The sequence below is a fragment of the Protopterus annectens genome, chromosome 4.part1 (assembly GCF_019279795.1).
Source record: "Protopterus annectens isolate FY-2018-M chromosome 4.part1, PAN1.0, whole genome shotgun sequence".
NCBI lineage: Eukaryota > Metazoa > Chordata > Ceratodontiformes > Protopteridae > Protopterus > Protopterus annectens.
In genome coordinates this window covers 790,522,261-790,594,349 of record NC_056734.1, presented here as the reverse complement: position 1 = coordinate 790,594,349, position 72,089 = coordinate 790,522,261, and the positions used below count along the sequence as shown (strand labels likewise).

Genomic DNA, 72,089 nt, shown 5'->3' with positions numbered 1-72,089 from the left:
TGTAAATCTCCCACTGTTGTCAGTGATGAGGATTGAGACTCCTTGATTACTGGGCCAGTGTTGGGGCATAACAAGCCATATAAACATTGTGTAGATAGCTATTTCCCAAAAACAAAGCCTTGAATTTTTTCATCTTTTCATTTCATTTGCTATCTTCCTGACAATACTCCAAAATCTTTACAGGCTCCGGTTAAAATTTCAAGTTCAGCAACTTCAATTCTCTAAAATGAAAAACAGAAGTGTCACTATGGTAATGTGTACAAAACATAAGGGTGGCATATCTCAAATTATACCCCCTACTCTGAGGCACATCATACTTGAATTTAATAACGCTAAGTAGCAGGAGTAATTGAAGGATGCAGATGGGCAAAGTCTCAAGCAAAAGTTATTGCATGGCACTAAATTTAGTTTCAAAGCTCACTATGTTTGCTTGCTTTACACTTTATTTTCAAAGATACAGGTCTTAGACCACTAACAGCAAGGCCGTACCTCTTAACTATACAAATTTTCACAGAATGTCCAGATTTTTGCCTCAAAAATTTGGTCTGTTCCCGATAAAAACTTTCATTTTCTGGAAAATCTTGGAGGATTGAAGTCACTAAATAGTGACCAAATACTGATATTTATTTGAGTTTCAGACTTCATATCCTTCAGAAAATGCATGCTAACCCAAATCCTGTTATTCAGCTTTCTATGTTTATAAGAACAATATTTAAAAACTGTCCCTATTTTTTGGCCTTTGTCCCCCCATTATTTTAGGCTTTGTCCAGATTTATTCTGTTAAGATGTTGAGAGGTATGTGAGCAAGCCAGATTTTAAACCATTCCTTCATCCCTTATAATTGTTTCTTTCTTGACATTATCACAAAGAAGTTAATTGTTTTATTTTCTATTGTCATTATTATACATCATAAAAATGCTTTAAAGATTATTGTCCAAGATTTGATCTCTGAGTTTTGCAGCTGTTCCTGATTTCTCTTTCATTGTGATACCACTCACCATTTCTCACCATGTTCTTCATATACCACTTGGTTTAATATCTTTAAATGAAACTCCTTTATATGTATTTTGCATGCATATATATTTACAGAGAGGCAAGCATCCCCACACTCCTTATAAAGTTAGTTCACCCTCTACTCCCTCATAATTAACTGCACTAACTCCATTCTACCTTTCAGCTGTACAGATTTTTGCAGAATGTCAACTTTCTAAGTTTGTAAGAACAATATTTAAAAATGTCCCTATTTTAAGGTCTTTGTCCCACTTTTATTGATGGCTTTGTCCAGCTTTCTTGCTGTAAGAGGTTGAGAGGTATGAACTCCAGGTCTATACAGCCTCAGGGAAAGGGCAAAATAGATTGCAAGTAAAAATTATACTATGAGTGTAATACATCTCCTGGGACTTCTTAATGCCTACACTAAGTGTACATCGAATAGTGTTATGCTTGCCAGGAACAAAGTAGAAGATGTGAGATGAACCTTGGATTGCCTTACTATAAAGAAATACGGATCTATTTTTATTCATGTAGGTACAAATGATCTCATCTGCAAGGACTCTCTGACCACTAATAGGGAACTTATAGCCCTCTTAGATAGTATAGCTTGTACAGGTGTTAGGACGTATTTTTCACAAATCATATATAAAAAGGATAGTTAATTCACCATGAATGAAAATTTTTTTTTGTAAATATTTACATGAAAAAAATGTCCTGTTTTAAAAAAAATGGAAATGTGTAGAGCATCCAAGCCTGGCTTCAGGCACACATGTTCAGATAGGATGGTGTGAATTTATCAAGTTCAGGGAAAAAAAAATTGCTGCAGATATTTTGCAATACTTGACAAACACTAGGCAGGATTTTTGCCAGGTCAAAAATTTAACAGCTGTGAGTAAACATACAACACAAGCAAAGCTGACATCTTCTTCCTTCTAATTTTAGTTTTCCTACTGATTTTCTTGCAGCCTTAAATATTGATGGAGATTGATAAAGGTTACCACAAAGTGTGGACTTAAATGTAATCTTTCTGAGTGACTAGAAAGCAAAAGAAATGTGATAGGGATTGAATATAGATCATGTGCATGTATTGTAGATGTTAATGAATCTGTCCCTGTTTCTTCCAAAACTGACTGTACATAAATTCAGAAATTAATAAATGCACCACAACAAATAATAAAGTCACAGTTAATCAGAAAATAAATTAATTGAAAGTTATCAGTTATGTGGCTTTCACTATTATGTAGTCAATTATAGTGATTACAGTGACATTGAGTTCAGTGGGAAAACATCCATTCCTTTGTCTCATTAAACATTCATCTGGTCAATTAACCTTTTAATATCTAGCAGCATCTTGTGAGATCCAGAATTACAAGCCTCATTGTATTGTATCAACATGATTTTTCATGTTCATTTCCACAGCTACAGAGTCAAAAATGTGCCCAGGGTTTGTTTGTCAGGGTCTTTTCTTGATCTGTCAAAATGGCTTCACTCCCTAAGGCCCTTTTTCATAAAATGTAACTGAACAAAAAATATCTATTAGCTTTCTCTGGTCAGACCTGAAAAGAGACAGCAGTATCTTATGAGCCAACTAATAATTTATTTTATTACAATTCTTACTAAATTAGGAGAAAAGTGAATCTGCAGAATGCAGGTGATGCAATGAATTAAATTAAGTGCATTGAAAAGACATTTGAGAAAAATGAAGGATGCAACATAATTAAAGTTGTTGCCTTGGCCCCTTTGTATATAACAGAAAAAAAGGAGAAAATGTGGACACTTAAGTCTCTAAACCACAGAAAGATATTGTTACAAATGAGCAATTCTTGAGGATGCTGGACAGGTGTCTGACTGCAGCCTTTCAATAACAGATCAGTTTTTTTCTGTGAAGATGAACTCTTTTAATCACTAATAAAGGGATGTGAGAGAGCATGATTGCAATGGCAAGTTAATGTGACTCTTCTTACAGATACTATGGGGAAAATTAATTAAAATTCACATTGAATGTTATCTAAATTTCTGTTTCTTTAAAGTCAGTAGATAAGGAAAGTTTATTTAAAACTTAGATTCCAGTAAGATGCCTCAATGGTATCAAGAGAGGAAGGATGTGATATGTGGAACTAAATATACTTTGGCTCCATGAAAGCTTTGAACCAAGTTCACAATTAGATGGTAAGATAATTAGATTACCTAAGAAACCACAAGGCTACAGTGAGATAAGAGATATTAGGTTAATGTTATTATTACATGAGGTGGGTGGTTTGGGAAGGACTCTTGATATGATAAAAGGATTTCCCATTTTCAAAACCTGTGATAAGTGTTCATAAATGGCTCAAGAAATGCAATAAAATTAATAAAAAAAAATCTCTTTCATTAATATATAATTTAGTAGCCCATGCAAAGCTTTTAGCATCAAGGTATCATAAATTAGAAAGTTGTCTGGAACAGGAATGGTTGAATGCCTGCTGTGAACCCCCATCTTCTTAGGTGAGGATTTAGACCCCCATCAGTGAAAAAGAGATACAGTGTTCCATGTGAAGCCTTCTGCACATATTCATTTAAATATATTATGCATATGTTTATATGGTTGCATAGATTAGCATTAAATCATTTAAATTCACCAGGTTGGTGCTACATATTTTACCCCCACCCATCTGTACTATCATAGCACACTAACTAAGAGGAAATGGCTGAATATCATTGTTAGTGGTATAATAAGAGTATATAGAACATTGGGCAAAGGATAAAAGTAGGTCACATTGATAAAGTTGTTACTCAACAATTCTAGAGAAAAGAACCAATTGCATAACATCACTAAAGAACTGCAATAAAATATTTCTAGGCCTTTTATACTTAATAAGATTATAATGTGTGGTATCAAAGAAATGTATATATCCATGTATGCATGCATTGCATTAATCCTTGCCCATACTATCTCCATGTCATTATCAGAACATGCGACTATGACGTCTGTGACCTAAGTTCAGCTAGAGATCTGGGTGATAAGGAGATGCCATGGAGATATGGAGATGGAATCTAACACTGCCTCATCCCCCATTCTGTGTGAAGACAGGGGGACCCAGTCAAATCCACTACTGACTCTTAGTGAAGGATGGCTGTAGTAGGATGCACAAACTAAGAAATGCATTCTGGTCTGCACAGCACCAAATAATAATGTGCTTATATTGTGGCATTCATCACAGGGTCAGTAGTGCAAGCCACAGTTTGACAACAGGCACATCAGACCACCAGTGGGAGGAAATCTAGGGACTCAAACCAGGCACCTGTTGATCTCTTCAGGATGGTATCTACAATTCACAGTTCTCTCCTCATTCCCACCTGCCCCATTGCATGGGTGGTAGGAGGTGCAGGTAAATAGACATAAATTAAGTTGAGGATTGATTATTACTGAGATGGGGAAAATGCTGTGGGGGAAAAAACATACCATTGCCCATGAAGCTGAACTCATAGGAATGTAGTGGAGATTAAAAAAAAAAAGAGAACAATGGAAGAGTTTGTGAGATGATCTGAGGACTTTTATACAGAATTAAATGCAAAACAACATATTCCAATACCTCTTTATATACATAAACCAGAATGGATTGCATGTGTGGTTGTAAAAAATTGTAAAAACATACACAGAGCAATATTAAGAGTCTGATTGTTTCAGGAGAAGAACGGGTCACACAAATATGTTATTTATATGTGGAAAGTAAGCTTAAGGTATTGTTGGCTTTAGTCACTGTTGTACTCAGGGACACTGAGCAATTTTTAACCGACCTCTTCATGTTTTTGGAGAGTTGTGGTGATATAACAGGGTTTTTTCTTGTGACCCTTGATGTAGTGAATTTATTTACTTGCATCTCAAATGAGCATGGCCTTAATACTATTAGAGAACTGTTGATACACAGAGGGAATTTTGACAACAGTTAGGTTGACATCATTTGTTGCTTGTTGGATTTGCTTCTAAACAATAATGTCTTTTTGTATGGTGACTGCTTATATACACAAAAATGAGTGGTGGCCATGGGCACCCCCTGTGCAAATTCATATGCAAATGTAGTAATGATCTCATGGAAGGAACAATTTGTGTTTAACAATAACAATATATACAGACCACACATTAGATTTTATCATTGTTTTGTGGACAATGTTTTTATCTTGTGGGGAGGGGCCCAAGAAGAATAATAAGGTTTTCTTCATTACATTAACCATACTACTGTATTTCTGAAGTTTACTATGTTCATGTCACAGACAGAGATAGATTTCTTGGATGTATGATTAATGGTTAACCAAAGGGTCAGATAGATACCAATTTATTCCAAAAGGAATGTTGAAAAATAGTTACTTGTCCATTGATAGTATGCACCCCAGCCATATATATCCTAATGGAGTAAGAGGCCAATACATGACAGCCTCTAAGCTATGCACTCAAGAGGAAGCAGTTCATGAAAACATTGATGTATTGAATCAACATTTTTGAAAAGGGGCTATAAGAAGGACCTCCTGATACAGCATAAAGAGAGGGGGGTCAAGGATAGAAAAAACATTGCCGCCCCATATTCTCCAGGTATGATTCGAGTGCCCATAAGGATAGGAGCTTTGTCAGTAAACTCAGATTTGGTCTAAAGAACACAAATGATGTAGGCTCTGTTTGTAATATTATACAAAAAAAATGGGGAATACTTACAAGTGACAATAAGACAGCTGAAATAGTTGGGAACAAGCCCTCCTTTATGTACAAAAATTGTTTAAACTTGAAAAGACAACTGTGCACAGGGAATTGTAATACTAGGTCAAGTAAAAAGCTGTCTGCCGGACTTGGTACATACAGTGGCAGGCATTGCAGAGCCTGTACATATATTTCACAGGAACAAGTGTTTAAACATCCATATAGGAAATATATTTTTAGTCCCAGATTCTATGCAGATTGTAGTACAGCAGATGTGATTTACTTAGCCACAAGCAAGTCCTGCACAGGATTCTAAGTTGGTAAGACCAATAAGAGATTAAAATATGGAATTTTTAGTCATTCTTATGAAATTAGAACTTGCAATATGAACAATGCACTAGCTAAACATATTAAAGAAAATGCTGGACATGACTTTGTTTTTAGAGTACTACAAATAGTTCATGTGGGTCACCGGGGGGGGGGGGGTGATCTCACAAACTATAGTGAAACAGTAGAACTTAAATGGATCTTGAGGCTACAGGCTGATAAACATCCTGGTATTAATGCTTGTGTCTCTTTAAAACCTGTATTGAAAGGGAGGAAATTGGTTTAATGAAGTGATGAATTAACATAGCTGATTGAACATCTAACTGTTTTTAAACTGAGTTGTGACTTTGTGTTTTTAAGATCTGAAGAAGCGTTGGTTTTACAACGTGAAAGCGCTTATCTAGTCCATTTTTAAAAATACATACTTTTACTGTGTGTAGCTGTGGTGCTCCTGCCAATTTTTATGCTTTGGATTTTCAGTGTTTATCTGGCAGTTACCTTTATCAGAGGCTGGGACTTGGTTCTTGTGTTTTTTTTTAGTAGTGACATAAGATATGTTTCCTGTATTAATATGGGGGCAGAATTGAATGTGCAGTTGGAAGAACTATGTATTATCAAATTAAAGAAAGGGGTTGGTAATGTCTGTACCTACAAGACTGCTGTCTTTTGCAATGTGTTGGCCATGCTGGTATAGCTAAGCTGTTACAGTATATTTTCTGCAAAGAGAAACTACATTTTTACATCCAACGGAAGTGACTTTGTACCAATCAATGTAATAAAGTTGATTTGCTAGCATATGGGTGATAGTGTGCAGAGGGTTAAATCCAACACTATCTCACCAGACAATCAACAGATTATTGGTAAAGACAAGAAAGGATATTTTTCGTTAATTACAAGCTGACTTAAGAGAAGTATAAAGTAAAAAGTTGCAATCTTACATTTAATGCATTAATTTGCAATTGGAAAATTATATGTCCTACAAGGTTTGGTAAAGATAATATTAGCAGTGTTATTAATATTGTGCTCAATAGCAAGGATACTGAAAGAGTGTGCCTACCACTGTAAATCATTTTTTTTGCATTACTTTACACATTTTGCATACCTATAATGCAGCATGTTATACTTAAAATGATTTACACTGATAACCTACAAAAAAAAAAGAACATGAATATATGAAGATGCCATATATCTAAGGCAAACATAATGGGCAGAAATCTTTACTTGTCAGAGCAGCCTTGGAACAATCACAACTCAATCGATATCTAGCTATCATTAAAATTTGTAGTTAATATAGATAAGCCAAAGTGAAGAAAACACACTTCATTTAAGAGACTCAGTACAGATAACACTAGCATAAAAATCCAGGTAGGTTCATTTTTAGAGTAGCTCTCTATACCATCAGAAGTATGACCAAAACACAAACATTAATTATATTGTTCCATAGGAAACAGCATTAGCAAAAACATTTTCAGTCAGAGAATTAATGCTTCATATGAATAAAAGATCTCTGGATATTACTAAGTGCAGGATTAGTTGTACTGAAAAAAAGATAAGTAAGTGATTGCCAATAAACCTAGAAATGCCGCAGAACATGCTTTCTAGTGATGAAAACAAAGGACAAATAAAACAATAAACAAATGACTGTAAAGATATTGCAAACAAGTTAGCTAGTGAAACAGCGGACTGATAAGATGTGAAAACTTTATTGGCATCAAAATAAGCACAGAAGAATAAAAATGATGTACTGGTGTCACCGGTGAGTTGAGTCAGCATTGCACAATGCACATCCAGAAGGTTCAGCTCAAATAGTTCAATAGAAGACCATAGCCATGAGAATTCTGTAAGATCATAATGAGGAAACAAAAGTCACTGTCCAAATCTAATGTGAAGCAATCATATATGTAGGTGATTATTATATATTAATTTATATGGATTAGCCACAGACTAAATCATTCAGCATACCTCATGCACAGTCTCAAAAGTATAGCTTCTACACTGGGCTAAAACAGTTAAGCTTGGTTTTGGGTTTGTTTTTTACATAATCAACTAACATTTTAACTTCAAGGACCTCTTGTAAATAATTTTCATTAACAAAGCACATTTATTTTTATTTTTTATCACAGTTTTTGGAGTTGCATTACAGTCATTTTTCAAGGAATTAAACAATCATTGATCTATTTTCTGTCTTAATTAAGACCAAGCATTTACTTTCTTTGTTTTGCTATGAACATCTGTGCAGTTCTTATGTGTGCTAATAATACACAAGGTGTTCCATGGAGGAAGGGTAGTACACCACTGAATGGGCTGTCAAAGCCCTTTGCCATTCATGAAACAAGCTACACAATGGAGTGAGACATTGTTTGCATGCACTAATGCCCAACAAGGTGTGTGTTAATATAGAAATAACTCATGTCCAGGAGTGTTCGGAGGCCCTAAGACACTGGCATCATGCACATATTATCAATGGATGACCGCGTGCTGTGTGCACCTAACAGTGTATGCATGTGAATGCTGATATGAGACTCTGCATGTTAGTTAGCTGTGGGACATTATCAGTTTCTGTGCACAAATGATTATTGTGAGTGCTGCTGTATGAATGTGCATGTGTGTCTGTGAATTTCTGCATAGAAGTGTCTGCATGTCCTGCGATGAGAGGTTATTGCTTCTGTTTGTTAATCTTGGCATCTGTACTACTGCATAGGCTGTATGTGCTCTGCTGCAGAGTTGTTTCAATGACATAGTGGAGTGACTCATAGTCTTACAAATTCCATGGGAATGACAAGTGACCCTTTAGGGAACTAGAATACATTGGTGCATGGCATTGCAACACATATCAGCTTATGCAAATAGGGCGATATGCACTGCAGTGGTATTGACTACGATTATAGCTGGTGTTTCTACTTTATTCTTATGAAATTACTGCTCCCTCATTGTTCACTGGCATTTAAACTCCTCCAGGCTTTACAAAATAAAAAAAAAAAACAAGGCTTGTCTTGTCTCCTAACCTAAAACTCCACAAACTCAAGGCAAACAGTCTTAAATGAATTAAGTAGAAAAATAAAAACAATGTGATATTTTTTGAAGTGCATATTTTTAATATCAGAATTGATTGGTCTTTGGCAAGAGTATAAAATAAGTCACTTTGATTAATGGCTTAAAAACCTTTGAAGGAGATCAGCTGAAGTGCTTGCTCTTGTTTGAGTAGAATAAATTTAGATTTAAAAGAAAAACTCCATGAAGTGTTTATTTAAGAAACCAGAGTAAGTACACAAACCAATAAATACACACATAGAAATAAGCAAAGAAAGAAATCAGCCAATCAGTTAATCAATCAGGTAGATTTCCCACACAACTGTATATATATTGGCAGCTGTAACATGAAGATGCGTTTTCTCCAGCTGCGAGCTCTGAACATACTGCAGTCCTACTGAGGCACCATACACAGGTATTCTTATTCTGCAACTTTTGCATTGTCCATGGAGTCATCTTAATAAAGATTATATCACTCTTTCTGTCCATAAATGTATTCCCCGTGTGCATATTATTAATGGGGGGCATTTTTATTTTGCTCAGCAGACTCAACCAACTCAGGCCAAAATAGGTTTTGGTTTATTGAGCCCCTGGGTCTGGGTGATAGACTGTCTATGAATTTAGGAAGTAGTAACACACTCTTTCATATCACATATTTATTTTATATTATTTTATTTATGTCCATTAGTTGACCTTGAATAATCTGATAGAGCTAAAAGCCTGTTTTCATTAGAGGCCTAAGGAGAAATGCTCCACAGATACAACACAAGTAACAAAAAAGTCAAGTGTACATAGACCTTTTTGAATGCCTATACAAAACAATTAAAATACATATGTACGTAAGAAGAAGACATCATTGATGAAGGCTCAAATAAATACAACAAAAGTATATGCCAGTGCATCAATATAAAGTTAAAGATGGAAACAATCTAGTAGATAAAGGAGGTAGAAAATGATCTGGGGGAAGCTAGGATGGATGGGAGTTAATGATGAATGAATGGAGAACAAACTGAAGTACAAGGACAGGTCCTAATGGAAGTTGGCTGGGCTTTTAGATTGTAAAGAAATGTTTTAAATTTACTATCACGTGTTAGGTCTGGGGGAATGAAATTTCTCATGAACAGAGTGTACAAAGTCATCACAGAGGTTGATTGATTTGTCAGCTTCTGGGAGATTTGGGGTCTCTGGTAGGCATACATTTTGAAATTAAATAAGGGATGGGTAGATGTCAATATAGAAATTTGTTTCTGGTATTTAACAAGTTAAATTTTTTAAAAATGTCATTTAGCTCTAGTTAGTTGATAAGAAGTGCTTTACTGTGGTAAGTTTTATTGCAGTCATTAGAAGTGCTTTTTGCAATTGCATCATATATTTCTTCCACCTTATGTAGGTAGGATTTTGCGATATTATTAAGGATAGAGGAGTCTACAGTAATGAAGGTAGCCACAAAGTTTGAGTTGCATGTAGTTGTGCTGTTTCTGTCAAGTATGTTTTTGATTTGTATAATATGACAAACCTTTTGTAAGCTTTTGAGGTTATGTAATCAATATGTTTTTGAAGGATAATTTATGATCTATTAATATGCCTAAAAGTTTGGCTTGATAGATATATTTAATTAGTGTATTATTTTGTGAAGTAACTGATTTCACTGGAGCCAAACATGAGTAGCTTAGTTTAACTGACACTTAGTAAAAGTGTTGAGATTTTAAGCCAGTGCTCTAGGCTTTGAAGGTTAAGCTGTGTGAAATGCTGGAACTAAGTGAATAAGTTAACAGTACAGATAAGAGTGGAATCATTGGCATGCTGTGCTGAAGAGGAATCAGACATATTGGCATGCATCATTTATGAAGACACTGTACTGAATTTGACCAAGTATTTAGCATTGTGGAACACCTGTATTATACAGTAGAAAAGTATAAACTACGTGAATGTATTTTTTTGCTTGTTCTCAGTTAGATATATAACTTTTAAACCATTTTAATATACTATGTGCCTGATCTGTATTAGCCAGCCTTTGTAAAAACAGAATATGAGAGACTGTATCAGAGGCCTCTGACAGGTCTGAGACAACACCAATGGTAGAAAGACCTTTTTTGCTATGATTAATACTACTTAAGAGGGATAAACAAGTTTGCTGCATTGGTGATAAATGTTATTTATGATGTGATGTAACAGCTGGTTTTGTATATATTTTTCCAGAGATAGTAGAGCAATAAGCCAAAACTTACTGAGAGAATTATTTATTCCTCTTTTGTGGCAATACGTCTAGAATTACTGAGGGAATTGTTTGTTCCTCTTTCATGAAGAATTATTATATAGCATTGCTACCCTAGGATTGTGACATATAATTCAGTTGTGGATAAATTATAAGTAATAGTGTGGACTAAAGTATCAGCTGCAGTTTGAAGACATTGACATGGACAAAAGTTCAGTATACCAAGAAAGTCATATGAATCATTGTTGGCTGGCATAAGGTTACTGTTTTCCATAAAAAGTGTTACTTATGTCTATGAAATACTTGGTGAAAGTGGATGCAATGCTAAAATCACTTTCAGTGGGAAAAGGACTGGGTGTGGTTTCTTGCCCTTGCTTAATAGCTTTGTTAACATTTTGTTTGGGGTTATTTTGATGCTGCAGTAGTTGCTGGTTAAAGAAAATTTGCTGACTTTTCCACTGACGTATTTAGTCTGAGTTCTACTCTTTGTCCCTGATTGACATCAGTTCATTAAGTAAGTTCTGTTGACATCCATGGTAGCAATGGATTAAATCTTTTTCTGTGTGCATGACTGTAACAGAGGTGAGGATAGTTAGTAAGATAGTTAGTAAGGTGTGGTTAAAGCAGACAGGTCCATCTAGATGTAAAGATTTTAGAGAGTGTCATTTGCATTGTGTTAATAATTCATTAAAAGTGTCCATGTGGGAACACCTTTTGGCTAGCTGCCACTTTAAAATTATATTGTTGTTGATTTTTCTGATGACCACAGATAACAAAAGTTGGATGAAAGTTACTAAGAGAGTTGGTAAGTTATACAAAGACAAGATGTGACTAGTTTGAATTGTTAACATCCAATTAATAATGATTTTCTTGCCAGTACTTTTCTACATTCTAGTAACATCAGCTATTATTTATGTGAAACAGAGAATGGATTACTATTGTTACTAGACAAATCTATGTCTATATTACCCAGTACATGGATATGGAGGTTAGTGTTAGTAGAGATCAAGGCTAGAATATATTCAAAAGTGGAGACATTCTTATTGTTTGGGTATGCTGTGATATAAGGGCTGCTATGCTGAATGTATTTGATCATAATTAATGAATAACATTTTGGATGAGTTAAGATGTGGTAAAGTTAAGTCAGTGTTAGGATGTTTGAGTTGTTTGAGTATCATATGCATATCCCAGTGCTCTTTTCGTATATCTAATAATGTTATATCCTGTGAGGAGTATCTGCTCATTTATTATACAGGGTTTTACCCAGGTCTCAGTCATAACTACAAGAATCAAAACAACGAATCCAGAGTACAGTTAAGTGCAGCAAAAATTGTGAAAAGGTAAAAGTATAAACTGCACGTAGACTTACAGAGCAGAAACAGAACCTTCAAAGACAGAGTTTTAGAACATAACAGAGACATTAGAAACAAGAAGGAAACAAATGCATTGGCAGTACATGTTATGAATACTGACTCGACACATAGTTTTAAGTTTTTAATTTTACAAGTTCTCATTTGTTCCAATAGAGGGGGTGCTATAGAGAATCAGAAAGAGGCTACTGAGCAAAAATGGATGTTCTTGTTAAATGCAGAAAAACATCCTGGGTTGAACAATATTTTTTCTCTAAAACCCTTTTTGAAAGCACGCCCTCTTAAACATAAGTAGTTATATACTACTTTATAATCAGTTTTTTTGTTTTTAACACACCATTTGTTTTTAAGTTGTCTTTTACAAAAGTTTCTGAGATTTTTCCTTCTCTTTTTCAGTATTTTATTAAATTAGCTGAGTTAATTGGTTAATGATTTTAAGCTGTGATGGTAAACTGCTATTTAAATTAATGTTTTTAGCAAGTACAATTGTCTGAAGAAGCGACCTGTAAGTCGTGAAAGTGCTTACCTTTGCTTTTTTTTTGTTGTCTTACTAAAGTTTCTGCTCTGTAAGTCTACATGCAGTTTATAATTCTACCTTTGCACATTTTTTGCTGCACTTGACTGTACTCTGGATTCGTTTTTTTTATTCTTGTTCTCTTTTATATTCGGAGAAAGAGGCATGGCAGAAACTGCTGAAATGGAATCTACTTTAACTTCCAGTATTGGAACTACAGGAACTACAGTTTGTGAACGGCTAACTCGTATTTTAAATATTGCAGATAATCCATTACTCAACTTAAATTCTTTTGATGAAGCTGTCAATAGTGTTGCCAATATTTCATTATCTCGAGAGTTTCTACAGACTTACAAAGAACTTGAAAATAAACTCTTTAAGTATAAATGGTTGCAGTGGCAACGCTTGCACTTACAAGCTTCTCTACAACATAAAGTGATCCCTAGGGGTCTATGAGTACTAAATATGCCTAGTTATGGCAACAAGTATCCTGATTTACTTTGCAGATGGCAGGAACTGAACTTACAGTTTAGTGTGCAATATATCAACTTACTTATAATTTTTTTCTTTCCTATGGAAAATGATCTTAGAGATGAAATTCTTACATGTCAAGATATAATTTTTAAACGATCCACTCCTACTGTTATAGGTGACAAATTGGATGTTTTGCAAGACAATATTGTCTCATATGAAAAGCGCCTGCTGCTTACAAAAGTTAAAAAGCTGCAGAGAGAGATCACAAGGACTTTCAGAACCAGCATGTGTTCACTTGGCCCAGAGATTTTATTAGCAGACAACCGTTAAATTCCGTCAATCAACAAGAAAGCCAATCACACAGGCTGTATCATGATACTAATGCAATGCCAATGCCTCCATCTTCAGAATGCATGGAAATTGTTATGGATCAACGTCACGAAAGTGCACTTAGTAATGGCAGTACTAATAATGAACACTGCTTAGCGACTACTTCTGCTATGGAGCAAGCATCCCCCTTATTGAATAGTAGTGCTCCTAGCATCTCTAACATAACAACTACATCTTCTAAAGTAAGTAATTGTAACTTAAATATTACAAGATCATCTGTTCCAAACGTAACCACTAAAGGTAGTAGTGCTTCGGTTAGACCTAAGGATAACAGCTTTACCAACGTTTTTTTACTAGAAATAAAAAGTCGATCAAGGAGCAGTACAAGAAAGGGAAGCTCACAATGGCCTGTGAGTATAGACAGAAATCAACCAATGGTGAAAATAAGATGCCAGTAGATACAGGTGCTATTTTTAACATTTCATCTATTGAAGTTACTACTGAGCAAGTAACATTATTGAACAATGGCTTATGTTTTATTACCTCTAAGAGAGCAGACCATGCGGAGATGCTCAAAGACCTGAGACGTTTAAAGAAAAACTTAATGCTTAAAACTATTTTTACTGGAGGTAGAAATAGTAATATTCATCCTCATAAAAAACCTAGTACTTTCAGCCCTAATTTTTGATGCATTAGTTCAGTCTTTTATAAATGTGCGTGAATATGAATTTAGACAGCTTTTTAGGGCAGGAACACATTGTAATTTCTATAATATTTCTAGTGATGACATCACAGCTTTGAATGAACTTAAAGACCTACAATCAATTGTTATTAAACCTGCTGACAAAGGTGGGGGAATAGTGATTTTAGATAAAGTTCTTTACATTAATCAAATGCTGTTGCTGTTAAATGATTCTAAGTATTTATCAACATATAATGAGATTTACTGCAAATGGCGTTATGGAAAAAGTCTCTTTCCTAGTGTTCGATTTGTTGATGACCAAGCTTATAAATGAAGAATTATTTGAATTCTTTAACGTAGCTCATCCTCTCATTCCATCTATATATAGACTGCCAAAAATACACAAAAACAAAACAATCCCACCTATGAGACCCATTGTGGCCGGCACAGGCTGGTGCACGGAACCACTTTCCATCTTTTTAGAGAATAATTTACATCCAGCCCTAGATACCTGTCACACTATCTTAAAATATACTAAGTCTTTCTTAGAGAGACTGTGTAATCGACTCTCAACTATCGACTGCGAATTTATTTTTGTTACATTAGACGTTGAGTCACTTTTTACTTGTATTTCCAGTGATATGGGTATAGAAATGATTAGAGATTTTCTCACAACCAGTAAGTGTTTTTCTAGTAATAAAGTTACACTACTTTGTGCTTTGTTAGAAATAGTTCTCGAAAGTAATGTTTTTGTTTTTGAAAATGATATTTTCCTTCAAAAGACTAGCGTTGCTATGGGCATAGCCTGTGCCAATAGCTACGCCAATCTTGTTCTAGCACATTGGGAGCACACAAACCTGCTAATGAGTTTTTTGATACCTTCCTCTGGTATATACGCTTTGTCGATGATGTTTTTATGTTGTGGAAAGGTAGCACAATTGAACTAGATTGTTTTGTCACTTTTTTACATAATACCACCAGTTTCCTCAAGTTCACCTATCAACACTCATACAATCATATAGAATTCTTAGATGTCTCTCTTGATAAATCTGATTTACAGAAGGTCAATAGTAGTATTTACAAGAAGCCAACTAGAAAAAATACTCTTCTACACAAAAGGAGCATGCATCCCAAACATGTTACTAAAATTTGGTTAAAGGTCAAATTTATAGAACTTTAAGGTTGCACAATAATAATATGGAAGCTACCAATGCCCTTACAGAACTAAAATCAGAATTTATAGAAAGAGGCTATTCTGAATCAGAAGTGGACCTGTTTATTAAGGTTTATTAAGGAAGCATGGACACAGAGATCCACTAGGTGCAAACCATTTCTTAATTTTTCTAATGATGAATTGCTTCCATCTACATCATCTGGAAACAATTCAAAAAACTTTAGAGTTGTTTTGCAATATTCTAATGATATTGATAACTATTGCAATATTATCAAGAAAAATTGGAATATATTACGTGACATTCCAGGTTTTATTGAAAAGTTTGGTGAAACACCCTCATTTTCTTTTAAAAATAATAAATCATTAAAACAACATCTGTGCCATAAATCAGCACATCCACATGCACCTAAGTCCATGAGGATAGGCACTTTCCCATGCAAAAATTGTTCTGCTTGTAAGTTCATTTATAGTTAACCACTGTATATACATCCTTCATGTCACTTTAAAATCTCTTTACATCACTATGCAGATTGCAGAACTGAGAATGTTGTTTATGTTGCCTTCTGCCAAAAATGTCATGCTTATTATGTTGGAAAAACAAATAGAACCTTCAAAGACATCGTTTTAGAACATAACAGAGACATTAGAACCAAGAAGGAAACAAGTGCATTGGCAGTACATGTTATGAATACTGACTTGACACATAGTTTTAAGTTTTTAATTTTACAAGTTCTCATTTGTTCCAATAGAGGGGGTGCTACAGAGAATCAAACAGAAGCTGCTGAGCTAAAGTGGATCCTCTTGTTAAATGCAGAAAAACATCCTGGGTTGAACAATATGTTTTCTCTAAAACCCTTTTTGAAAGCACGCCCTCTTAAACATAAGTAGTTATATACTACTTTATAATCAGTTTTTGTTTTTAACACACCATTTGTTTTTAAGATGTCTTTTACAAAAGTTTCTGAGATTTTTCCCTCTCTTTTTCAGTATTTTATTAAACTATTAGCTTAGTTAATTGGTTAATGATTTTAAGCTGTGATGGTAAGCTGCTATTTAAATGAATGTTTTAGCAAGTACAATTGTCTGAAGAAGCGACCTTTGAGTCATGAAAGTGCTTATCTTTGCTTTTTTTGTTGTTTTATTAAAGTTTCTGCTCTGTAAGTCTACATGCAGTTTATACTTTTACCTCAGTCATGACTACATCAGATTTATGGTACTAGATTTAGCTATTCAGCTCAGTTGTTTTATTACTGATGCTTTGAATATTCATATGAAATATTTGTATTCTATGTATGGGCTGAATGGTGTTGCAGAGTTATGAAGTATAGGAGGTAGGCTCAGGCTTAAGTTATTGATTGGCTGAAGCAACCATTCAATTGTGTGGTCAGGTATGTCTTGCAGCTTCGGATGAAGGCATTACTTTGAAGGGGAAAGTGAAAGAGATTGAAAACCTTCTTTTCAAATACAGGAGATTACAAATAGGCAATTTATATTTTAGAGACAGTGTCTCTGTTAAAAGGATACCGAGGAGTTACATTTATTTAAATGTTCCAATGGTGTACTGGTGTGTACACTTCTACATAAAGAGCTACTTTACTTTTTTGATTGGATTAGTCTAGAATATGTGGAAATTTTATACAGAGACAATGAATGGATATTGGAAAGATTGGTGAGTGAAATTAGGGTTTTGGAGGAGGGCATAAATAAAGACATATTGTTTGACAGCCTCGAGGATAGGTACACTGGTTTATTTGAGAGGCTTGACAAGGGATATATAGTGGTTAAGAGAAAGAAGAAGAAAACTTTGGCAGTATGAAACTAATCAGGCATATTCTATTCCCTTTGGAGGTAGTAAAGGTAGGGGACGAGCCCTTAACAATCATGATGAAATTGCCAACAACAAACTGGGTAATGATAAATCAGAACACACTGAGGAAGGCTTTTGTAAATGAACCCAGGGGTTTACATCATTCATTGAGGATTTCTAACAGGAACAACAGGTCGAATGTGCAGGACAGGGATCACCCACCACTGAGGAAGAACATTCAAATGGCAGAACCCCACCCAATGAAGAGGTACTGGAAACAATGGCAGATATCTTGCCTTCCCATGAAAGTATAGTATACAAATTTAAAAGTTTCAACAGATTCAACTATAGTGATTTAAATATTACTCTCTTATTTGGTGATTTTTTTTCTGTATGAGGTTTACCTTTGTTTCAGAGAAGAAATTCAACGTGGAGGATGGTATTTTTGAGTTGAAAGTTTCCGTGCATAAATTGAGCTTGACCCTTGTTCTTAAAGATGATGGATCAAGGGTTGATTTTAAACAGAAACTACATAGATCAAATGTTTTTACACCACCATTGAATCCTATTTTGGGTTCATTTGAAGACACATATGAGGAAAAAGATGCAGGTTTTGAACAAACAGGTAGGGCATTTCAATCTATCGAAAGAAGAAATGAAGTTAGTTATAGGCCTTTTCTACTGATTGGTCAGTTGTAATTATGAAACCAGATAAGTGTGGGGGAGCAGTGGTGATGGATTGCCATTTATACTCTCAGAAAATGTTGCAATTCCTGCATGACAGGGAATTCTTTTTGAATGTTTGTAAGAATGAGATCAGTTTGGCATATTGTCCAGTTGGCTATTGGTTTGATGATTTAGCCATGAATTCTGATATTGATCCTACCACCTTGGAATATGTTAGTGTGGAAAAAAACAATTCCAAACATTTTCAGCATACCAAAAGTACACAAGTCAGTAACTGATCCACCACTCTGACCTACAGTAGCAGCAGAAGGTTCAAAATATGAACCCTTGGCTAAATGTGTTGACCAAGTCTTGAAATCCTTTTTTGATGATAACAATTTATCATCCCTCACCAAGAGGGTTTACAATAGTTTCAGAACACTTTAATCAGTATTTCAAAATTATCTACATTGACTATCGATATTGTTGTTGAGGATAGAGTTGGTTCCAAGTAATAATTTTGTCTATTTTTCAGCAGAATATGTCAAGCAAAGTAGGGGATTGCTATGAGAGTTTCAGTAGGCCCTATATTTGCCAGTATAGTATTGTGGTGGTGGGAGTGGACTTTTGTCCTTCTTTCCATTTATAGAAATTAGATCAAGAGCTACCTTTGCTTTTTGGATTATCTGTTTTTTTTTTTTTTTTTGCATGGACTGGTTGTCCTCCCATATTAGATGATTTTTTATATTATTTAAACAAGACTGCATGCTTTTTTTTAATTTAAAGGTTAGTACAATAGAGAATCCATTTTTTTGGGATGCAACAATTTCTAAGGATGTCAAACAGGAATGTTTTGCATTTACTATTTTTAGAAAATCAGTGTTGTAACAGTCATCATCCTATTTGAAAGAAGAAAAATGTTGTTAAAACACAAAGTATAAGCTTATCCCATTTAGTGTCTGAGGACAGTATGCCTGATGGTGAAGTAAAAACATTAGTTAGGATGTTTCGTGAGAGAGATTGCCCTGCATTTCATTGAAAGACTGATGGAAGATTAAGTAAAAGAAAGAGAGAGTCAGTACAAATCAGTATTAAAATATGGGTTGGATGTCTTTGGGAATTGTACCCAGGATAGGACACCCAACATCAGGGACCCAAGTAGTGTTACACAATCGTACTTGAGATTATATGTTTGTAGTTATAGTAATACAGGTAAAGAGCTGAAAAGTATATTAATGCATATCTGGGCCAGCTATATTAAAACACAAGGGTTGAATATGAAAATGAGGCAGAATCACACTGTAATTTTCAAGAATGGTTTAAATTTGAAGAATACATTTGAGAAGGTTTCCCCATAGGAAATGGGAGAGCCACATAGCTGCTAAAGGCATGTTTAAATGTGGAGCGTGCAACCAATGTGGGGTCATACAAGAAGGCTCTAGTTTCACTGTGATTAATTACACTAAGTCTATTTACCCTAATGGGAAATTCAATTGTAATACATCAGGTATGGTTTATTTAGCTCAATGCTGTACATGCCTCACGTTTTCCACAGGAAAGACAGTGAATGCAATAAATCACAGGATTTATCAACACAACTATGCAATCAGGAGAAAGGATACTAACAATGCTTTGTTTAAACATTCCAATATTTGTGTGAATTTTAAAATGTTTGTGTTTGATATATTGGAGAAAGTATAATTTTTTTGAGAGAAGTAGTGATTGGGAAACTTGTGCTGAGAGACAGGAATTATATAGGTTTTATTAAATGCAACAAACCCCACTGGTATCAATGACCAAGTTTCCATCACTAGTTTACTGATTAATAAAAGGCCTACAGTTTGATTGTTATAATTTTACTGTATTATTTGTCTATTAGATTAAGGGTATTTTTTTGGATGTTTGTATGGGTAATTATTAGCAACTTTTTGATACATTATAATTTATTGTGATATATGCTTTTTTATCAGTTTATACACTAGTTGACAGTTTATTCTGAGATTGTAATATACAAATGCAATCTGAGGGTCATGCTGCTCAAAGCTAGAAGTCTAAATCTCAGAATGCACTCGCTTCAAGCACTCCTTAAAATGGAGAACATTGGCATTTGTGCTGTAACAGAGACCTGGTTCAAGGCAGCAGAAAGCACCCCTGCACTACCAAGCTATAACTCATTCCACAACTTTCGGCCCCAGAACTTGGACCAAAGCTCCAAAGGTGGTGGTGTTTCCATATTCATAAAGGATGTGCACACCTCCAGACTCATAGCCCAACATAACGCATCAGAGACACTTCAGGTGTTGTTAACATTGGGTAAGACAGCAATTCAGGTTGTGGCCTGCTATAGGTCCCCATCCATGTCTCAAGTCTCACACTCCATGTTCCTAAGCATCCTGGAATAACAGGGTCCAATCTAACACTCTCATACTGGGCAACTTTAACTACCTCTCCATTAACTGGGAAAACTACTCATGTACCAATACACTTGCCCAACGTTTCCTGGAAATCATTAATTCCAATACCCTGGACCAGCTCATTCTTACCCCCACTAGAGGTAGCAACATCCTTGACCTGGTCATTACTAACATGGGTGACCATTGCTCAATACTAATAGTCAACTTGTCCCTGGTTAGATCTGACCACAAACTACTCACCTTGGAAATCCACATCCCTCCCACTCCCACCCCTACCCCCACAGAGGTAACCACCATGAAAAACCTTCTCCAAAGCTAACTTTGCTCTACTAAATACAGAGGTGGCTAACTCCACAGCACCCATGAAAATAGAGAACAGCTGCATGACCACCAAATCATGCACTAATGCCCTGTACGAACACATATAGAAATGCATGGATCTCGCCACACCCAATAGAACCAAAACACTCTCCTCCAAAAAAGGAAGCCAATCTGGTGGTCCCCTGCCATAAACAAACTCTACAACAGAAAGAGGAATCTGATGCAGAATAAAGTGAAGTCCCAAGACTGGAAAAATTCCCTTATCAGCCTCAACAAAAAATTGAGATCCCGCATCAAATCCTCTAAAGCTAGCTATGAAAACAGAATTGCAGCTGATAGTAAAGACAACCACAAGGCCTTCTATAGTTATGTAAAGAATCTTCACGGCAATACCCAGATTTGTTCAGAGCAATGGCACAATGGCATCTCTTATACTGAGCCAACAGATATTACCAATATACTGGCCAACAGATTCAGTGCCAACTTTACCCCTCTTTCCCCTCCAAAGGACCAATCACAATACCAGTAGATTGACAGGCACCCAGTATTACTGCTACACAGGTTAAAACAGCACTGTCCAAGGCCAAGAATACAGCTTCTATGGGACCTGACAATATCCCTGGCTGTGTTCTATACAAACTACAGAGTGAACTGGCACACCACCTGTGTGCCCTGTTCAATCACAGCCTCACCTCAGGTTTTGTCCCTACCAAATGGTGCACTGCTATAGTCATCCCTCTCCATAAAGGAGGAGTGACTACAGACCCTGGGAATATTGCCCCATTAACCTGATGAGTCTGATATGCAAATCTATGGAACAAATCATCATGGACCTAATAAACAAGGATATAGGGAATCTCCAAACACTGGATCCCACACACTTTGGTTTTGTGAAGGGTAGCACATGCCTGGTCAACCTAGTTGACTTCTTTGAGTCAGTCACCAGAGCTGTGGATGAAGGCAAAGTGGTTCATACAGCCCACTTTGATCTGGCCAATGGCTTTGATACCATTCCCCACTCAGGAATCATAGAAAAACTCACTAAGCTAGGCATCAACCCCTATATCATTAGGTGGGTTGCAAACTGGCTCACAGATAGAACCCACAGTGTGAAAGTAGCTGACTCCAAGTTAGACTGCCTACCAGTCATGAGTGGAGTCCCACAGGGTTCAGTCCTGGGTCCTCTCCTGTTTGTTATTTACTTCTCTGAAGCCCAGGCCAACACAAAGGGACTGGGACTCTGGTTTACAAAGTATGCAGGCCATTGCAAGTTGGGAGCCATAATTAACTTCTCAAGTGATGTTGATATCCTACAGAAAGGCCTCACTGAGCCCAACAACTGGTGTCAGAACCATGGCCTTAAGCTCAATGCCAAAAAATGTGTCATCATCCCCTTTGGCAAAAACCCAGTTCCCATGAATTACCACATTGATGGTAGTCCACTGAGCACAGAAGGCATTATAAGAGATCTGGGAACACAGGTTGACAGCAACCTCTCTTTTGGCCACCACATTCCCACTGTGGGCAGAAAGTCCTTCTGTGTGGAACATCTCATTACTAAGGGTTTTGCATCCAGGAAGAAAGAGGTCATTGTCTCCCTCTACTCTTCCCTCATTAGGCCAATCATCGAGTACAATGCCCCATTTGGCATGTACCTCACTAGACACCTGCAACAACTGGAGAGGCTGCAAAAGTACCTCACAAAGTGGATCCTGAGCCTTAAACACTTGCCCTATATGGACAGACTCAAAAAAACTCCAACAGTTCTCTGTCTCACATCACCTACTTAGAGGCGACCTCTGATTGACTTACAAAGCCATGTCTAATCCAGCTCTGTTGAAAATGCTACATATAAAGAAATCCCAATCCCTCCTCACTACATGCTCCAGAGACCTCAACCTCATTACCACAGTCAACAGAACAAGCTGGAGGGACAGGTTCATAACCCAGAGATTGCCCATGCTATGGAATAGACTTCCAATACATGTCAAGCGGAGTGCCTCACTGGCCCTCTTCAAGAAAAATCTTGATGAGTGGATGAGAAATAGAAAATTCCCCCAGGGGATCACTCCATTGGCTCTACTCAACATAGGAACTGGGAACTAAGGTCAGGTGGCACGATACCAGGGTAATCCTATGAGCTAGGCTTGTAAAGGCTCCAGGGCCATTAGCCTAGTACACAGCTATGAACCTATATGCTTTTTTATCATTTTATACACTAGTTGGTAGTGTTGTTTAAAGAATTAAAAGGAGATTTAATGGAGACCATTTTTTATCTGATGAAGTCCATTGTTTACTTGTGGATGAAGGCGCTAATTTAATAAACTTTGTGCTTTATGTGCAATGTGGATCTGCAGTTATTGGTTTATAGTTTTGTTTTGGTTTCTGCAGTTTGGTTTGATGGTTATATTTTACAATATACTCAGCTTGGTGCTTAGGATAGCATCTGTTTATCCATCTTAAAGTGAAAATGTTTAGGTTCTAGAGCTAAGTAGTGTAGTCGTACCATTCTTCCCTTTTACTTCCATGTTTCGACTCCATCCCTTCCTTGTTATTACTTTTGCTATTTTATATAATATGATGCATTTTATAAAGTTTTACATTATGATTATAAATGCAATTTCAGTAATGTGTGCATGAAATATAGTACTGTAAATAAAAAGACCAAAATGGTCTACTAGTCATTGGCTGCCAACAAATTTCATTATTTCTGTATCAAGGTGAAATGATAAGAGGTTAAAAGAAACAGGATTAGTGTGTTATCTAACCAGGTTATTCCAGAAATTAGACAATTGCAGTCATTTTAATATATTTTGTACACAATATTGCAAATGGCAGCCATTCTAATATCTTTTGCACATATTAAGACAATTACATGATTCTGAATTAAAAATTTAAGTCAGAAATGTTACTAATGTATATTTATGTTACTTAATATATGAAACGCAAATATAGAAGCTAAGAAATATTGCTCTGCACTTCCATTTTTTTTTGTTTTACATCTCCTTGGAAGACCAAGCCTAATAGGTCCTCTACTAGTACCTGATTGGCACGCTCATTCTGTGGTCATAGAATTCAAGGGTTTCCAGGTAGTGGCATTCCTATAACCCATTTGCTGATGTCCAGGAATCCTTCATGAGCTCTCCTACTTCCTGCGAGAATCAGATGGTATAGAACAAATCAGCCTTGCTAGTTCTGCTGGTTGCAATATCCTCTACCCTGTCAAAGCACCCCCTCCCCTGCAGTAGATCTTCCAAGCTCTAATATAACTGACCTTTGAGGGTCCCCCTCGGTTCACAGTAAGACAGCATATGGAAATGTGGGCTTGGTAAACCCAGGCTGCAAGGGGTAGAAACCTAATGCTTCCACTAGGTATTGTTCATGTGGCAAGCTGGAGCTGCCTGCCTTCCACCAAGGTGAATAAGCAGGCAGTATCCTTTCAATCCCATCCTCCCCTGCTAGCTCCTATGGGTGTCCCAAACCACTACTCAAACTTGGGTCACCCATAGCATAGTAATGGCTTTATTCTTCTATGCCAGAGTGGCTTTTCCAGAGTATACTGTAAGTTAAATTGTATAGCAACAAACAGTAGAACATTGGGTGATAATTTTACATAATAAACAATAAGCTGTAATTGTATTTATGTAAGAAAAGCTGACAGAAAGTTTTCTGCACTCTGTTTTATTACTTTACCATCATTGTAACTCTGACTATGTTGCTGCATAGATCAACCTGTAAATATTTTTATAAGGTTTTTGCATATTTGCCTGACATAATTTATCACATTGAATTCTCTAGCTGTGTTTTTCCTTCTGCAATTTTATGCACTTAAAACAGTGTTAAAAGCCACCGCCATTTTGGTGTCTCACCAAGACTCTCCTTTGTAAAAGATTTAGTTGCTCAGTGGATTTCCCAGTATCGATATATCTGATAAAAATAAATGAGATATGCCAGTGCCAATGGAACATAGTGTTAAAGCCTTGATTACAGCCTAAGCAACCTCATTTCAGTAAGTAGGTTTGGTACTTGATGTTTGCAGGGAGGATGTCTGGGCTCATCCTGAGCATGATGGTCAGAATAGAGCCAGTCACACACATTGCCACTCCATCTAGGTGGAGTGGCAGTGACACAGAGGAGTGCCATGGGAGTGGGACATTAGCTCACTAAGCTACCAGAGGTGTCAACTTTCAAAGCTGATGTGCAGAAGTGTGAATTCACAAAGTGCAGAGCAGTACGTGCCACTGAGGTAATGTGGTTTCTTGTCCTTCCATTTAAGGGATGGCGTTTTTAACTAAAAAAAATATACACACACACATATATATATATATATATATATATATATATATATATATATATATATATATACTTATATTGATGGGTTGATGGCAAGTCCAGAAAGTGGCCTCAAGCATGCCTAAATGATATCCTTCTCAGACAACTCTCTAATCAGCTGTAAAGCTGTAAATGGAATATCTTGAGATGAGGAATAAATGAACACTGTCCAATCTTAGGAAGGCAAGGGTATATAAATAACGCAGAAAAATATGAGATATAGATTCACAGTTTACAGCCTACATTTATTAATGTTTGAAAGAACAATAAAGAAATGTTAAAGTGTTTCATGCATTAATAATGACATATGACCAGTATAATGCACATTTATTTATGTTCAAATCATACATCATAACCTTTTTGATGGACTTTAAGAACACAGTTTACTAGCATACTGCAATAAACATATCTGTAGAAGCACATTACTGAAATCAAATAATCTAACAGTTGTACACTTTTATTTTCTTTGCTGTTTTTGTCTCAATAATAATGAAACTAATTTGTCTCTAAAATTATCTCCTACTAGAAAATAAAATACAGGATTCAAGCAACTGTTAAAGCTAGTGATGGGTCTAGTGAATATGTAAGCAGCTTTAATTAAAATAATAGCACAGCTATCTGGCTCAAATAACATCCTTGAAATTATGCGAGCATTTCTCATTACATGATATGGGAAAAGAGAAACTGAGAAAAGGACTAAAGCAAATATTATAAGAGTAAGAGGCTTTCCAACCTTGTCTGCATTTTGTTTTCTCTGTTTCATTCTTTTTAATACTCTTACAATTAATATATAACAGCAAACAATAATGCCATAAGGAATCAAGAACCCAGTAAATGTGACAATCATGCTGAACTGGAACGTTGTTGTTATATCTCCAGAACTGGCATAGTCTAGGCATAGTATACCTGTAGAATTTGTTTCTTTTACTGTAACAAGAAAAAAAATTGGCAAGAGTTCAAATATTACAATAAACCATATTATTATGCACACTACAGCAGCATGCCATTTCTTAAAAACCTGTGCCGATTTCACAGGGTGGGCAATGAGAAGATAACGATCCACACTCACACAACCAAGGAACAGGATACTTGTGTACAAGTTGGCATGGAAGTAATACCTGGTGAATTTGCAAAGAAACTCTCCGTAATACCAGATGTCATGACTAGTATAATATGCCACAAGTAAAGGCAGTGTGCACAAATAAAGTAAATCAGTTAAAAGCAAGTTAAAGAGAAATATATTACTTCGACTCCATTCTTTTAAACCAAACAGGTATACTAACAATGCTGCAATGCTGTAACAAAAGCCAACCATGCATGACGTAGCATACACTACCGGAACATAGTAATTGTGCAGTTTTTCATCAAGTGTTGTACATGGCTCTTCTGGGGTGAAAGATCTGTTACTTCCTGAAATCATTTTTATAAACTTTTATTGTTTTTATAATTAATCTGGAGTTTCCAAGGTTTATCATAGTAGTCCTCACTGCATAGCTGGAAGATCTAGACAGCAAAAGGCAATAAGTATTATCATTTTAAATATTTCAACATAGTATTTATGACATTTTCTGCTTCTTGAAATCTCTGTGATTGTTATTCATCAAGATAATTCCAAAAATGTTTTAAACAATTATATAGAGGCATGTTGTATTATACTTTCAACAGATAAAAATGTATTTGACCAGAAGAATGTAGTGTAACTATGACATCATAATGGCATCCTGTTGGAAGGTTAGTCCCAAATAAATAACTGGTGCTAAAGTTATGGACTGAAACTAAATGCCAAAAAATGCATTCTTATAGCTTTTCGAAGGTCATCTATCCTGGGGAACTACCTTATAGACAATATGCCCCTAAGAGTTTACCCATTTGTTTGGAATTTGGGAACTTATGTCGACAGTGACCTAACATTTGACCAACATGTGGCCTTTGTTGCAAGAAAGTCCTATATTAGCACAGCTTATAAACAAAGGGATTGTGTCTAAATCTAGGGATGTCATTGTCCCCCTTTTTTCAGCCCTCATTAAGCCAGTTATTGAACAGAATGCCCATTTTGGCATGTATCTTTCCAGACACATGCACTACTGGAATACTCACATAGATACCTAAAAGGGTACAAGGCCAAAACAAGTTCTGTCTGCATGGACTGACTCAAAGTCCTGTCAATTTACTCATTATCCTGCAGACTGCTAAGAAGTGATGTGTGCCTGGCATACAAGGCATCCTCTGATGTAGTACTGATGGCGTAGTACTGCACATAAGCAAATCAAATACCATCCAAAATACTCAACCTAGAGATCGAAACCTCTTCTGGAACATCAGCAGAACAGTTTAGAGGGACAGGTATATCTCACAGAAGATCCTGCTGCTCTGGAACAGACTCCCGATCAACATGAAACAAAGTTCATCATTGTCCATATTCAAGCACAACTTGGATATATGAATGGGAAACATGAGATGTATCCCAGTGCTGTCCCATGTACTACTAATGGACATAGACAACCCCTAAATGCTTTATCTCATGCATGGGTCACCTCAAATTATCTATGGTAGGATCCCAGTTATACACATTAAGAGTGTAGATCAATTTGTGTGTGTATCTCTTTAAGAAGCTATCCGAGGGCTTGCACAAGTGTATAAATACTGAGCACGTGCAAGCTAGACTGCCATTTTGTAGTTAGCTGTTGAGATGTAAGCATGTATGTTTATGAGGTCTGTCTGTTTACTAGTTCGTTTGGATTTAAATATGCTGATACCCATCCTGATGTATTTATATGTATTAAAGCATCTAAACAAAACCCCAGGCCTTCTTATCATATGTGTTAGAGACAAACTAGCAACAGGAGTAAGGCCAATCGCTGACCAAATTGGATAGATTAACACAAGTGCAAAAGGGGACAATTGGCTTTGCTTGAAATGGCCTGCAAGGGCATATATCCTAGTACTTACATATGAACCTATGCCAAACTCAAAAACTGGATGCTGTTTAAGACATTATAAAACACAAACTAAACTCTAAGTTGTAAATAGTATTAAAAAAAACAAAACAAAAAAAACAAAACAAAACAAGAAGTGCATTATTTCTAATGTTTTATCATTATGGTGGGATATGGGCATCTTTTGCAAGTGTGAGTGCTCAAGTTGTAGTTTCTAGTGCTGAATTTTGAAGAAGCCATTTTCACTTTCTGAATCTGTAATAAAAAAGAGAAATGGAAACAACTGAGCTTTACCACAACCTAATTATTTCCATTTTTCTAAACTGTATTTGACAATGGAGTTGATTATTTAGTTTAGTACAGGATATGGATAGTTTAGATGGCCCCCTCATAAAACTTGTTTGACATTTTGCATTTCTGTGATTGTGAGAAGGAAGCAATGTTTCAGACTCTGGTACAAAGAAGACAATTTACTTGAAATAAAAACTGCTGTTCTAACTATAATTCAATGTCCAATTTGCATATTTTAATTGCTGTTGTGACCAGTATTTACATTCCTACACATCAGTGTACTTTTCCTACTGAACTAGAAATGTACTACCTGTATGGATCAAGCCATGCAGTTTGCAATATTGCCACAATAAGACAACATGATAACTATGTTGTAGTGAAAGAGACCCCTATCTGGCAAGACAGATGCCTTAACAGTGCTGCCACCAAATATGGCACAAATTATTTGTAAATAGAAACCATAGCATCTAAATATGCAGAGACTCATCATTTTCCATTCATAGCTGTCAAGCATATTTCCTTTAATCTCACCAGCACCACCTTCTTGACAGATGTAAAAAAAATTCAAAACAAAAAAGCAAGCAAAAAAAATCAAGACAGTAATAACATCTGAAGATTTGGTCCAAGGGATGGACATCTGTGAAAGTTTGCAGCTAATTTCCCAACACCTATTAATCAAAGGTTTTAAACTTACTAGAAAATGACTTCTTAAGTGGCAGAACCAATATCAAACAATTCTCACTCATGAAACAGATGAACTTTTCTTTCATACTAACCTGTTAAATTACCTGAAAACTAAGACAGCTGTCAGTAATTCAGTCGTAAACATGTTAATCCACATTGAGTCAAGATCTAAGGTTGATGCACATCCAGTTAAATTTATTGCTGTTTCAAACACCAGAGATCCTGACTAATCAAAAGATCCAACCAGCAGTGACAATATGCAAGCTAAGAATACTGTCTCACAGTAGGAAGGGGACTCTTCCCCAGTCTTTTACACCACCACCAATAACTGCATTGAAGTACTGGCCAACATAAAAGATTTGTCAAAAAACAAATTGAAGGTCATACTGCTTAATGCTAGGAGCCTTAACCTGAAAATGGACTCACTGGATGCTCTCTTTACACTGGAAGATGCCGATATCTGTACGGTCACAGAAACTTGGTTCAGGGCTGCAGAGAGCACCCCTCCATTACCAGTCTATACTTCATTTCACACAGTTTAACCCCAAAATGAGGTTGGCAAGACTAAGGGTGGTGGAGACTCTATCTTCATTAAGGACAGGCACACCTTCAGACTGGTTTGCCAGCATGATGCACTGGAACTACTCCAGGTACAAATGACTGTTGGCAAGACACCCATCCAAGATACAGCTAGCTATAGACCCCTCCTCCATGACTCAGGACACCCGGTCATCTTACCTGAATCTACTTGACTCCATCAAGGTACCTCCTAACAAGCCTGATCCTTGCTGACTTCAACTACCCCACCATAGGCTGGGTGAACTATTCTTGTACTAATGCACTCTCTCAACGATTCCTTAACTTTGTCAATTCTAATGCACTAGACCAGCTTGTCTCATCCCCACAAGGGGAGATAACATTCTGGACTTGGTTCTCACTAACATGGGTGACTGCTGCACCACTCCCATAGTATGTTCTTCCCTGGTGAGATCAGATCATCGGACTGTCTCATTTGAGGTTTTTATCCCATCCAACCCCCCCCCCCATCATAGTCAAGCTAAAAGAAAACTTCTCAAAAGCTGACTACAATCTCCTTAGGGAGGGTATCTGTAGCTTCACACCACTGCCCCCTTCAGATGATGCAGAGAGCAATGCTGAACAGTACACCAATGCAGTACACAAGCACCTGTACAACTGCATGGACTCAGCCATACCCAATAGAACTAAAACCTGCTCCTCAAGGAAACACAAGCCTGTTTGGTGGACATCCTCTATCAACAGGGTTTACAACAAAAGGAAGAAATTGTTGCCCAAGTATAAAAAGGAACAAATTCCAAACTGGAAAAACTCCCTCCTTAGCCTCAACAAGCAAATTAGATAACTAGTGTAAACTCCAAGGCCAATTATAAATTGAAACTAGCTCCCAAAACAAAGGGAAATCATAAAGTCTTCTTCAGTTACATCAGGAACCTCCATGGCAAAGCCCAGGTTTATTCAAATTAGTACTTAACAGTATCACTTACACTGATCCTGTTGACTTAGCCAACTTGCTAGCAGATAGGTTCAGTGCAAACTTCACCCCTGCCCCCCCCAAAGGCCCTTTCAACATCCTCAATACTTGTCCTGCACCTCACATCCAAGGCAAAGAACACAGATTCCATGGGACCTGATGCATTCTGCACCATCTGCAGCAAGAACTGGCTTTACCATTGAGCACCCTATTCAACCACTAAGTACAGGCTTCATTCCAGCAGAGTAGAGAACTGCCATTGTCATCCCCTTGCATAAAGGTGGTGCCACTACTGACCTTGGAAGCTATCACCCCGTTAGTTTGACAATTCTGATATGTAAAGCCATGGAGCATATTATTATTATGGAGCTCATAAACAAGGGGCTAATCAATGTCTAAGCACATCACCCCAAACAGTTCAGATTCATCAAGGGCAGAGCTTGCCTGTTGAACCTCGTTGACTTCTTTGAGACTGTCACCAAGGCCCTGGATGAGGGAAAGTCAGTGCATACAGCTTACCTTGACTTGGCCAAGGCCTTTGACACAATCCCCCACTCAGGCATCATTGGAAGACTAACACAACTTGGAGTAAACCCCTATCTCATCAGGTGGGTGGCCAACTGGCTCACCCACAGGACCCTCAAAGTAAAAATAGGCACCTCCACCTCAGACAGTAGACCTGTCACTAGTGGAGTTCCCCAGGGATCTGTCCTGGGGCCTCTACTCTATTTCTCAGTGGTCCAGGCAAAGACAAAAGGCCTGTGGCTGACCAAGTTTGCAAACAATTGTAAGATGGGTGGTGTTATTGACTCCCCAAATGATGTTAACATACTGCAAGAGGGTCTCACAGCAAATAATGACCGGTGCCAAAGTAATTGCCTCAAGCTAAATGCAAAAACATGTATCATCATACCGTTCAGCAAAAACATGACCCCTACTGATTGCCACATCAATGGCAACCCCCTAAGCACACAACCTGTGGTAAGAGACCTGGGCATTCAGGTTGATAACAACCTCACATTTGACCATCATGTAGTGGCAGTGGTCAGTAAAGCCCTTTACTTGTCTCATCTCATAAGTAAAGGGATTGCATCCACAAAAACGGAGGTTATTACCTTTCTATACTCCTCCCTCATTAGACCAATAATTGAGTATAACACCCCATTTTGGATGTACCTCTCCAAACATCTGCACCAACTGAAAAAGCCACTGAAATACCTCACAAAGAGAATCCATGGCCTCCAACACCATTTCTATACAGACAGGCTCAAATCACTATTACTCTACTCGATATCAGACAGATTGCTCAGGGGTGATCTGTGTCATGTCTACAAGGCAATCCCAGACCCTGCCCTAATACAGATGCTCCATATCCATAAGGCTAAATCCTCATGCACTACCCACTCAAAAGGCCTGAATCTAATATCCGACATCCATACACGTCAAACAGAGCACCTCACTGACCCTGTTCAAGCGCAACCTTGATGAGTGGATGGGTAACCACAAATTTGTCCCAGGGGTTCTACCTGTGTCCCTCATTGACAGGGTTGACAGGTGCTGACTGAGGTTTCTTTTTGGGTATAAACTCTTGGCTAGGCCTGTAAGGACCCCAAGGCCATTAGCTTAGTAACCTCCTATGATCCTGATAAAGAGGAACTGACAATGGCTATCTGCAGTATGAAGAAAGAAAATTATACTTGATCCGATGTCTTCTGTTTGACTAAACTCCATGTTATGACCAGCTACATTGCTGCAGTCTGAGACTACTGCTATATCAGTGTGGAAATTCTAAGCTTGCAGGTGCCTTGATAATAGGCATCACAAGGATATGCCTGCTAGTAATAGTACAGTAATAATTCATCTATATTACCAGATAAAATGGGACATTTTAGTTTCTCCTAGCATATGTGATGAGCAGCTCTACCATACACTGGGCCCTGATCCAGCCTTTACTTCAGAAATTTTAGTCTTCCATTTACAATTGGCATTTGTCTTTTAATTGGCACACATTTTTGTAATGAGCACACATTCATCACAGCATATATATGGCAATAAGATTTGGTAGGGAAGTTGCTGAAAGTAGTCTTTTTTTAAGTACCCATTTACTTTCTTAAGACCTTCTTTGCCTCTGAGGTCTGTCAATCATCAGCACTGTCCCTGTCAATCAGTCTATTTATCCCACATCAATGATACAAGGGTCGCCCAGGAGGGGACATCATTCAGACAGCCATCAGGGGTGGCTTGAGTTTTTTTTTTTTCCTTGCTTTTCTCCCAATCCCTATTAGAACACACTGGGCAAGGCATCAGGGTGGGAGAGATGCCCAAAGTTCTAGGTATAGAGGATGTCACCTCACTGCTGCAAGGGACATTTCTTCAAAGCAGCACTGTTATGTCTCTTAAAGCACAAATGCAGATTTGTCTAGTCTCTGCTAAGGAAATTGCCCTGACAAGCATGTCATTTAGTGAGTGTCATCCCCTATCATCTCCAGGAGAGACAGGTTATCCATACCCCTTTAATTATCCCATTCCTAGTCAGCTCCTTCTGTTTCAGGGCAACTAACCAATCCTGGTCACCTAAGTTGCCATTAGCGCTAAGTCCCTGTATGCCAGAAAGTTAGGCTGAAGTATCCATTTACTTATTTTACTGTGCTTTCTCATTAATTAATGCAAACTATAATGTGGGTTATTTATAAATTCTAACAGCTTATATTATACGTAAATATGGAATGTACCTATAAGATATAAATCAACCATTTATTTTTTCAGAGATGTATTCTGCTCCCTGCGCACAATCAAATGATGAGCTTTAATGTCTCTTCTCTGTTTTGTTTATGTATTTTAGTTAGTTAGATAGTTGTTTGTTTATTGTCAAGAAAGACTTTCTTTTGAGGAAAAGAATATTCTTACAAATTTTGTCTCACAACCAGAGATTTGAATGCCTTTGGGTGGCGGAATGGTACAGCAGTTAACGTTGTTGCCTCACAGCAAGAGATTCTCTGGTCTGATTATCAGCTGGGGTGCCTTCTGTGAGGAGTCTGCATGTTCTCGTGGGTTTCCTACGGGTACGCTTGATTTCCTCCTAAATTCCAAAGACATGCATCTGGAGTGTTTCTCTCTGGGCCTCTGCTGAAAATAGACTCTCTCCTAGTCTGCCTTTCCCAATCAACAAATGTTAAATAAAAAAAAAAATAGATGAAACAACCCCTCCATAGAAAATTCACAGACCCTGACATACGGAGTGTGGAATAGCAAAAAATCCTTACAAACCCATTTACTATTCACTTTTAGTTCACTGCTAGTTTCCAAATTCCATAAAGCTATCTACAATAGTAAACTTACTTAAATCTGGAGATGATGTAGCTTGATTATAAATTACAAACCAATTTTCCTCATATGGATACCGAAATTGTTATGCAGAATAGTCTTAATGGTAATACTCCAACCTCTCCTTTTCAAATGAATTGTTCTGCAGCAATTAGGACTCTTTAAGGGAAGATCTCTAGTGGATCAACTCTGAGCATCAATCGTACTGACTCACAACTCATATGGTCAGCACTCTCTTTTTACATTCATGTTGATCAGTTTAGAAAAAAGCTTTTAGTTGTATTAGATGTAACTATCTCTGGGATCTAATCACTGTATGAGTTTTTCCAAGTTATTTTTTCAAATGTTAGCAAAAGTCTTTGTCTTTCTGAATGATGCTTTGTCTTCAAATGAAGTGCACTATAACTTTCTCAGTAAAAAGAGATAAATGTCAGGGATGTCTATCGTCCCCCCTAAGTTTCTTGTTGACTATCAGTCCACTGTAGAGACAGGTAAAATCCCACCTTCCCTTGATGGTTGAAAGCAGGATGAGGATCTTGACAAAGTGGCCAGACTCTTTTGTAGTTTAAAGGCAAACTTAATTAAGACAGAGATCTTTCTGATAACCTCATGCTCAGAAACTTGAGAGGATAAGATCATAGAACATATGTTTCACAGTAGAATGCAGTGAAAAACAATAACATGAGTTGGAGTAAATATGTGAGACAAAACTCAACAGTCATATTATTTGTTACATAGATTTTTATGTGATAAATGAGACCTGATACAATTCTAAAAATATTTAAAGGTATGTTAGAGATTACATGATTAGACAGAGTGAGGGGAAATTGACTAATGTCTTAGTATGAAAGAGGCGTTCATACTATGGTTATAGAAGGAAGAAGGCTGGAGAGAAGGAGATTATAAGAAGGGTGCAAGGCAGGGTATTTTCAGGGGGCCTATATTAGTTTGCAGAAATGCAATTCTGGTGAACTACTATTCATCAACCCCTAATCAGCAAAAAGTGAGTCAGTGATTCACTGAATTTACTAAGGGCAACAAAATAGTTAACTGAAGCACAATGGACCGACTTGTAGTTGACTCAAACCCACCCAAGAAGGGTCAAATCTAAGATTATCTTCACCCACCACACCCCCTCTAACTATATATATATATATATATATATATATATATATATATATATATATATATATACACCAACTCTGAATTATGGGTTGATAAATAGGTGTTTACTGGAATAACTTTTCAGCAACCTAATATAGACCCTCTTCAAGTAGCTTAGGTGTGTACTGAGGAAAGAGAGAGAGGCAGAGGAAAGGTCTGCAGAGATGAAGTTGGTAAGGTAAGGCACTGGGAAAAACAAAAAAAAAGGAGTGGAGTAGGAGCCTGGAGAGGGTTGTGAAGTGTGATTTAGCTTGAAAGGGATGAATGAAGTACTGTGAGTAAGTTCATCTAGGATTGGCACAGGCGCAGGTCCAAGATTTTGTAAAGTATTCTTTTAGGGAGCATTTAAAGGTGGGTAGGTCAAAAATAGTTCTGGTAATTAGAAGTAAGGAGTTCCATTTTTTGCTACAGAGTTTAAATCCAAAAAAGAAAACTTGGCAGGAAAAAACAGTTTAATACAAAGCAAAGCTTCCGGGCATAACCCTTCTTCAATACTAATACATTCAAGTCTAAAACTGAAAGCTTAAATACAGGTCTAAAATCACATGACCAGCAGCCAAATGAAATCATGTGATGACAGAACATAAAATATATCACAATACAAATATATACAGATTTTAGATAAAAAATATATATATGTGTAAAAAAAAAAAAAATATATATATATATATATATATATATATATATATACACACATACATGTGTGTATGTGTATATATATATATATATATATATATATGTCAAAACATTAACAATAAAAATTAACATACATGTGTGTATGTGTATATATATATATGTCAAAACATTAACAATAAAAATTAATCTATTTTATTATATTATTACGTAACTTTACTAGCACAGGTTTCAGGCTGACCGTACTATTTAAACCAGGAGGTTTGAATAGTACGGTCAGCCTGTAACCTGTGTTAGTAAAGTTACGTAATAATATAATAAAATAGATTAATTTTTATAATTTTTATTGTTAATGTTTTGACATATATATATATATATATATATATATATATATATATATATATATATATATATATTTTTTTTATTTTTTACACATATATATATATATATTTTTTATCTAAAATATGTATATATTTGTATTGTGATATATTTTATGTTCTGTCATCACATGATTTCATTTGGCTGCTGGTCATGTGATTTTAGACCTGTATTTAAGCTTTCAGTTTTAGATTTGAATGTATTAGTATTGAAGAAGGGTTATGCCCGAAAGCTTTGCTTTGTATTAAACTGGTTTTTCCTGCCAAGTTTTCTTTTTTGGATTTAATCTTTGCAGCTGTTTTAATATTTTTTGCTACAGAGTATAAGTATAACAGTTTATTTATGGTATGAAGTTGTTTGTCTTCCAATCTAAGAGTTCTTTTAGGGAAATATATGCTGATTAAATTGGTAAGAGCTGGGCAGGCTAATCATCTGTGTATGATTTTATGTATTGTTATAAGCTGAGGTGGAGTTCCACTCAGCTAAGGGTATGCAGAGTTTTACAGTGATGGGTAAACGAGCATGAATCAGTTGTAAACTTGGCAATTTTGTTGCAGCAGCTTTCAAGTTTGTTTTTTATCGAGTATTGTAAATTGGTTAGAATAGGTGCTCCATATAGTAGGGGCGGCAGAAGATAGGTTTCGGATAGAGTAATTTTTCTGGGTGTGGTCAGAAAATGTTTATTTTTATATAGTATGCCTAGTTTTTAATGGGTTTTCTTTGGATTTAGAGGACAAATCTAAGATTATCATCTATAATGTCTTCTAACAGTTTGGTATGGTAAACTAATGCAATTTCAGTACCATTTGCTGAAAGGATTTTGAAAGATCCTTTGTTAGGGGTGTGAGTTTTGGGGGTAAACAGGACTTGTTTTATTTTTATTTTTTTTTTTGTGGGAGGGTTAAGTAGGAGTTCTACACTTGGTAAGCCAAGTTTCAATGGAGATGACAGCTTGTTGAGTGATTTCTTGGATATGAGTTAAGGTGTTTGAAGAGCAGATGATGGTAGAATCATCTGCATATTGAATCAAGGTGCCTTCAGAAGAAGATGAATGTAGGTTATTGATAAAAATATTGAACAATAGAGGGCCAAGGATGGATCCTTGTGGGACTCATGTGAAAGTGGGAAAGTATGCAGAGATGGACCACTGCCATTTTACACCTTGTTGCCTATTGGCAAGGTAGCTAAGAATCATTGAATAGATGGAAAGGATAGACACAGGATAAGAAGCTGATTGAGGAGTTTACTGTGATAGACCACGTCAAAGGCTTTTGATATATCTAGAAGTACTGATGATACAAGTTTATTAGAGTAACAAGCTTTATTGACAGTGTCTGTAAATGATAATAATGTAGTAGAGTTGCTGTGGTCTTGCTGAAATCCAAGTTGTGTATTGGTAATTAGCTTATTTTGTGAGAGATAGTGGAGAAATTGTTGATGTATGCATCTTTCAAGGATTTTAGAGAAGTGAGACAAGATGGCTATGAGACAGACATTTTTAATGCCAGGGGAATTACCAACATTATGTAAGCGGATGATATGAGCCATTTCTACAAGTTAGGTACAGGATTCTGTTCTTGATCTATTAATAAGAATGCTGACTGGGTATGCTATTGAATCTAGCTAGATTTAGGTATTCCTGGGAAAGACTGTCTGCTGAGGAGGAACAAGGTTTTACGTTATGGAAAAGCTTTTTTTATGACAGTTGTAGAAACCGGATGAAAGGTAAAGTGGGTAAGTCATGTGTATATGTATTGGAGAGGTTGCAGTTAGTTGAGTTTTGTAAGGGAAATATACTAGGGTCTAAGGTAGGGGAAGTTAGCTGTCTGGAAGGGGGTGTGTCAGGTGAGTTTGAGGTTAAGTAGACTATACATTCTATGAAGTATGTTTTAAAATAGGTAGCTGTTTGAAGAGGGGAAATAGCTGCACATGGGCTGGGTTCCTTTTTTTGTATCTGGGTTGTTGAGACAGGATATAGAGGACCAAAACATTTTTAGGGATGTTTTTATGGTTATCTTGTAGGTGAGTATAATACAATGTTTTATGTCTATTAGCTTATCTCTTGACTTGGTTTTGTTCACTACGACAATCCGTAGTACAGGCTGGGGGTATCACAATAAATGAGCATGGTCCAAAAAGAGAAATATGGTGGTGAATATGGCTGGGCTGTTGCAGGGCCCAGATAACAAGCCCCACAGGATACCCTTAGCTCTAACTATATCAGAGAAGTCCAGGGAAAAGGAGACACTAGTAGACCTGGCAATGAATGTGGACCACTAGATAGAAGGCTGTACAATGACATGGGATAGAACCCTGTCACATAACATCACAATTCTAAACAATTAGGGTTTGCCTTGCTGTTTTTGAGCTATTGTTTCTAGATGGATGTAAAGATTCTGTATGAGATATACCAGGTATTTGTATATCTATAAGTCTCAAATGGGCCCACAAGTTTTCATGATTTATGCAGACAAAGGTCCTGCTTTAATTAATGCAAAATCCAGCTCACATTTGTAATAAAGTTTCTTATTAGTCGTTTTAATGAATTCTGCATACACTCCTGGCAGCTCATGTTCTAAGTATGCTTGTACTCTCCACTGAATAATCTTGTGAAGAATTTAGCTGGCATGTGTGATCTAAACAATTGTTCAGTCATTTCCACAATCATTCAGATCACCATCCTTCAAGAATGGTATGAACATAGATATTTTCCAGTCTGTGGGCTACGAGGCTGTTTTTCAAATTTCCTGGTAGAACTGTATAAATATTGTAACAGCTGTATTTGAGTGCTGTAATACTGCAGTCGGAATGCTATCAATTCTTGAAACTTTACTGCTTGTAAATCTTTCAAAGTCACTTCTACTTCTTTTATTACCCTCAGTTCCTGTTCAAACATAGCTGACTGCAACAGTTTTCAGTCTGTTTGATCTTTGCATCATAATATTTTTTTCAAAAATTATAAATCTTTTAACCATCAATCAATCAATGTAGATTCTTTAGCATTATTTATCATTCCAGTTTGAAAATGGAATGTACTCTTTAGCTCTCATTTCATATCAGCAGAGTAAAACATGATAATGTAGGGAGGCCAGATATGACTCTGTTTAGAAAGATAGAGAAAAGGAGAGAAGTAAATATGTTCTATAAGTTTATCCATTGCAATACGTATGGAGATAGTGAGTATTTTAGTGTGGATAGTCTTGCAAGCTAGGACAAACTTTGAGGCAAGGGAACACATTTTTGTTAAAATCTACTGAAATCAGGGCATTAAAGAGAAGGTTATAATTAAAAAGCATGTATGCCCTGGTAAGGTTCAGAATTCTTTTGTATCTCGTTTGATACTATTCTGTTTGTCAAATTGCAGATGACTGCCATTGTTCTTCTTCCAGTCCATAAGCCATGATGATACTTGAAGATGAGAAAGTATTTTAGTTAAAAATATGTGAGTAAACATGCTTTTCAAGTATTTCACACAATATATATCAATGGAAATGGAAGAATGAACTTTGGGGTAAGGAAGAGGGTGTGTTTTGGGAATGAATGCTTCAGTGCACTAGCCTAAATAGGTTTAATGCATTTTTGTTGTCATTCTGCAAGTTGATCAGAATTATTAATAAAGTCTGAAAGAACACATATGCCGTTGTGTGTGTTGTGGATAAACTAGTCATGACTTTGTCGTAGGCCATCCTGAACCCCATTATTGTTGCTGCACTGCACGTTATGTATCTCCCTTTATGCTGATCACTCACTATGTGGACATATTGTTTTTCAGAATAACAGTTAAAATTATAAATGGCCTGAAGTAGAAGGGCAAGAAATATTTTCTAGCATACCTGTTGCACTTGCAGTATCTTAAAAACCTTAATGTTAAAGGACAGATTCTGAACAACTGACAGTGCACAACATGAAACTCGTTTGTATGATAACAATTTACCTACAGTCCATGACATCGGTGGTACTTCATTTATATCCACAAATAAAGTACTACTCTAGACATTTAATAATGTGGCAACACTGGGGAAAACTCATACTTACCCTGACTACTGCTATGACAACTGACAGGATTGCTAACCTGTAAAGCCACACTACCTTAAAAGAAGAAGTACCATTACCCCCCCCCCCATTACCGGCTGTACACGTTTGAAAAAATGTGTGAAAGGGACATCCGAAGTTTACTGTCCAGTAAATGTAAGCACAGATATCACAACCTTAACACAGAAGACCAGAAGATTTTGTCTTCCTTGGTGAGAGATAGAGATATAAGGTGTATGAGACTAGATAAGGGGGGTGGTCTGGTTATTATGTATGACCTGGATTACATTGGTCGGATGTATAATTTACTTGGTGACAGTGACACTTATGGTCCTGTATCTTGCAATGAGATTAACATTGCACATAACAGCATTAAGGTGGCTCGAGATGAATTACTTCTCTACGATCACATTAATTTGGATCTACATACGTTTCTAAGAGTTACTGATCCAGTCATTCCTAGGCTTTTCGGTATTCCAAAAATACATTCCCACACACAAGATCCACCCCTCCACCCTATAGTAGCTGCTTAAGACTCAGTAACAGAACCCCTTGCAAAATTTGTTGATATGAAATTGAAGTATTTATTTGGACACTTTCCCCACATTATTTGAGATTCATGGGATTTGTTGGACAAGGTACGCAGAGCCACCATTAATGAGCACAGCATATTTGTTAACTGTGATGTGAAGAATTTATTTTCATTTATGCCCAATGATTTGGGACTCGAATGGTTCAATGACATTGTACAAAAATTTGGCAACATCACAGAGAATGATGCATCGGTGATCAATGATTGTATGGACATGGTGTTACCCAACAATTTCATTAGTTTTTGTGGGAAATATTTTACATTTAACATTTGCAAATGGGGTTCTGTTGAAGTGGGAGTTGGATATTTTTTTTCAGTTCCCCTCTTCCAGTTTTGTAATGGATACTATCATTACCTTGATGATCTATTTTTTATCTGGCAAGGAAGTGTACAACAATTTACTACACTACGTAATAATATGGAGAATACTACCAGCTTTTTAAAGTTTACTTATCATGTGGACTGGAAAGACATTAGTTATCTTGATGTCAACATTCACTGGACTCCAGAAGAAGATTTATCCACTGGAGTATATAGAAAACACACTTATTGCGACACCTATTTATTTTTTTTCTCATTGTCATCCATACCACCAAAAAAGGGGGATAGTAAAGAGCCATTTGCCAGAGTTTCCAGGCTCATCTCCAATGATGTGACTTGTCAAAAAGAGTTTTTATAACTACATAACATGTTTCGTGCAAGGGGATATCCAGGGAGCCTTCTCAACTTCACCAGTAAGGACATCTGGTCAGAGAGAAATGGGAAATATGGCCCAATTATTACACATGGCCTGTTCATCAACAACAGACAACCCCTCCAGTAGTGTCAAGCATGACTTTTTAGTAATATGGTTATTCATTATTCCCTGGATGTGAAAGACATTGAAGACATTATTTGTAGGAATTGGTCTGTTTTTCACTGTGACAAGAATGCTAAACAGTTATGTCTTCATAACCAAGGATTTACATGCAAAAGAAGATACAATATTAAGAATTTGTTGGAAAGACTTCACTTAAGTAGTGACAGCTTTTTCCCCATTACCAGGCCATGTGCTAGATACCACCACTGTGTCTATGTTGACAGTAATTACACTGGTGGATTATACGACAAAATATCAAGATATACTAAGGGTGGAAAATTCAATTGTGGGTCTGAACGACTTGTATATCTTGCCCATTGCACCTGCTGCCAAGCATTTTTCATAGGGAAAACTAATAATGCTCTTAATGGGTGAATTTAAAAGTATTTATATAGCTTGCAGCATTCAGATAACAGAAGTGCATTGGCACGACATGCCACTCAGTGTTGTGGCTTCAAGAACTTTCTGTTTCTGATTTTAGAGCAAGTTTCTTCCACAGTTTATTCAGGGGATTGGAAGAATTTGTTGTTACATCATGGCACACTTTGCTAGTTTAGATGTGATGCAACTGCTTCTCTTGGGCTGAATGAAAACATTTTAATTATAAGTGAACTGAAGAAAAGGGCTAGTGTACTGTGAATCAATTTTTGCAGTTTTGGCTTTTAAATGTTCAATTATATATATATATATATATATATATATATATATATATATATATATACACATACATAAATACACACACACACACACACAGACACACACACACACACACACACACACACACACACACACACACACACACACACACACACACACACACACACACACACACACACACACACACACACACACACACATTCTGTAGATTAGTAGTTGTATATTTTTAAGCAATGTATTTTTTGTTTTGCTTAATCAATCCTTCAGTTTGATTGGTTTTAGTGGTGGGTATGTTTTTTTTACACGTAATTGGCTATTTAAATGCTTTGAAGTTTAGCACACACTTGCTTTGATGATATCTATTTTATTTACAGATGAAACTTAACACTGTATGGGTTACTACATGTTTCATTGAGTTATGATTGCTTTTAACATTAAAGTTCGCTTTTTATCCATGACCAGACTCTGAGGTTTTTTTTAGTTACATCAAAAATAATTGTTTAACAACAATCTTTCTTAACTTATGCATGTTACTTAGACAATCTCTTATTTTCTCTTTAGCACTCTGCATTTGTGTTTCTTCTTTTTCTGTGAGATTCCCCTTATTCTGCAGTACTTTAAACTTTCACTCCCTCTAAGTAATTTGTAATACTTCTTGACCATGTCTCTTTTTCTTTTATTTCTATCCTATTTTTAAACTCCATTTTCATTTTATCTCAATCACTAGCTATAACTTCTGAAGATATTTCTATCTTCCCTAATAACTCCCAAATTATTTCCATTACCCATTCCTTAAATTCTTTTTTAACAGTTGGGAAAGCATCAGTGTCTCATTTTTACTTCATGACCCTGCATGTTGTCACTTTTTTATCTGTACATGATCTGAAATAGTTATTGGATGTGTGTCAAAGCTTTCAATCAAATGTACATGTTCATTTTTCTATTTAGTCTAGTCTAAAATCATTATTGGATGTGTGTCAAAGCTTTTAATCAAATGTACATGTTTATCTGAAATGTAATTTCTATTTAGTCTAGTCCAATTATTGTACCTTGGGGAATAAATTGAAAATTCTGTTTAAGTTCCTACTACTGAATTTATATCTTCCATACCAAATATTTTCATAATTATTTTTTTTTCAGATATCTGCCCTCATTTGTTACATTTCTCTTTTAGGTCCCCTTGATGCATCCTCAATATTGCAAATCAAGTTCAGGTTTCAACCTATAAGTAATATTCTCTGCTGAAAGCTGATTATTTCTCCCAAAATTTTCTTAAGCTATGTAATAGCAGTTATGGGTGAATATAAATAAGTGCCAGCGTAATCCTACTCCCTTGCCAACAGCCATTCACTAGCACAAATCTGCTAGAATTGTCTTTTTTCCTTGTCTATCTCCATTGAAGCCACTCTAGGAATTAGTAAATTATAAAAAGAGTCTACAATCATATTTAGATATGCTACCAATACATGTTACTCCATAAGAATTGTAGAAGGAGTCTTTACTGGGTACATAGCAGGTGCTGCAAAGAGCACTTTTGACTGACATCAAAGACTGAAACAATACTAATTTCATGAATTTTAATCATTCTCCGACTTAGGAACAGTGTCCATTCCCATCATGGTATTAGAAACAAAATATTCAGAGAAATTAAAAAGAAATTAATATAATTACTCCCCTTTTGTTTAGTCCCTGATATTCTGATGAATCCTCATCCTGAAATCCTTTCTTTGCCAAACTCTCATGCTCATTTCTTTATGAATATGTCTCCTGCAGCATTGCTATTTGCACTCTACACTTCTTAATATAATTTAGTACTCTTCCCTTTTTGTCTGTCCCTGTAAGACCATTTACATTCAAAGGCAATATGGATAGTGTAGACATTACAACAAATTATTTTTTGTTACTAGCTGTTATACACGTCAGGTTTGTTTGTATCTATAGTTCCAGTGTTTGCTATGCATGCCCACACTGATGTTTGCTAGTTCGGTCTTTTAAAACAGTTATTTTTGTCTGATCTCAGTTTGAATCTATGTCACATTTTAAGACCTTTTGTTTTAATGAAACCCTCAAAAAAAGACAATAACAAATATATTTTCAAAACACCCACATCCTCTATTAATGCAGAGCAAACAATACAACTGTGTATATCTTCTCTTCAAAAAGTGGAAGTCTTACTCTCCAGAGAGGAGGAATTACCTCAAATCAACAGCGACACCCACAGGCATCTACAATTGAGGCTATCCATGCTAGACAACATGCTACAACCTGTGTTCTTACTTATGCTGATTGCTGTCTGTTGTTTTCCAATCTCTGTTCCACAGATTTGAAAAACAGCTTACATTCTTTCAGAAAATATTAACCTTTAGACCAAAGGAAAAAGTGCACTGGCTATCATTAAATACAACTGAATTGTACACTCTTCTATTAAATGCATTAAAGTATTAAGGCTGCTAGAGAGTCTGCAATCTCTTATTCATGTTCCATAATTTCGAACATTATTTTTCACTGAACTGTTCGCCATTTTACCTTTACATTTTGCATTTCCCTCAGGAGACAATGCTCAGAATTCTCAAGATTAATCATTTGTATCTGCAAACAGCTCATCTCCATGTAAAAGTAGTTAGCAATAAACCATGTAAATTTCACTCAGAGCAGAATGCATGATTGCCTTACCAGAAAACCTCTTGAATACCACAGAACATTTGTTAATGGAAAAAAAGCAAGCCAATGTCTTCCATATGGAAGGAGCTTGGCATTTGTCATGGCTTTCATCATTTTGCCTTACAAAAACCCTTGTTTATAGCTTAAGCTTAGGGTATTAATCTATATATTCACCATAGTAAAAATAAGAGAAAATTATTTTAATTAAACCCATGATATAATCAGTGCACTTTTACACGTCATCCCATGCAACAGTCCAGGATCACAGCATATTAATATTAAACTTGCTTTTTTCCAGCCATTGTTCTCCTGTTATGTTGAAAGCCTATATTTCTTACAATAATATATTTAAAATATAAAACAGTCATCGAAGAGACTCCTTCCATATTTAAAATACCACTGACTACATTCTACATCAAATAGCTTTACTAATTGTACCATGTTTACACAAATACTAATAAGAACAAAAATTATTTTATTTACAGTTACTTTTTCCCTTTTAGTTTCCTTCTAAACATTAATGACATAAAGTGGGTATATGCTTTATAGTCTACCCACAAGTTTAACAAAGTCAACAAAAGTCCATTCTTTTTCAGCCATTTTTTTTTCTTGCAAAGCCATATTTCACAATTGTGACTGGTCTACTTCCTGCTCATCTCTATCTACCAACACCAGACTCTAGTTCAAGTCCAAGGTACTCCTGTTTCTTCAATTCAACCTGTTTCATTTTTTTCTGTCTTTCAAGTATTTTCCATTGCAAGATTGGAAAATGTTTCACTGGCAATGTCTCCCTATGAACTTTATTGCCAGAATAATTAAAAACATAATCAGCTTCTGTTTGCTGGCTTACCTCATAGGTTCATAGGTTCATACTAGGCTATCTGCCCTAGGGCATTTATAAGCCTAGCCAGAGTATGTTTGGCTTTCGCCACCCATTTTAAATTAATTTTGCTATGCCCTTTTTCGAGGTTAGTATACTGTGCCTCTGTCTAACAGTGACACAGAAGTGATACCCGGGGTAAACCTATGATCTCCCATCTACTCATCAAGATTCCTCTTGAAGAGAGTCAATGAGAGACTCTGCCTAACCTGGACTGGGATTTTATTCCAGAGTGAAGAGAGCCTCTGGGTTATGAATCTGTCCCTCCAGCATGTCCTAGTTATTTCAGTGCTGAGGTTCAAGTCTCTCAAGCGTGTAGCTCGATGGGATTTGGATATTTTGAGGTGCAACATGTCCCTTAATTCCAGGTTGGACATGGCTTTATACGTCAGGCACAGGTCACCTCTGAGCAGGTGGTATGCCACTGAGTAGAGTTGGAGTTTCTTTAACCGGGCAGCATATGGCATCTGTTTGAGCCCTTTGATCCTCTTGGTGAGGTACTTTTGGGGTCTTTCCAGTTGCTGCAGGTGTTTGGTAAGGTACATCCCAAAAGTGGCATTGTCCTCGATTATGGGCCTGATGAGGGATGAGTAAAGAGGCACGATGACCTCCCCTAATCTAGATGTGAATCCCTTCATGATTAGGTGGGCTATATAAAATGTTTTTCTAACCACTTTGGCCACGTGGTTGTCAAATGAGAGATTGCTATCAACTTGGGTCCCCAGGTCCCTAATTACTTCTTCTGTACTTAATGGATTACCACCTATGTGGTAATTTGTGGGCACTTTGTTTTTGCCAAAGGGGTTGACTACACACTTTTTGGCATTTAGCTTGAGGCCATGGCTCTGGCACCAGTTGTCTGTTTCTATGAGGCCCATTTGGAGGATGCTTGTGTCGGCTGGAGAGTCGATTATGGCGCCCAGTTTGAAGTCATCTGCGAACATGGTCAGCCACGGTCCTTCTGTGTTGGCCTGTACCTCCGAAAAATATATACCGAACAAGAGAGGTCCCAGGACTGAGCCTTGTGGGACGCCACTTGTAACTGGTTTGGAGTCTGACATGGCTCCAGCAATTCTAACCATGTTGGTTCTGTCCTTGAGCCAGTTTGCAACCCATCTAGTGACATAGGGGTTTATATTTAAGCTGGTGAGCTTATCTATAATGCCCGAGTGGGGTATTGTATCGAAGGCTTTTGCGAGGTCCAGGTAGGCTGTGTGGACCACCTTCCCTTCGTCAATGGCCTTGGTGACTGTTTCAAAAAAGTTGACCAGGTTTAAGAGGCAGGATCTGCCCTTAACAAAGCCTAACTGGGTAGGATCCAGTGTCTGTAGGTCCCCAATATCTTTATTTATGAGGTCCATGATGATCCTTTCCACAGCTTTGCAGACCAAGCTAGTCAGTCTTATGGGGCGATAGTTTCCAGGGTCCGTTGAGGCACCACCTTTGTGGAGAGGGACCACTGTTGCTGTACACCACTCTTTGGGTACATATCCTGTAGTAAGGCTGAGATTGAACAGTAGTTTTATGTTTGGGTTTAGCTCTTCTTGGAGGTCATGTAGCATGCAGCCCGGGACACTGTCTGGTCCCATTGATGCTGTGTTTTTTGCTTTCGAGAGGGCGGCTCTTACCTGAGCATCTGAGATGTCAGGGGGGCAGCACTCTGCTGGGATAGATATTTGCCCTTTTGGTGGGGGGGGGGAGTTTGCGCTGAACCTGTCAGCTAGGATGATGGCAATGTCTGTGGGTTCGGTGTATTTTTTGTCATTTTGGACTAATTCTGAGCATATCTGGGAATTCCCACCCAGGTTCCTAACATAACTAAAGAAAGCTTTGTTATTATCCTTAGTGTCCTGTGCAATTTTTTTCTCGAAGCTGTCCTTAGACGATTTTATGAATGCCCTTAGTTTTTTACTAATACTGATCAGAGATGCCTTCCCTTTTTGGGATTTTGCTCTATCATGTAGTAGCTTCCTCCTTCTATTGTATAGTTTGTTTATGGCTGGGGTCCACCAGACAGGACATCTGCCTTTGGAGGACTGGGTCTTGGTTTTATTTGGGATTGCATGATCCATGCATTCTTGAAGGTGTTCATAGAATGCATTTATAAAGGATTCTGCGGTCTGGGCCGTATTTTCCACAGGCCCGGGGGCTTTGAAGGATTCCACCTTGGTTTTGAGGAGTGTGAAATTTGCTTTAGAAAAGTTTTTTTACTGTGGTTTTCTGGGCGGGGGTGGGGTCGGGATGTGAATATCCAGTGAGATCAGTTTATGGTCTGATCTTACCAGTGAGGGATACACTTCTGGTCTGGAGCATAGAGTCCCCATGTTGGTGATGATCAGGTCCAGTATGTTTTCCCCTTTTGTGGGAGCGGTAACAAATTGTTCCATAGCATTTGAGTTTATGAATTCTAGGAACCTTTGGGCTAGGGTGTTGGAGCTAGAGTAATGCTCCCAGTCTATGTTTGGGTAGTTGAAGTCGCCCAATATAATGGTGTTTGGAGAGACCTTCATATTTTCCAGTGTTCTCAGGAAGGCCAAGTGGGGTTCCTGGGTTTGGGAGGGTGGTTTGCAGCAGGCTATAAACTGGAAGGCAGTTTTACCCACTGTTAGTTGCACATGGATAGTCTCTGATGCTTCGTGCTTTGCCACCAACCTGGAGGTGTGAGTATCTTTGATGAATATCGATACTCCCCCTCCTTTTGTGGTTCAGTCCAAGTTTTGGGGCCAAAAAGCATGGTGTGAGGTATAACCTGGTAGTGCTGGGGTGCATTATATATACATATTAAACCCATCCAGATGCAAGCTTTTCCCCTCAAAGTTTGCTTTAGAGCATTTACATTCATTTCAATTATCAGAAAATGTCGATCAATTCTTACATTATCCAAGTACTTGCAATGACGGCATGGACAATGACCATAGTTACTTTCTTTCTATAAACATTGCTGCAGCCAAGTCCCTTACACCTCATCCCTTGTTTGGTGTGGGAGTGGCTGGCTCCTGTACCTTGAAGGTTGTGCACTTCTAAAAAAAGAGGGCAGTTATGGGCAAGGCGTGCAGCCTCAGTCTAAATAGCTTTGCATCTCTGCTTTCAGTGACTTGTGTAGATGTACTAAGATGTATAAATACAACCACAAACATTTCGGTCCCAAGTACATATGTTCTCTACTTATCAAAACTCAAAGTTTTTACCTGCTCATCACTGCTCGCATCCTCTTCACTACTGCTTTCCTCATCACTACTGCTTTCCTCATCACTACTGCTTTCCTCATCACTACTGCTTTCCTCAACACTACTGCTTTCCTCTTCACTACTGCTTTCCTCTTCACTACTGCTTTCCTCAACACTACTGCTTTCCTCATCACTACTGCTTTCCTCATCACTACTGCTTTCCTCATCACTACTGCTTTCCTCAACACTACTGCTTTCCTCTTCACTACTGCTTTCCTCTTCACTACTGCTTTCCTCATCACTACTGCTTTCCTCTTCACTACTGCTTTCCTCAACACTACTGTCATCTTTCGAAGGAGGCTGGTCTGTTTTACCCTTTTTAGCAGCCTGAAGGCAAATGTTGGATAATCATTTCTATTTCCTTTTTGGCCTGTTCTGCATCCAAAAATGTTTTTGATCCTTGAGGAAAAACATATGCCGATGACAGCTGGATACACCAGCTTGAATCTTACACCTACCTCTCCGCATTCTCTGATTGCTAGGGTAAATATGATTCTCTTCTCTCTGGTATACAGGGAATAATTATTTTCCACAAACACTCTGATGCTTCTGATTTTTAGTACTTTGCTATTCTGCTACAGTTTTACATGATCAACTCTTTCTGCTGGTATGATTGCATATTTACTAATATAGGACTTGGATGCTTTCTCATGCCCAGGTTTGGAACATGCACTCAATGTGTTCTATCAATTAACAAATCCTGCTATTGAATATTAATCCATCTGCTTATTTGTCCCTTCATAATCTGAATACAGTCTGTTCCTTCCAGTTTCTCTAGTACAGCAGAAAACCTCAGGTTTTCTCTCTGTCTTTGGTCTTCTAACACTACCATTTCTGAAACATCTCTGTTGTGAAGTTTCACACTCATCCAACCTTTTCTACATTTCACTCTCTGATATATATAGCTTTATCAGTTCGTCTGAATAGCTAGTTCAAGCATTTTCTATTTTTCCAGCATTTGGTTATTTGCGTTGATATACTCCTTCATTGTTTCATTTATTTTAATCACCTCTGAGTACATTTCATTTATTTTTTCCTCCAAATTACTGTAAGCCATCTCTTGTACCAAAACAGAAGCTTGTTCTGTATTTGCTGATCCTGCCCAGCCAGTGTTTTCTCTTCAAACTTTCTGGTTGATTTTTTTTTCTCACCTTCTCTTAATTTCTTCTTTGCTGGGATTGAGGCAGTGTACTTACTTGCCAGTAACTGAATTTTATTCAAGCTGACAGAATTACTAGCTCTTATTTCTCAGTTTCTTTCATTACACTGGTAGAGCTGAACTTAAGCTGTTGATTATTGTGCAGCCATCTTGGATGTTTGCAACCTATTTAATTTTGATACTAAATACTGTATACTGTTTGAAAATACATTAATTGCAATGTATACATCTTTTGATAAACATTTGAAAAAGAGTACTAAGGAATATATTGAGAATTTACATATATATGAATTTGATATATTTAAATAATACATGATATTTAGTGTTCTGATTATTTTGGGCTAGTTAATTATATTTAATCAAAATAGTCAAAATATTTTGAAACATTTTCGGGGCATTGCTTCTGGTTCCATGTACAGATGCATTTTAAGGAAATATGAAAACAGGCTGCAACATTTATATGCATTTGTATGTGTGTTTGTGAACAGGGAAAGTTATTTATAGTACATAGGAGATTGACTGGAAGACATGCATTTTTCATGTGGAATAAGTGAATGTCTGCCATACTTAAAGAAAGTATTCCCTCATGCAGAGTGCATCAGGATAGAATCATTGTTTAATCCTTTATTATGTGTGCCACGTTTTTGCATCAGATAATATTTTCTGATTGGTGTACACTGAAATAACTCTGTTTTCCCATATTTACTTTTTTTAATTTCAAAACTGTAAAAACTACAGCCTTAAAATAAATAATAACCACTTTAAAAGCAGCAAGGGACTCAATATTTTATTAATGCAATCAATGGACTGAAGAAAATAATTGCCTAAATTAATTAAAGTTATCCAAAAAGAAACCTGAATGTGAGAAAGCATGTTATTCATTAGCATGCTTATGTCTTTTTCTCCCTATCACAAAATAACAGGACATGAGCAGCCAATACTCAAATGTTATGTATTGCCAATCCATGTTTTTTTAAGATCTCATACAGCACTGTCATCAATTGTCAGAGACATCTTACAATACCCACTGCAGTAGCAATGATTGCAATACAAATCAGGTGTACCCAGAAAGCTGGAAATGTTTCTATTCGCACATGCCCAAATAAAATAAACTCTAGAAAAACATCAAATAAATTTGAGGGGAATGTTTATAGCATGCATTGGTACTGGTATTCTTATTTATGACATACAGAAAATGGCAGTTGGGTGAGAAAATGCTGTTTCTGGCATGAGCTCAGATGAAACAAATCTGTAGATAGCAGTATAAGTATACACCATCTTCAGGCCTTATTTAATTCATTTATTTATTTATTCATTAATCTTTATTTATTTATTTGTCTATCTATTTATGTATTTTTTTTGTTTATTTAGTTAGTTATGAATTATTATAGGCCCCCTAACATTTGACTAACAAGTCTACCTCTCAGATGCATATCAGCTTTTCAGGGCCAAGAATTAAGTGCCAGGTGTAATATCATCATACACGCAGGTGCTTTTTTATCTTTCTTTTATTGTTATTATTATTGTTATTATTATTATTATTATTATTAATAATAATAATATTATCTGCCTACATTTCCACTGCCATGGCTACTATTTATATAACTCTAGAATATGCTTTTGCTGTGTTTCATACATGTGTTTCCACACACTGAGGCTTTAGTTTCTGACATTGTGTGCTTTATTACAAGGACAGTCATTAAATTCCTCCTAGTGGATCACTCATGTCCCCTCTCTCTGAGGTGGATGAATCAGCATGTTTCATTCATATTTTACCATCCCCATGCCAAACCCTCAAGCACCCAGTCTGTCATTCAAATGAAGGATGACTGCAGCAAAATTCAAAACGCTATATCACTGGGCCTCAGAGTTGATATAAAGCTTTTTATTATAAAAGTGATGTAGCTCAGTCAATGGTGTGAGTGGGAGGTACCTGATAGCATCTTAGGGGTCAAATAGTAATTTATAAGTTTATATACATTCAAAGGTTTATAAAATTTTGTATATTCTAATCTACTGGGCAGCATGGAACACAGACTCAGTAATATTTATTTTTTTCATATGACTTACTGAACACCCAGCTATGCAGCTGTTTCAAATTTACTCACTGAAGTAAATCTTCTCATGTGTAAAAGTAGTCTGTTTCAAAGTATCGGTATTGGCTTAGGCAAACAATATAATTTCTTTTGCAATATCCTAGTAAGTCTGTAGCAAAAAAACAAAAACAAAAAATTATTTCATCCCTCAATGTTTTAGAAGTAATATATTCATATAAGCCCAAAGTTATTCTCTGAAAAAAATATTTTGTTTTATTTTTTAATTCAATTTTTGTATTTCTGTCGTTACCTAGGTAAGTCTTTAATCCATCTGAAACCCCATCCCCAAAAAAAGAAAAAGAAGAAAAAAGTCATAATGCATCACGTACAAACAGACTGAAAGCTTTTATGCCAAGGAAAATTATATTACAGCGATTACAAATAAATCGATATAAATACCGAATCATTGCTGAGGTACTGAGTAACAGAATCTGAGTATAAATATGGAATGCTGGCTATAAGATAAGGTGAATGAAGTTCTAAGCATGAGGCAAGGTGGATGCCATTTTATGTATAACAAAATGATACAGTGATATAAATATTGTAAGTAGTATTTACTCCAGAGACCTTTCTTTCACATATTTACATTAATTACATGGATTTTGGTGCTGTGGTAGAGTTGTCGCCTCACAGTTAGACGTTGCCCATTCGATTCTCAGAGCGTCTACTGTGTGACGACATGCGTGAATGGGCATTCCTTTATTGAAGGTTGTGCGTTAGGCCTGGCAAGCCAGCACATAAAACTCTACTGCCAATCATTAGTGGACCGGAGTTCCGCTGTGGCGACCCCTAACTGGGAAAAGCCGAAAGACACACACACATGGATTTTAAAAGAGAAAACAGCAACAAAGAGCTGAAGTAGCATGAAGAGACAAGAAGGAATTGTCAGGTGGTGATGGACTACAGATTAATTTGCTTGAAAAAATGGAGGGAATTAAGTAGAGGAGGTTAAGTTACCTCACTGTTATGAAAGCAATTACAATAGGCCACTCTAGTTAGGAATTTTTAAAGGTTAGAATTGAATTTGGAAAGAGACTTCATTTGTTTCAAAAGGGATTCCCAAGTTTGAGTAGTCATGGGACAAAAACTAAGTTTTAGTGCAGTGAAGATTTGTCCCAGATATTTTAAGGGATGATACTGAAAGGGGAAGTCACATAAGTATGCTTATTTTGTTTAAAGGGTTGTTTTTTTTTTAATTACCTTATCAGTTTCATAGTTACATTTTGTCTTAATTATAGTTCTCTTTTGATTGAGGATCACCATGTCATTAGCATGGAGGATAATTAGTGTGTGCATTAAGTTGATTTATAGTCAGTTTATAATAACAGACAATAGAACTGACAATAATATAGATCATTGTGGTATATCCTTAAATAAATGGGCTGGAGAAGAGGTTAAAGAACTAAGCTGCACTTTCAAGTTTCTGAGAGTAAACAAATAGAAGAGGATATAAGAACTAATACCTCTCTGGATTAGTACACTGGTAATAGTTAATAAGTTAGGGCAAAGCTAGGACAAAGATGATGAACGTGATGCCATTTTTGTTTTCATTTTCTAAAGGATGCCATCTGTAAGGGTGAAGAACAGTTATTTTGCTTCTGCCAGAGTAAAACATAGCTTTTCAATGATTTTCAAGACACTTGGAATAATGGACACCAGTCAAAAGGGACTTTCATAGTGTGGTTTTCGAAATGGAGCTACAAGTTTTATAAGTGGTTTGTTTCACAGAATAAATGCAAATGTTTGATTAGGCAAGAGTCAGAACATTTCTTAAGGAATGTAATAATTGATCTTTATACTCAGAGGTAAATCAGTGATGAATGGTGAAACTGATTAACGTTACAAGACAATTGGGTATAATGATCCTGAAGTAAAATCAAGGTGAGATGGGAGAGAAGGAATGGGTTTCCGTTTTTTAACAGTTTGAGTGGTATAATGCTGGGAGTGATATGAAGCTGTGAAAACTCTCTCACAAAGTCTGTTATGAGAGATTTCCAGATGTGGAAGGGACTGCACTGTCTATAAGTGTTTTGTTTTATTTTGTTTTGTTTTTTGTTTGTTTTGTTTTTTTGGTGAGTGGGATTACCCAGTGAATTGATTTTCAGTCATTCAGAATTGTTTTTATTTATTAAGGAAAGACTTAATGGGATAAGTGAAGGAATATTAGTTGTAAAGACTGGCAGATTTAGGTAAGCCAATTATGAGGGGCAGAGAAACTAGTTAGTACTCTTTGATGAAAAATAATCAACTTTTGTGGGTGAATGCCTTATAAATGATAAGTGAAACTATGCAGATTCATTTAAAAATTTCCTTTGAATATGTTCAGGGAGGACTTCTTCATTTTTTTTTTCATATGTGCAGTTGGAAACTTTAAAGTTAACATCTGCTTTTGACATTGTAGCAAAGGAATGAAAAAGCTTCAGCTGAGTCTGTTAATACCTTTCTTTATAAGAATATAGTCATCTGCAAACATCTGAAATATTCCTTTTCAAAATCTTGCAGTTCCATATACTTTAACATCTTCTACTATTCAGTTGCTAACTCCTCCATTTTTAGAACAAAGAGGTTGCAGAAACTGAGAAAATGGTGTCCCTTCCAAAGAAGTATCCCATTAGTCTGCACCATGAAAGATATCCCTATAAACAGATTCAATTCATATAAGACATGTTTGATCAACACTTATTTTGCATAAAAGATGAAAGAGAAAGGATAATCCCCTGGAGTCACGTGCCTCTGTTACGTCAATGAATATTAATTCCATTGAATCTTTATTTCTTTCATAATATAAAAATTGGTTAGATCCGCCACTTATATACTATTTGTCTGTGCTTCACAGACTCATTCTGCCTCAGCTGTATTATAGCTGATAACTGCTTATTAAGCCATTTTGTTATAGTCTTAACAAATATTTTTGCTGCAGAATCAACTAATGCAATAATATGCAACCACTCATATCTAATGGATCTCCTGTTCCTTTTCAAATTCCTGCAATAAATACTTTTGCCATGCTTGGAAGAATTTAATACTCTCAAGTCATGTTATTAAAAGGTGTCATCAGAGTTCAAGCTATGTTCATCCCACCTCATTTACAGAGTTCCACAGGAATCTGTCTTGGTCAATTACATGCTCCAGCTTCAGTTCCCCTTTCACCTTTTGCAATTCCTCCCCTATCACCTTTTGCAATTCCTCCACTTTCATTTCCCTATTTAATTTTATGGAAATGTATCTTTTTAACAGTTCAGAATGAACATCCAAATTATCCTATGTCTCTGCTTTAAATTTCTTTGGACTGAGGTATAATTAGGAATGGTATTTGTAAATTTCTGCTCTTATCCAATGGTCTTTTTTAACAATAGTATTGTCTAAGCCTCATTGTGGGAATAAAGACATTGTCCTTTTTTTGAATGCCATGCAATTATGTGAGTTTTCTTTCACCATTAAATCACCAACCAACCTTCAGTTTTATACTGTTTGCCTTAGATATTTAAGTGCAATTCCAGTTTTAATCAAAGCATCCTAGATTTCAAGAAATTGAAAATGTGTATTTTGAGATTTTCCCTCAGAATTATTGTGAGTACCTTTTCCTTTTTGAAATACTACACTCTAACTTCCTTCTATTTCTTCCCTCTGCTGCTGTTAATTCAGCTCTTTGTACCACTTTTATTCCATCCCACTATTTCACTCACTGTCCCATCTTAAATACACTGCTCTGTTCCAAGGTTGGGTCAATATAAATATTCTGTTTCACCTCATTAATTCCCAGTTCGTAATGGATCCAGTTCAATTCCTGAGAGCGTTAGCTCTTTATATTGTAATGGTACTAATAATTGGGAATGATCTGCAATACCACTATCTCGCTCTCGCGCTCTCTCTCTCTCTCTCTCTCTTTTCTCTCTAATATCTTTAGCTGGAAACTGAAGCATTTGGTCATCTGGTAATATAGGCAGTTAGTCTGTCCTAGTAATTTTTCTGATTATATTACAATAAATGCTAAATTGTGTCTTGTTGAGGTGTTTTTTTACCACTACACATTGACTAGCTGTCTCTTATTAATTTCCTCTAAGACAGAAGGCCCTGCCGATAAAAGGTAATCATAGCTAGTTGCACCAGACTAAAGTTTTGTAATCTTGTATAATTATGATTCTGTATTTTGGTTTCAAACATTAGTCCCACACTGCAAAATATTCCTAAAATAATGTTGATTATTCATGGCTGGGGGTATAAAGGTCCCCAGTCATTCACTGTCCTGAACACAGCTTTCCTATTCATATGAAACATGCATCACTACCGCTTTCCTCAGCTCTACTGTTAATTATTTTATTAAAGAAAAATGTGACCCATCTTTAGCCCTTCCCACTTTATCAACCACTCTCCATCTCTATCTACTACCACATTCCTACAACTCCATTTATGTCTGTCATGCATGTTTACCTTTGTTTCCTAATGGCAGTAATCTCACATCTGTCCCTGCTTACCCTCAGAAATATTTTTCTTTTCTGACAGAGTCGGTGATACTTGTCCCAAGGCACGAACTTAACTTCTTCTTTTAAAACCATCCTATTTCTCCTCTGTATGTCCTCTTCCTCATAATCCAAAGTATCAAAATTCCTTTTTCTGCCAATCGTCCCCTACAAACTACTGATTTTAGCAATTGTTATTGCAAGATCAATGCCTCCCCTACAGAAAATATTCCTGCTACCACTCCTTGCTGAAGCACTTCCAAAAAAGTGTTTAGTTAGTGAAAACTTATCAGCTTCTAGCTACTTATGAGTTGGCTAGTGAAGAACTGATCAGCTAATGAAAAAAAGATTACCAGCCTAATGGCATCCATCTCCCATTAAGTTGTTGCTAAAAACACCATTACTTGAACTTACAATAAAAAGGAAACTGCAAAAACTATTATCAGTTCAAAAATGACTAGGACAAGTAGATACATTCTTCCAATAAATATTATAAAAAGCAAATATAACACCAAAAAGAAATGTACTGGTTATCTGATACTAGGTGAATGTGTGGAAGCCTCTAGATATACAGTATGTTGTAGGTTGGCCATGACTCAATTTCATGTTCGACCCTTGTATATACATTTTTTTTTTTTTAGATTTTATATGGCCACACTTGGGAAAAATATAGTGAAGATATAAAGAAAAGCGTCAAAGGAAAGAGGAAATTGCCATGTAGGCCCATTCCAGCTGCTTACATTCTTAAGTGTTAGATGACATTACTCGGGACCATAAAATCATAATAACCGCAGTAGGCAATTAGAATGAGCATTAACAGTGCTTTAATAATGATGTCAGCAACAGCAGGAAATATATACATAAATATATGAGCAATGGAAATATAAGCAGCAGAGAGGTTGGAGTCAAGGTGACTCACAGAAGTCGTGGAGAAGATGAATATAAAAATGCAATGTGAGTTGAATAATAAAACATTACATGGAAATGTATTGCATAAATGTCTATGAAAATAAGGCAGGTGTAAGAAAGTAAAATACACTCCAGATATGTGGGATATAAAGTAAGAAAGTAATGTGATGCAGCACCCACACCATACCTAACAACTATGGGGAATATTAGCTGCCCACCCATTCTCTACTGTGAAGTTAATTAAAAGCAAAACTGCATTTGTTCCAAGTTATGTCAGCAAGTCAGTCACCATGCCAGTATTTATACATTATACATTGTAATGTAAAGGGAGACACTGCAGATGTCAGAGTCCAAGAGGTTATAAACTCACATAACATTAAAATGTATTACAACTGCAAGCAGGCTGCAACAAACAAAGAACAAGCAATAATCCTACTGGGAACAAAACCTAGAACTCCCAGCCTGCAAGGTGTTAGTAAACTGTAGCAGCACAGGTAGCTACTGAAGCAGTCATGTTGCAAGTGTTCTACAAAACATCACACATCTGTGCATGAGAACACTGAACAATGATGTAAGTCAGTATAATCATAAAGACATCATATCCCCCAAAAGCCATTCTCAACAGTGGAAGAAGAATCTAAAATAAGTATGTGAGATGCAAAAATGACAGTATTCCACATATACTGTATACATTCATAATTGCATTGGTGACATACAGGGAAATGTAACACATGACATTACTATAAAGGGAGCACTCATGAATGAAGCTGAACCCCTGCCCATGTCACTTATATGGCCTATGCCAATGGAATAACTGGGCATGCCACAGACACCTTGGGTGCAAAGATTTGAAAATACATTTTGGAGGAAGGAAAACATGATAGCAGGACAATAACATGCACACACCAGGGTCCAAACCCCTGAACTTTTCCAAGTGTATATTCACCACAATGATATAGTTACAGGAAATGCCACAGAACCCTTGTTTGGAAAGGTGGTTTGAAATTGTATTTTATAGGTATGAGAGACACAATAGCCAAGATGCACAAAATGCACATGTAAGGCTGCAAACCCCTTTGTCTTCACAATAATGTGTGTACAAGGCCTTTAGTAAGGGAAACCACAGAAGAAGGTGTAGTGAATAGGTACGAATACACACATTTCATGAAAATGTTAGAATACTGTGGAAGTGTGGAAAATGACATATTAGATATCAGGGTGGGGATTAAAACCCAGCAGCCACTGTACCCACCACTGCATGAGTAGACTGAGGCATGGGATGTCTCAGATGCATATTTCACTTGAACAGCATTATATAATTCCATGGTACATTATTAGCACATCATAGTGACATTTGTCAGCATTTTGCAAAGTAGACCATCTTCGATTTAAACCCCTGTCTGCCTAACACATATTCTACACCAAAGGAAATTAACACATGATGCCACAGAAGAAGTTAACATAAGGTTAAACTTAAACAAACATTTCCAGGTGATTTTAAAACACTGTGGAGCACCATAAACTAAGAACCTTGTTCACAATGTGTAACAATCATTAACTCCCAATCCTTCCTGTGATGCATTTCCAATGTACCCTTCAAGTTATGACTACAAAGACACTGGGAAATTCTGACAATGCTGTTATTAATGTCATATTATATTAATAATTCCTGGTGTTACACATCACCATTCAATGCAGTTCTGTGACAGAAACTGATTTCTTAGCATGTTTGAAGGATTTTACACTGCAGGTAGATGATTTTTATAGGTGTTAGAACCTTTTATGCCCATGTATGTGCTATGATAATACCCTGGAAATTTATTGACTTTAACTTGTGTCACTGTTGCAATGTGGCTGTGTAGTACTGAAAATGTGAGTAAAAATGAACAGCATTTAAAAGTAAGGGGACCCTCCCCCCCCCCCACACACACACACACACTTATTGACAGATTACACACTTATAACAGGCTGGAATGCACACATAGTTTTAGAATTGTTTGCAATATACATTTTATTTACTTACAACAAGGTATGGGTTGTCATACTGCTACAACATACAGTGCATTACATTTAAACCCCTGCCCGTCATATTGTGTTTTGACCTGTGTACTAGCAAACTTTGCAACAGAAGAAAGCATACAACAGTTTTTAGAAAGCAGACACTTACAATGTGAAAGGCTGCAAAATGATCAGAGTGAAAGAGACATCAGTAATCACTGGACCACAGCTCTCTACATACCTTACTGACAATTTCAGTATGACATTATGAGTACATTGAGACATGGAAGCTGTTACAGTCAAAGTAATAAATGTGTTCTTATTCTAATATCAGTATTGATTTTATTGTCCGTGAGGATAAGCTCAATCAGCATGGCTGAAGGATTTGTCCTCAGTTTTGCCACAGGACATGAACTGTCAGTTACTATTTCACTATGAATAGAAAAGCATATCTGCCTACTGTTGTAAAATGATCATGCCAAAAGAACTTTATGATCTTGAGCATGGGTAAAAGGGACTACAGCACATAGGACATAACACCTCTCCACCTAACACATAAAAATGGAACACCTCACATCAGTTAAGTAAGTATTACTGCATGCCAGCAATTACTTTTACATTTCTACAATGGATCCCTTACTGGATTTGAAACACAAGCTGAAGAAATCATATTCTGTTGATCTATATAATAGCTACTGATGCCACAGAAGAAGTCATACAAAACTTGTCAGGAACCACACATTTGGTAGGAGATCACCAACAGTGTGTAACACTGATGATCAGAGTTAAAAGGGTCTACAGCTTGGAGGGGTTACCCCCCCCAATTCACTGCATATAGAATGCCTCACCCCAGTTCACTAAGTCAGTATTGTATGTTGCACATTGCTTATACACAGTTGCAATGTGCAAATCACTGTATTAGAAACCCTGCCTACCTAACACACATTGTCTTTACCTATGTAGTAGCTACTGATGCTACTACAGAAGAAGTCATACAAAATTCATCAGAAAAAAAACACAATTGGGTAGAGATTACCAACAATGTGGAAGACTGCTAAATGAGAAATGTTAAATGGGCACCTTTAATGAGCGGATCACAACCTCCACATGCATTTCTGATGAATTAAACATCACATCAGGGGTACATTGAGCCATAGAACCTGATACACTTACCCTAATATTGTTAACTTATGCTCATATCATTATTGCTTTCTGTTATGCCTCAAAAGTAAACTCACTCATAGGATGGTCAGGAAATCATTAGTGTGGCTAAAGGACTTTCCACAGTTTTTGCCAAAGGATGATGACTGTCACTTACCATTCTCTTAATTATGGGCGGCGAAGTCACTCTCTGCCAACCATCTTACAAATGTAAACATAGAAAAAGCAATTCATATCTGTGTGGCAACTCTTTGTGCATTTGTGAAGTGATAAAAGTGTTAACTAAAATGAAATGTCAAGGTAGGGCACAATATATATGTGTCTAAGAATGATGAAAGGTATACAATAATTGAAGGGATGCCATGCTTGAGTGAGTGGTATGTTACAGATCAATGCTAGATAATGTGAAACTACACAGGGACTTATAATTCATGTGCATGACAAATCACAGGTGAAGGGAATGCTCAAAAAAGGAAGTCACAAAGGTGATGACATCGGGATTGAGTAGGATGGTGTTGAGGTCTGGAACATACATAACACAATGCATTGTAACTCCCGCTTCTAATGTTGATTTTCTACATATCATTGTAGTATCCAGAATTGCATGTAAGAATGTCTGTATGGCTAGTCAGTGAGGCATATCAAATGCATACCATCTGCAGACTGATAGCACTGCAAAAAGGCAAATTATGTCAATATTTTAGTTCTTGATATTGCTCAGCAAATATAATTAAATGTTCATGTTGAATGGGAGACGTTTGCAGGAATAAAAGAAAACTGGTGAGGCAACATCTGACCCTAAGTGGAATAGAACACTGCACTGAGTGTACTGGAATGGATTTCTCATATCACCAATATGATTAATATGTTGAGCCATGAAAGATTTATACATAGTCAACTTATTTTAATTATGCTAGCATCACATGCTGACATGCAATCGGGTTAAGCTCAGGTGCATGAATGATGACACAGACTTAGTGCATACACAGGGATCTTTTTTTTGCCATAAGACAACCAGCAGTAGGCAATGCTACTTTATGAAAAGTGTTGCACAATGGATGGGTACAGAAATAGCTTGTTTTGCTTATATGCCATTTATTTCCATGTGTGTGGTGTGTTAATCTATTTTTGGACAGACTAAAGGTTGGAAATGGAAGGCTAAGGCAGAGATGAAAATGGGAAGCAAAAGGGATAAAATATTAAGTGAGCACTTTAGGAGTGACAGGTATGGAGATGGGATAGGACCATATTCTACCTACTTCCTCTCAAGGTAATAATGGTGAGGCATATAATAATGGCTGGATAAATGCAGCATAAATATTTTGTCACAATAACACCATGTTTTCTAACCAACTGGGCCAAATCAACTGGGTAATGTACACACTTAGCAAAGTGGGCAAGTGCATTTTTCTTCCGAGAGGTAGGAAAGTTGAGAAGAAAATCAGGGATGCTTCAGGTAGTTAAGAGTGAGATGTTAGGTAGCAACAAAAGATAGACAGTGTTGGGTAATACACTGATGGGGAGAGAATACACTGGTATAGGAGACATCAGACAAACGGAGGGAAGACAGTGGTAAGTGGTATCTTCACAGATACCTTTGTCTGCTAGCATACCTCGGAGGTCCAATGAGCGGCAGGAGTATCTAGATCAGAACCAGGCCCAGAAAACCAGAATGGACCAGAAACATCAGAGAGATATATTGTAGGAACCACAACCAGAACAAACACCAGATCCAGAACTGACAGGACAACCAAGACCACAGACAGCACAGCTACCAAGAGCAGCATCTGGAATGCCGGGACCCACACTACCAAGAGGGACATTACAGACATTAACCACGACACCAACAACAGGACCGGTATCAATATCATTATCAGGCAAAACATCAGAGGCTGAGAGGACAAAATTACCAGATTCAACAGCAAGATTACTACTACAATCTCCTTAGACTCCAGAGGGCACAAGAGGAGTTTTCAATGATCCCCAATACCAGTCAGACCCCTGCAGAAGGCCGGATAACCAAACAGTGGACAGGAGTGAGGGAAATGAAATACTCAGGGGAGCCCAACTTCACTGCAGGACCTAGAACCAGACAGAGAAACAAAACACATTATTAACTTACCCCATTACTGGGAATAATTCCAAAGAAGAACTTACTGACATTTAGATTAGTGTGCTTTCAAAGGGATTAACTTTTGTTCCCCACTGCAGGTCTGACACAGCACAGGTACTGGTTGATTTAAAATCCTGTGTCAGAAAATTGAATCTGAAAGTTCTTTACCATGGCATCTAATACCACTGAGAAAAGAAAACTATTGAAGAAACAATAAAAAGACCTAGTAATTACTGCCCTCCCTTACACCAAACTTTAGCAGCTTTTGAAGTCAAATGTGAAAAGGACATTGGGAAACTACTGCAAAAATGAGCAAGGAGAAAATTCTACAGCCTTAACAATGGAGAGAAAAAAAGCATTATTAGAGCTAGGCAAAGATAAGTCTTGATGGGTTATGAAGGCTGAAAAGGGAGGAGATATTGTTATTACTGATACTAGCAACTATAACCAGAGGATAGAATAAATGCTGAGTGACACAAACTATTATGAGTCCTTAACTTTAGAAGAGATTAAGGCGTCATACAAAATCTGGTACACAGCCTTGACTGCACGTTATGATGTTTTTTTAACAGATAACTTGTTTAACTATTTACAGACACTTTCCCCATGCTTGCCTAAATTCTTTAGAATCCATAAGCCATATAAAAGTAGAGAAAGCCCTCCTTACAGGACAGTGGTTGCAAGTGGGGGGGACCCTGACTGAAACTACTGCCATTTACCTGGATTTTTTGTTATAACCTCTGGCTGAGAAGAATATCTCACACACAAAAGACTCTAATGATTTTTTAAGGAAAATAAAAAATGTTACAGTTGATGCTGACAGTATTTTATTAACAATAGTTGTCAAATCATTGTATACCGTACTTCCACATAATTATTACGTATTGAAACAGTGATTGAGTCCTACAGGAAAACAACAATGGCACTCCAGCACAACATGAAAGAACAGGTAAACTTTTAGATATTGTGCTTAGATACAATTCCTTTATTTTTAATGGAAATTACTATAAACAAAAGGCTGGTATAACCATAGCGTCAGCCATGGCCTCTAGCATTGCCAACATAGCCCTAGGCAAGTGGGAGGAGGATTATGTTTATAACAATAGAGAATACATGCAACATATCATGGTGTATCTGCACTTTACTAACAATATTTTTATTGTGTGGCTAGGAGACAGTGCTAAATTAGAAGACTTTATCAGCTATCTGAATCAAGCTACCAGCTTCCTGCATTTCACCTCTTCCCACAGCCTCACCTCAGCAGTCTTCTTAGATATGCAGATTACTAAAGACTTGGAGCAAGGTAAAATTGGCACAGATCTTTATGGAAAACCTACCAGAGTAAACCTCCTGCTACATAAAAAAAGTCTCCATCCTACCAGGATGAAATATAACGTTGTTAAGTCCCAGGGCTATAGGTTGGCTATGATCACCACAAAAAAGAAACCCTTCCATAAGAACATGAAAATGATTTTTGGTGAGTGGATATGAAAGCAATATGTTAAGAACCATTTTAGAACCTATAATTGAACTAAAAAGTACAACTGCACCAGCACTTAACAGGCCTTATAGGAGGGTGTTAAAGAAATCTATGGACAACAAATCTAAAGAAAGTTGTAGCTTCACTTTTACGGTTGACTATTACAGCATCATTAATGTTATTAGAGAGAACTGGGCCATAATTACTGAAAGTTCATATTTAATGGACATCCTTATTGAAGCTCCCTCCTTTGTGTACAGCAAAGCCAGGAACATCAGGAGTTGGGTTATAGGTAGGCCCAGACCACAGGATACATTTACCAATAAGTGTGGAGCCAACTGTGTCTTTTGTTAGCACATAAAGAGGGAGACATGTTTCTCTGCCTGTATTTAAAGAAAATTATAAAATCAATGCAGGAGGTGACTGTACCTCAGTGCAATTGGTTTACAGGGCTAGCTGCAATGACTGTGAAACATTTTATGTGGGAAAAATGCTCAACAGACTTAAAAGAAGGATTTCTGGCCATCTTTCTGAAAGAATAACACATTGCTTGGCACCTGCAGCTACACAAAAGACACGCTGGCTTTAAATTTCAAATTATTGACCATGAGGAACCTTTGGAACTGGAAAGATGCATCCCTAATCTTTCAGAAAAATGTGAAATACTGTGGCAGCTGAAACAGAATGCTTTTAGAAAACCAGGGCTTAATTATTATTGTTCCATAGAAAGCATACTAGATCTCATAAAACTGCCCCACTGTTTAAAAGACTGACACAGAACTGATTAATGCTGATATTACTTGCTTATATTGTGTTTAAAAACAAATATCAAATACTGTTTCCTTATTTTATCACTAACTTACAGTGTTATGAAGGACATACTTTATGTGGCTCATGTATACATTAATCATTTTGGTGGCTCCACATTAGATTTTAAAATGAACACTTTTGTTACATTTTTTTCCTTTTAGGCAGTAAAAGCCCGATAGTGTACACAAAGTGCATGGAGTTTTTTTTTTTTTGTTTGTTTGTTTGTTTTTTTTTTTTTTTGTTTTGTTTTGTTTTAAAGGTTGCAATTACTCTTGAGTGCAGTCTTGCACTCTCAGACTAATTATTTGCTTATTTAAATGCCACACTTTAACAGATCTCCAAGGCCTTAGTGCTTTATTTTTAATGTTTATCACTGTATTTCCAGCTTAGCAATTATTTTTATGTTTTTTCATAGTACTTAGCTTTTCAGTTGTATATCTATACACATGTTCATTCATATTATGTTTTGTTTTTGACACGCAAACCTGGTGAAGTATTTATTTTATACGAAAAAGATTTTTGTTAAAAGTCGCATATTTTTATTATTTATTTTGGTAAATGTCTACTGGTTGAGCTTTTTGTTAGTGAGTCAGCCATTTTTTAGTTAGTCTGGTTTCTTAATTAATAACGTTTTTATTAATTAGTTAGCCTATACAAATGAGATTTTAGTTTGTCTCTAGCTTTCTAGTCTCAGGTTTAGTTAGCACAGGCTCTGATTACACTATGGTGTTAAGGAGGAAGGGTGACTTGGCTAAAGGAATGATTTTAATGCTTTTATTGCTCTTAACAGACTATCCCCTGTAACTACTTCCTTGCTCCAAGCAACCTGATTATATACAAGGAATGTTTTTGATGGTTTTCATTATACACAAATAGGATCACTTGTTTGTGTGTTTCGGTAAAGGATATTCCATTTTTAGCTCAGCTGTAGACTACCTACTATTTTCTATTTGATTATTTTAGAGCGGGTATTTTATAGTTATATTTTACAGTTCGATTTTTATTAAGTGAACTAAGTGCATAACATAATTTAGGAAGTGAATATCACACCCTCCACACTGTGAACTTTCTTCTTGGTTTGTTTTGCATGCTGGTTTTTCTGAGACTTCGAGGGATACCATGGATTTCTCTTTTTGTAAATGGTGGATTAAATAACCTATCAGGGTTGGTGGGAGACATAAAAGGGAGGAACACCATGTTTGGGGATAAGATGTGGTATTCTGAGATGCATAGCCCACCAATTTTGAAAAAAGTGAGAAATTAATCACACCCTGGGAAATGTCACCAATGGGTCCTACCTCATTAACTGCATACAGAGCTGGGCAGGGGAGCACATCAGTGATATGGTGGAGGATAGTTTCGATACAGCTGATGCAGCATCAAACTTCCTGTTTACAGTCTCCCCCACAAGGTCTTTCAGTTCCTGACAAAAGACAAAATCACCAACTCCAGTGGCCCTGCTCCTGTTAGGTACCATTATACTGTTGCCTGAGACAGATGCCCCTGTCAAAGGTGGTACATTTGGAGTATGAGGTGTAGAGGCAACTCTGACAGCATGTGGTCCATATGAGGCAGTGCCTTTTCAGACAGAGGTAGTGGATGACTGCTGCCACCTGTGGTCCAGGTCTCTCTGCTGCTGCTTATAATAGTAACAGAAATGAGAAAAATAAATAAATAAAAGGGGGGAGGAAGAGAAATACATCAATAATAAAAATGTCATTTCAGTGTATTTAAGTAAGTATGAATTTTACTGAACCAAAATAAATTTATTTTAGGACATGCACTTGTATCTGAACATTGCAACTATGTTTTTAATTATTGCATTACTTTAACTACTATGATGTAATAACATCTTAAATAAAAACAGCAATCTTATGCATCACATGTTGCTGGACATTGAACCAATAACCATCATAGTCAACTGTAGTGCACTTGGCACTAAACATGATGAGCCATGTCTCCTTTTATAAAAATGGTGACATGCAGAATTTACATTACTTGTATCTGAACAGTCATTGTACTCACTGCACAAAATGCCATTAATGGCAAATGTTGTCCTGCTGTTTTGATTTAGTCTACCTGTATTTGATTCAGTAAATGTAACTATTGAAATATACATGTCCAAGCACAAGCCATATGTAACCCGGCACTCTCGTTGGTGCTCCATTTGCTCCTTATGCATTTCCTGATTCCTTTCAATCTCTTCTGGACCTGTAAAGACAGATAAGACAGCTATATTACTATAAATGTGCATGGTACCATGCATTAGGTTGTTTGGATGGGTGATTTATATCGCACTCACAGTATGTAGGTGGAGATCAGGCCCAAATTCCATCCTCCAATAAGCCAAAGAGGTCAGGCTTTTGGCATTTAATGTCACTATAATGGAGACAGTGCTGCTCCTGCACATATGGAATGCCAGTAGCACAGGTGATAGCCTTGGTCACATTATTCCTTGGACAGAGACCCAGTATAATCCCCTGCAGGAATGTGAGGCAGTAATGGTTACTGAGGAGATGCAGAAAGATCTTGGTCTCCTCCTCCTCATGCCACCTTTGTACTCTCAAAGGAGCACTACCCTTCCCTTCATTAGTCATACGTCTCATTCCAGGACACCAGAGACAATTCACTGAATTGGTCCAAAATAAATATCTGTTTGCATCCCTCGTACAATGATGGGAAGTGAAGAAACGTCATTTGCATGATGGATGGCAAAATAAATAAATGATAAATTCAATATCCATACAAGTATTGAACAGTACAGCCACAAGAATACAGCATGAGCGTAACTATGTACTAATTAAAATGTCAGTTTGTATTTACTGTTAAGAGGGGGGATAGTGTGATCTAGTTACTTGATCCCCTTAGTACAACAGCAGTACTTGTTGATAAGGTTGGGGCCTCCCCTGGATTGCCCAAGTATCAGTCTTTAGCTAAGATATTATTTCCTGATACCTTTGTTACTGCATCTTCAGTGTATTTTTTTTCTTTTCTGAAGTAACCTTAGTTCCTCTCTGCCTAAGTATTTTTAGGTCCATCCAGTGAAAAGTTTATTCTAGAGAGTGCTTCAGTAGATACATCCTAGTCATCAACTGACATTTATTGTCTCCCTCACCTCCATGATTTGTAGTTCTTCTTTAAGTTTTCTTGATCTCCTTGGTGCACCATGATTAGCATGTGCTGTCCTTGTTTTATTTGCCTCCCATTCAATTTCCTTTGCATCAATTGTATATAAAAAGACTGTGGTGCTCCCTCAATGAAATTTCCAGGCTTTCGTCATTGCATTAATGTCCATTGTTGGTCCTTTTTCCAGACAATTAAACAGCTTAATGGATAAATACTGCTACTGAAGCTGCAGGCCACTAACTGTTTAGTGGTTCTGAGTTGTTTCTGTTCCTTTACAGCATTTCATCAATGAAATGTAAAGAAATAAAATGCAAAGTATGCATATTCCAGGGAACTTCTTTCTGAGTTTACCATTGTGAGCTTGCCACTCCTTTGGGCCATAGGAGGCCATGACTATTAGGACATTTTTCAGTAAGTGGAGTCTAACATACACCGAACAGCATGATACATTTTATAAATGTTGGTGAAGAAGTGTGAGAGGTGATGTCTTTAACTCCACATTGGCAATTATTTCTAGTGCTCTAATTATTTTGAATTTTTTGTTGTCAACCTATTTTTTAGATCATCAAATGTTTTGCTCTCAACCTATTTTCTCGATCATCTACCTTGTCCTTATATAAGCCTCTTTGAGTTTTATCCTATCATAAAGGTCCATTACGTACTTCTCAGTGGTATACAGATATTCCTACTGAAGCAGAGCAGTATCATTATAGGTTCCTATATAGTGTATAATGAAAGAGCATTTTATAAACATAATCAACCCCCCCGGATTTAAAAAACTTCATGTAGGAATAGCGTTATTCCTACATATAGTGAATGGTGTCTGTGTCCGCATCTCTCTCTTGGCAGCATGCCTTACATATTAATGAAGGCACACTACTGAGATGGAGCTGTGTACATGGATACTGAATCAGTGCAGGCGGCATGTTATAGTAGTGCTCACAGATCTGTAACATGCCCCCTGCACTGTCAAAGTGCCGTACGGCACATTACAATAGAAAAAGTGTCCACGGACATGGAAATGATGAATGGGAAGTGAATTTTATTCAGAGGGTGTGTGACAGGTACTGTAACACACCCTCTGCATTGTGAAAGTGCTATACGGCACTCTACAATAAAAAAGTGTCCTCGAACACATACCACTCAACTTCTTAGAGAAAAAGGTCTGGAGAAATCCATTAGTAAAAGTGGGACAAAAGCCCAGAAATAAGGACAGTTTTTAAATATTGCTCTTACAAACCTCAAAAGTTAATAGAATGACAGGTTTTGCATTGACATGGATTTTCTGAAAAGTATGTCCCTCGGAACTCAAATGCCTGTCGTTATTTTCTAACTGCAATCTGCAATGATTTCACCAGTGATTTAGGTTCATAGGTGTGTACTAGGCTAATGGCTCTGGGGCCTCTACAAGCCTAGCCATAGGATTACCCTGGCATAGTGCCACACGACCTTAGTTCCCAGTGCCTCTGTCGAGTAGAGCCACTGGAGTTAATCCCTAAGGTGAATTTTCTGTTTCCCATCCACTCATCAAGATTTCTGTTGAAGAGGGTCAGTGAGGTGCTCTGCTCGACATGTATGGGAAGTCTGTTCCATAGCATGGGCAGTCTCTGGGTTATGAACCTGTCCCTCCAGCATGTTCTGTCAATTTTGGTAATGAGGTTGAGGTCTCTGGAGCATGTGGTGCCGAGGGATTGGGATTTCTTTAGATGTAGCATTTCTAACAGAGCTGGGTCAGACATGGGTTTGTAAATCAAGAGAGATCACCTCTAAGTAGGCAATATGAGACAGAATAGTTGGAGTTTTTGAGTATGTCCATATAGGACAAGTGTTTAAGGCCTAGGATCCCTTTGCAGCCTCTCTAGTTGTTGCAGGTGTCTAGTGAGGTACATGCCAAATGAGGCATAGTACTCGATGAATGACCTAATGAGGGAAGAGTAGAGGGACACAATGACCTCTTTCTTCTTGGATGCAAAACCCTTAGTAATGAGATTTGCCACATAGAAGGACTTTCTGACCACAGTGGCAATGTGGTGATCAAAAGAGAAGCTGCTGTCAACCTGTGTTCCCAGATCTCTTATAACACCTTCTATGTTCAGTAGACTACCATCAATGTGGTAATTCATGGGAACTGGGTTTTTCCCAAATGGGATGATGAAACTTTTTTGGGCATTGAGCTTAATGCCATGGTTCTGATACCAGTCGTTGGTCACAGTGAGGCCATTCTGTAGGATGTCAACATCACTTGTGGAGTTAACAATAGCTCCCAACTTGCAAGTGTCTGCAAACTTTGTCAACCAGAGTCCCTTCATGTTGGCCTGAACTTCAGAGAAGTACATACTAAACAGGAGAGGACCCAAGACCAAATCCTGTGGGACTCCACTCATGAGTAATTGGCAGTCTGACTTGGAGTCAGCTACTTTCACACTGTGGGTTCTATCTGTGAGCCAGTTTGCAACCCACCTGGTGATATAGGGGTTGATACTAAGCTTAGTGAGTTTTTCTATGATACCTGAGTGGGAATGGTATCAAAAGCCTTGGCCAGATCAAGGTAGGCTGTATGATCCACCTTGCCTTCATTCACAGCTCTGGTGACTGACTTAAAGAAGTTGACCAAGTTGAGCAAGCATGATCTACCCTTCACAAAACCAAACTGTGTGGGATCCAGGGTTAGGTCCATGATGATGCCTTCCATAGTTTTGCATATCAGACTCATCAGGCTAATGGAGCGATATTTCCCAGGGTTTGTAGTCGCTCCTCTTTTGTGGAGTGGGATCACTGCAGCAGTGCACCATTCAGCAAGGACAATGCCTGAGGTGAGGCTGTGATTGAACAGGGCACACAGGTGAAGTGCCAGTTCATTCTGTAGTTCATGTAGAACACGACCAGGGATATTGTCAGGTCCCATAGAAGCTGTATTCTTGGCCTTGGACAGTGCTGTTTTAACCTGTGCAGCAGTAATACTGAGTGCCTGGCAATCTACTGGTATTGTGATTGGTCCTTGGGTGGAGGGGTAAAGTTGGCACTGAATCTGTTGGCCAGTATACTGGCAATATCTGTTGGCTCGATATAGGAGGTACCATTGTGCAGTAGCTCAGAGCAAATCTGGGTATTGTTGTGGAGATTCTTTACATAACTATAGAAGGCCTTGTTGTTGTGTTTACTATCTTCTGCAATTCTGTTTTCATACCTAGCTTTAGAGGATTTAATGAGGGATCTCAACTTTTTGTTGAGGCAGATAAGGATTTTTTCCAGTCTTGGGACTTCAAATTATTCTGCATCAGTTTCTTTCTTCTGTTATATATGGCAGGGGACCACCAGATTGGCTTCCTTTTTTTGGAGGAGAGTGTCTTGGTTCTATTGGGTATGGCGAGATCCATGCATTTGTGTACGTGTTCATACAGTGCATTGGCGCATGATTCTGTGGTCAAGCAACTATTTTCCATTTGCATGGGTGCCGTGAAGTTAGTCTTGGAGAAGTTTTTCATGGTGGTTACCTTTGCTGGGCGGTTGGAGGGATGTGGATTCCAAGGTGATTAGTTTGTGTTCGGATATAGCCAGGGAAGAGCTGACTATTTGTGTAGAGAAATGGTCGCCCATGTTAGTAATGACCAGGTCAAGGATGCTGCTACCT

General features: G+C 37.0%; 1 protein-coding gene across 1 annotated transcript; it reads right to left on the bottom strand.

Annotated features, from left to right (window-relative positions):
• Window positions 1–25,775: 25,775 nt before the first annotated feature.
• Window positions 25,776–68,849, bottom strand: LOC122801305 (succinate receptor 1-like). The gene is made up of 6 exons (XM_044070850.1): window positions 68,810–68,849; window positions 67,412–67,543; window positions 62,673–62,821; window positions 49,108–49,473; window positions 26,806–26,821; window positions 25,776–26,728 (listed from the first exon to the last, which is right to left on the bottom strand). The coding sequence occupies exons 1-6, from the start codon at window positions 68,847–68,849 to the stop codon at window positions 25,776–25,778; spliced, it is 1,656 nt and encodes a 551-aa protein (XP_043926785.1).
• Window positions 68,850–72,089: the final 3,240 nt, after the last annotated feature.

Bases quoted from the DNA above. Each gene is read 5' to 3' on its own strand.
- LOC122801305 (XM_044070850.1), bottom strand. From the start codon at position 68,849: ATGGCCTCCTATGGCCCAAAGGAGTGGCAAGCTCACAATG. The intron at 67,544-68,809 runs GTAAACTCAGAA...CTGTCTTTACAG, and splicing joins GGAGTGGCAAGCTCACAATG to GTCCAGAAGAGATTGAAAGG. The intron at 62,822-67,411 runs GTAGACTAAATC...TTGTCCTCTCAG, and splicing joins ATTTACTGAATCAAATACAG to CCTCTGATGTTTTGCCTGAT.